Here is a 72089-nt window from a genome sequence, read left to right as displayed (position 1 = left end):
CCAGGAATACATTTTGTATTTACGCCAGACTCACGTTTCGTCTTCAAAAGACTCATCAGTGAAGCTCGAATCCAAAAAGGTTGAAGAGACCGAATAAAGTACGAAGTTGATTTAGTTGATTTAGTTCCTTCATTTCTTATGTTTTTCTATGAAAAGCATACAAACAAGAGACAAATGAAAGTGCAATTATAGAAAAAGAATTATGTTAAACTAAGGACGCTTAGTGAGCGCATTCACACTTTCACTGGAGAAATAAACAAATCACCCCATAAAAATAATATTCTGTCGATAACAAAATGTTGCATCATTGTATTGAGGTAAATAAGTTCAAAGGGGCGTAGCTTCTAGAAAAAAAACTAAATTCTAATTTCTACATAGAATGCCATAATTATCTACAAAGTGTCATGAAATTGTGTTTTGTGGTTACAGAGGATTTGCGATCACATGAACAGGAGTGACGGACGGGCAGACGGTCAAAAACATTATAACCTTCGCAACTTTATTGCGTGGGCTGTAATAAAACCTCATAAAGTCGCAGCTAAGCCCTCACATAGAACAAAGATCTTGAAACAATTATTGTTATTCTTCTTTAACATTTTTGATAAATGTTGTGACGGCATAATGAATTCGACATCGATTTGATGGTAACATTTAAATTAGTATTTATCTTTAAATATCTCAACGGTATTCATAGCACTTAACCAAAAGTACATCATGATCAATTAATTCATTACGCAGTTAATTTAAAGTAGTCAACAAATATTCACATTTCAGTTGATTAGCTGTATAAACACAAAAAGGCTTGTTAATACTTTGATTCCAAAACTGATATTTACAGCTAATCACGTCATTATTTATATTGGCTTTTTAAAAGCAACAAATATTGACTCATCCAAATATATCATGTTGTATATATCATGGTGTCATTTCAATAGTTATTACTTCGAATGATACGAATGACACACAGGGAGAAATGCATACTTTTCGGACGTTCTTTATAATTTAATTTGTTTATTGCAATTGCCAAAGGTGTTTTCGACATGATTTTCAACGACAACTTCATCACATGTTACTTTATTGTTTTATCAATAGGTGTAGTTGTACAACGATTAGAAGCCATAGATTTTAAGGAGGACACTTACACAATTTTCACAGATTACAAAATTACAACCAAGGATTTCATACTAATGAATGATGTAAAATCTGCACTAGCATGTGGCTCAGTTTGTTTGACACAATCTAACTGTTGTTCTGTATCTTATGTCGGTAATACTAGGGAATGTTATTTGGATACTTCCGGTTCCTGCAGTTCAACTAAGGTCCCGTATGTAGGATCAATTGTCATGATAAGACAAATGTATGGTAGGTATATTTTTAACCTATTTACAGATAAACTTATCAGGGTTACTTCCGGTACATTTAGTTCACCTACGGTTCCGTTTGTAGGATCAAGGTGCATGATAAAACTAATGTATGGTAGGTATATTTTTAAACCTTTAAACAGATAAATTTATCATAGATACTAGAATTAAATTTATTTCACGAAAATGGCGTATTTCTTCTACAAGCAATGCCAGTAATGCTCGAATTAAAACTGCTTACAGACCAAATAAAGTACGAAGTTGTAGAGCATTGAGAGCTCAAAACTCCTTAAAAGATTACCAAAATGTTGAACTTGTTTTGCATATAATTACATGTACACAGACTGTACCATTTCCACATACATGTAGATAATCAATGTTCGATTAATAATAAACCATTTGAAAACCACCATATTGATCCGTTCAACATCTAAAGATCTGATAAAAAAGAACATAAATAGCAGACAAATCAGTAACAGGAATTAAAAGCCTTGTCTGAGGGAGTGATTGACCCAGTTGTAGTGATTACATAATTGAAACAAATCATAATAGATCCGATAAGCATTTCGAAATGCATTGTCTCCTCATGGATGCACCGAATTAAAATATTTGAGAATTGAAGAATATTATATCATTTAAAAGTTTATCACACCTTAAGGTTGTGCTTTCATATACGATAAATAAGGTTATCGCTATTTTTGTGCATTTTTCCTTTGATCTTTTTTGTGATAATTTTCATATCATGCTTCTCGCTTGAGATGGAAAAATTATCACTAGAAACTAAGGAGACTACGTGCCGTTGCTAACGAAATTGACATTGAAATTGACAACGTCGTCATAGGTAAAATAGCGATAAACAGATTATCATTGGTCATCTCAACTCGATTGATTTTCTCACTTTCGCTGTTCCAGCTCAAGCGAGAAAATCAATCTCGTTGAGATGATCAACGATAATCTATAATTATCGCTATGGTCATAAATTTGTCCCAATCAGAGGCGAAAAATACCAAAGTATTTAAACTGATTAGTTAATTGATTGAATGACTATTAGCGGCTTTACAAAATATCAACACGAATCCACCCCAAAACAATATAACTTGCAGTTCAAGTGCTGTATATATTAGTTTGCAGATATTTTCTTGCTTGCTACATCTATCACGTGAGTAAGATTTAGGTGATATATAGTATTAAGTGATATTAGAATCGTATCAACAATTTTAATGTTTTTTTAGTATTTTTACCAGATATTACTATTGTTCCCAATCATCCCTTTTATTGTTGAACTCAAATAATATATATCTTATTGAATGAATTATTAAATTACATTTATTTCATTTTAATCCAGCCAAATCTGGCGTCACAGATCCTGTTTTAACAACAGTTGCTCCCGTTCTAACGACAGACTGTGAAGATGTCGCTAATAAGGATGGTAAATTCAGAATAAGTCCAGGTACCGGAAGCCGTCCCTATGTATATTGCGAACTTGGAGCAGATAATCGATATTGGACAGTAAGTGAGATAATAAAAATTATTGACCTTAATATGCATTTAATTCCCTTATCTACTTTTATAATCAAAATCATTGCCCTTTATATGCATGTTATTCCATGAACTACTTTGATTATCAAAAATATTGCCCTTATATGCATTTCATTTCCTGATCTTCTTAGATAATCAAAATTATTACCCCTTAATATGCATTTAATTCCCTGCTCTACTTTAATACTCAATAGTTTTACCCTTGATATACATTTTATTTCCTGATATACTTTGATAATCAAAATAGTTTCCACTAATATGTGTTTAATTCCCTGATCTACTTTAATAATAAAAATTATTGCCCTTTATATGCATTTAATTTCCTGATCTTCATTAGAAATTATTCCCCTTTATATATGTTTTATTCGTTGATCTACTTTGATCAAGTGTATAACTTTATTTGAGAAAAAATCAGAATGAATAAAGAAACAAAATAAACATCAGCAAATTCCCCAATACTAATACACATAAACATTTGATCATAATCATTGACCACCTTTCCTCAGTTCTTATGACTCCTTAATAAAAGAAACAACTGCTTTTATGTACCCATATTTTGACTATTTTATCAATTGTGACTGTTTATTTAACGCATCATGTAAATGTAGTGGAATTTGATGAGACTGTTATTAAAGTGAGAGGGTTAGCGCTATAGAACCAGGTTTAATCCACCATTTTCTACATTTGAAATTGCCTGTACCAAGTCAGGAATATGACAGTTCTTGTCCATTCGTTTTTGATACGTTTTGCTATTTGATTTTGCCATGTGATCATGGACTTTCCAAATTGATTTTCCTCTGAGTTCAGTATCTTTATGATTTTCCTTTTCATGTGATTTGGTGTTTGCGGAATAACTATGAAATATCGATTGTATCAGTACAAATAAGTGCAATAATATTGACTTATTTTGGATATAAATAGTTATCAAAGATACCAGGATTATACTTTAGTACGCCAGACGCGCGTTTGGTCTATATCAGACTCATCAGTGACGCTCATATCAAATTTGTTATAAAGTCAAACAAGTACAAAGTTGAAGAGCATTGAAAATGGACTTCATCATCTAAGATATTATATGTTTTACATTTTCTTTCTTTCATTTCTTTGTATTTTGTTTTTAAAAAGACAATGATTGCTTATTTTAAATTTGGTTTACATCTTTCCTGTTCCTTTTTTTGGTCATTTAAAATAGATTTACTAAAGGAGTATGTCCAGTAGGACCCCTTATTGGCCTCAAAATATAGCAGTTTTACAAAATTGTCAAAATGTAAACTTTTAGTTATCTATCGGACAAAAGAATGCTTCTTCTACATTAATATAGGCTGTTTTTGACAATGCAATATAAAATTGAGAATGGAAATGGGTAATGTGTCAAAGAGACAACCCGACCAAATAAAAAACAACAGCAGAAGGTCACCAACAGGTCTTCAATTTAGTGAGAAATTCCCGCACCCGGAGGCGTCCTTCAGCTGGCCCCTAAACAAACATATACTAGTCCAGTGATAATGAACGCCATACTAATTTCGTAATTGTACACACAAAACTAAAATTAAAATAATACAAGATAAATAAAGGCCAGAGGCTCCTGACTTGGGACAGGCGCAAAAATGCGGCGGGGTTAAACATGTTTGTGAGATCTCAACCCTCCCCCTATACCTCTAACCAATGTACAAAAGTAAACGCATAACAATACGCACATTTAAATTCAGATCAAGAGAAGTCCGAGTCTGATGTCAGAAGATGTAACCAAAGAAAATAAACAACATGACAATAATGCATAAATAACAACAGATCACTAGCAGTTAACTGACATGCCAGCTTCAGACTTCAATCAAACTGACTGAAAGATTATGATTTCATCATATGAACAGCAGGCACAATCCTTCTGGTTAGGGCTTTAGTATCATACCATCATAACATGTATGAGAAGAACATAACCCGTGTCATGCAAACAACTGTTTTTAGAATAAATGAGTTTAGTTCCGATGCAAAGACCTTATCAGTGAATCAATATTAACGCCAAAATATGCAATCTTTAATGACTTGACAACAGTATCGTAATTATATCCCTTCTTAATAAGTATATTCTAAGATTTTGTAAGTTTCTGAGGTGAATACTGACACCTTTGTGCTTTATAAAGAATATTTCCATAAAAAATTGGATGTGAAATACCTGAACGTATTAGAAGTCTGCATGTTGAGCTATATTTACTTACGAATGATGTCTTTATACCGATAATAAAATTTAGTAAATGTTTTGACTAGATTGTGATATCGAAAACCCTGGTGTAATAATTTTTCAGTAATACATAAATTTCTTTCGTTAGAATCTAAAACATTGTTACATACACGAGCGAATCGTACAAGTTGAGATACACAAACACCTTAAGATGGTGACTAGGGAACGTCACCATCTGAATACGGATAATTAACGATAGGAAATGAAAAATCATCCCTTTTATCATAAATTTTATTATTCAGCTTTCCGTTATTGATATATATACCAAGATCGAGAAAAGGGCAGTGGTCATTATTAATATAAGCTTTATTAAAAGTAAGTTCAACAGGATAAATTTCATTAAAATACATACTGAAGTCGTCATTATTGAGAGCCAAAATATCATCCAAATATCTAAAAGTATTATTAAATTTGTTTATCAGATGTTGTTTCGATGGGTCTTTGCTTATTTTTGTCATAAATTGTAAATAAAGGCAACAGTAGTTGACCGCTGTTCAAAACTCATAAATCCATGGACAAAAAACAAAATCGGGGTAACTTTCAGATCCAGTATATAGTATCAAAGCATGTCCAATTTGTAACTCATAACAATACAAAAACAGGTCCGCAATAAGTGGTGCACAGTTAGTCCCCATTGGAATTCCGATAATATGACGATATACGGAATCTTCAAAGCGAACAAAAATGTTAACTAGTAAAAATTAAAGGGCATATATAGTAATAAAGCATGTCCAATTAACATAGTTTTTTTTGTTTATTGCTACTAAAATATGACCTGAAAGAGTTTGAACATATATATTCACATTCTGATTTTTTGAATGCCCATTTAATTAGGTGTGTGAATTTTTTCTTAATGAGAATGTGAGGCAATGTGGTATACAGGGTAGAAAAAATTAAAACTTAAAACTGATTCAAAATTACCAATATAAGCATGCAATTTATCAAGTACTTCCAACGAGTTCTTGACACTCCAAAAGTAATTTATTCCACTATTTTCGAAGGCCTTATTTGAACAATTTATTATTAGGTTTTTAATTGTACCAAGTGTGTTGGTAAGAAGAATAGACAATTAAGTAGTTGAACAATGTCTTGGAAACGAAATAAATCTATATTTGTAAGGGGTTTTGTGTAGCTTCGGAAGCCAATACATAGTTGGGAATTTCATTGTATTTGGCTCTGCTTGTAACGCGGTGGCTAAAAGTTCATGTTTGTTACAGATTTCGTTTTCTGAAAATGGAGTCAGTTGGAATTTTGGTTAATTGGTGATTTCCTTTTCCAGAACCTCAATGTAAAATTTACGTCAAACAATAATAATATTATTAGCAGCTTTATCGACCGGGACAAAACAAATTCTTTGGCTAGTTCTTTTAGTTTATGTTTGATACGAGAAATATGTTTATTGTGGTTATTGTTAATAGTAAAATGTTCCTTAAAATGTTGAATACGTATATCAACTATCTTCATTACTGAATTAAAAAAAAGAGTCCAAAGATTTTTTGTCAGCTTTTTCCCGTTTTATCCATTCCATACAGTAAGTATGGAGTGAGTCGTGGATGATATAACGACACTCATTCCAATTAATAATTGACGGTGGACGATATTTAGGTCCTTTACTGAGGAATGATTTTAACTCTCGGTCTTGAACGATGTTAAGATCTCCTGTTATAACATGGGAAATGGGTCCATAAATATATTCGGAATAACTGCAACTACATGAAGTAGGTGTATTTTCATATATCGGGTAGTAGCATCATTAAGGTATCACAATACAAAGATTTTTTAAATTCCAATCACTAACCTGTAAAAAGCTGACACTTTCTAATGAATGCATAAAACAAAATAAAAGGGGTATATATAGATAAATAACAGATTAATCTTTTATATGAATCAACTATTATGCAATTAGTGGCAAAATATCGGTCAGTTCACTTAAATGAATTTAGCTCTATCACTCCTTTTACTAATCAGACAGTTTTAACGAAATCTTAATCAACACATCATGGGCTTCAAAAGGGTGACTCAAATTGTCCCTATGGGATTCCATTCTCTCATTAATCTGTAAGTGGTGTGAACATTCTAACCACATAAAAGGAGATAATGTTTAGTTAGGTGTAAAATTTGTTGTATACATTCTATCTGAAATCTGAGACATCGTTTTGTAGAAATTGACCATAGGAACAACATATATTAAAATCAACCCTCTAGGAATACCTATGCAGAAGCTAATTTCATTTGAAAGTGGAAACTTGGTGAAACATATTTTAGACACAGTTAACATTATAATTGGTTACATAATTGTCTTCTGTTTACAAATATTTCTGGCAAAGGAAAGACAGTAACTGATATATGGATAAAGTTTCTGGAACTCTGCTTATTATTCATGGACTTATTACTCATTTGACTTTTTTAATGTCAAGGAATGCAATATTTAAATAATGTTTATGTTTCAATTATCTTATTTTATAGGTTATCCAAAGGCGTGTGAATGGACAAGCAACCTTTTACCGCACATGGCAAGCGTTTAAAATGGGTTTTGGCAACGTAGAAACTGAGTTTTGGCTAGGTATAATGAAATTGTAATGCAAAATTGAACTTTTTATGTACCTTTAAAAAAAACTATAATAGGAAATGATTGATATGTTCTGTCATGTAGAAATATATTCATCAGTGCAAGAAAAGAGGGGATGTATGGTGTTGCAAACGAGGATTTTAGGAATGAATAACTTGGTGTTGTAAGTAGTGTAAAGTAAAAATATGCAAAATAAAACTGTAGGAAAGTTAAAAAAAACCCAAATGTGTCAGAAGTAAGAATAAATTTAAAGAATATCACAGATACAACATATTATGGACGAATGTGGGTATTTATACTGCATTCGTTCTATTTGAGCAGCCAAAATGCGTTGACTGTATATTTCTATGTCATATACAGTCACTGACCCGATATCACTTTTCCTCATGAATATTCAAATAGAAGTTTCCGAAAATATATTAAATTATTCATACGATCTTTTCAACCTTTTCTTGTTTCTAATGTACTAGAACACACCCGCGAAATCGCGGGCATATACAGCTTGTGAACTGTTTTAGGATGATTTTTTGTAGAATATATTATGTGTGAAGAATTACATAAAAGTTATCAAAAGCCCTCCCCCTTTTCCAAAGTCCGATATTTGGTTCCTTTATGTTAAAATCAATCATATTCGTGTTTCTGGCCTACGACCATAATTATTCTTCTACTTTGCTACAATGCTTCTTTTGGTAAAAGTCAAATCAAATTAAAAATTTGCACCGTTTCAATCATAAAGTAAATGTAACTGCTTATATATAGACCAGAGTCTGATAGTCTAAAAAATATGCTTCTATGACAATCGATCAGTCCTTTTTTTAGAGAGCCTTATTAACATGCCAATGGTAGGATTTGAATCATGTAGAATGACTAATACCGACTAAGTCTAATTTGAGGGGATGTTGGAGGGGTCCTGATCCCAAAATCTCTGGCTAAAAATCATGAAATCCCGAGATACAGAATTTAAAGAAATTCATATCCCGAAATAGAAAAATATGTTCCCGGATCCCGTAAGGATCAATCTCCAAATCCCAAGCTTTAAAACACCCGATCCCACCGCCCCGAAAAAGGTCCTGCTTCCCTCTAATCTCTACCTTACTTTCATTTTGGCCAAATTACTATTTTCCCTTTTAACAATAAATTTGTATGCCCAAATTATGGCAAAATATAATTATGGTGTCTAGTCTGTGCGTCGGTTTGTTCGTTTGTTCAGTCGTCCGTCTCGTCCGTCTGTCCCACTTCAGGTAAAAGTTTTTGGTCGAGGTAGTTTAAGATGAAGTTGAGCATGTTTTACTTATTTTAATATATATGCAAGTGGTATGACTCCTTTATAAATAGTAAACATTTCAAAGAAAACAGTAAACAGAATCAGGAATTTTCTATACCAACATAGAAATTCCCTGACAAAATACAGAGTCTCTATATATATTAAAGTAGAATAATTGTTGATTATTACATGTAGATAAATGCGAAAAATATTTGTCTTCTCTAAGACTAAGGAGGCATAATAGTTTTGATTCTTGCGATCTAAACACCATGATATGGAGAACGTTCTACGATTGGTTGTACTTGTGTCACATGTTTTACTTATTCTAATTTAAATAGTAAACATTTAAAAAAAAAAAACCAAAAAAAAACAGTAGACAGAATACAGAGAGTCTCTATATATTAAAGTAGTATATTCGTAGTTTACATGTAGATAAACGAAAAAAATAATTGAGGTATAATAGTTGTGGTTCTTGCGATCTAAACACCATGATATGGAGAACGCTCTGATTGACTTATCTATTTTTCATTTTTGTTATCTATCATACGATTGGTTGTACTTGTATATGTTTCAAACCGGAAGTCTTATCTATGACTAAAAGACAGTGTGGTGACGGAATCATATCCGGACCCCTTTTTTGTCGTTTTTCTCCCAAAATAACTCAATCTGAATAATCATACGAAAGGATGACAAATGCGACTATGCATGTTACCTATAGGACACAGAGGCATGATGACTTATTTATTGTGAAAGGAAGAGAAGCGACACCCAAAATGAGGTCTTCTCGTTTAATAGTATAGATACAACGACGTGTAGAACGACTCAAACTTGTTTCTTTTATAATTTTTGGAAAACATATTTAACTTGTTAATATTTTTTGTTTGCAACTCATAAATCAATCTGTTTTATGCTTATTGCTGAATGTTTATAACATATATTCAAACGAATTTGTTCACCATCAAATGCGAGTTTGAACAGGTAATTAATGTAAATTTTATCGTGTTGTATATTTCTCCGCTTGCATCATATAAGGCCTTATAAAGGGGGATTTTCCCACTATTTAAATCAAATAAACAACATTAACATATTAAACAACAGTTAAGAAATTTTATTTTTATATTGCAGTATAAAGACAATAAAAGTGCATTGACTTGAAAAATCAACAATATACTGATTCGGCCCGAAACAGGGAAATAGCTAGGCATAGCATCGCATTTCCCCGTTTCTAAGCCTCGCCCTTTTATCGTTAATATGTCAAGTCAAGGCACTATTATTGTCTATGTACAATCGTATTTTCTGGATTTTTTTGAAACTATATTCACATAATTATGTAAATAAGGTGAAACGGTACATGAACTAAAATGCCCTTGAAAGATGATTTTTATTTTATCTGCATTTTGCAAGAATCTGTTAATTCAGAGCAATATTAATCAAACTATAAGATGTACCAAAAATAATCAATTTCGAAGATGGTAAACGCATTACCAGGGAAAAAAATAAGAGCTACAAGTAACACTGTAGATTCTTGGCTGTCAACTTCTTATTAACAATTGTTTTATGGTAACATTCAAGAACATTAAGTGTCTGTATTGTAGAAGAAAGTTATGACATAAAAAAAAAACTATCAATATAAACAAGAATTGATCGTTACCATGTAGATCACTGTTCACATTTATGAAGAAATAATTTTATTAATTACCTTTTTATAATTTTCATTGGATAATATGCTACCACGTTACGAGACACCTTAAATCATTTTCGTGTTTCGAAATTCGTTGCACATTTTAAAATGTTTAAAGAGTCAGATCGAAACAGAAACTTCGGTCAAGTTTTCCTGAAAGAATTTGACTCCGGAAGGTTAGCAGACACTTAGTACTGGTGAATCTGAGGAATATGAAACGGACAAGATAACAACGAAAATAAGGAAAACATTCTTTCGGCAAGGAAAAAATAATGAAATTATACAATTATCGGAATTGAAGAAGCTTGAGACTAATTGTGTAACTAAGCGGATTTGGAGACAGCAAACATCACAGAGAGAAAGATTATGAAGAGAAAAAAAAACGAGGGAAATTAATTATAGAAAGCAAGTATAAAGTAGTGAAAAAGGCAAAAATACCAGTAAAGACAAAGACAAAAAAATCAGTTACAGACAGTTATAAGGTAATGATTTTTTTTCTTTTTGATGTATTTAACATTTTGGAGAAAATCTTATAAGTTCTGATGCTTCTACAATTAATATTTTAAGCTCTGACAGTAGCGAGTACTTTGATTTTTTGAAATGTCTGATGTTCTTTTTCTACCTTTAAATTGAAAAAAAATGGAAATTAACATTGCCTTGTTAAATGTATATTAGATTCATAAAGTAAATGATTTTTCTTAATATATATATTTTCTTGAATGTGTAGGGTCAAAAGGCGGATATTGGCATAAGAAGATGGATAACATCAGTTGGAGTTGAAGTAAAAAGTTGAATTTCAAGTTTTTTCCCCATTTTTCCCGCTTAGTTTTTTGTTCAGTGTCATCATGCTGTTTGTATGTATTATTATTTTTTTTTATTTACAATTGATATATTTTGAATCAAAATGTTATGTACTAATGATTTGATTTTATTTTGCAGGAAAAGTTATCTTCGGTGAGTATTGTTGACGATGTGTACTGCTGTACAAGAGAAATTGTTTTTTGTATGGAGTATATGATTTTAAGTTCATTGTAGAAATTGCGCCTCTCTGCCGCCTTGCCAGATTATTTTGCGCTTGATATAACTTCTTGCTTTTTGCATTTAAAAGTCATATTGGTTTATTTTCCTAACTGTTGAGTAATATAAATAAAAAGTCACCGTTCAGGACAGTTTTTCAGTATTTGGTGGCCTAGCGGCTACCTCAAATATGTTTTAATCTGTTTGCCTTATTTTTTAAATTTTGTTTTGCTTACTGCGTATTTGCTAACTTACAAACATTGTATACATGTTTGAGTATCTATTGTTTAAATTGTTTATCCTGTTCTGTGAAACAAATTTTCTATGTATGTTTTGCTACTATATCATTGTATATTGTGTTGCAATAAAAATAAAACTTTTAATTCGTGTTGTAAGAATCCTGATACTGTTTAATGTTTGATTAATTAAACAAAATCGTGAATCACTGTTTACATTGATCTAAGATGTAAAAAGTAAAAACATACTGAACTCCGAGGAAAATTCAAAAAGGAAAGTTTAAAATCAAAAGGCAAAATCAAAAGTCCAAACACATCAAACGAATTGATAACAACTGTCATATTCCTGTCTTGGTACAGGCATTTTCTAATGTAGAAAATGGTGGATTGAATCTGGTTTTATAGCTAGCTAAACATCTGTAATAGACTTTATTCATATAACCGACTTTTAACTATGAAGTTTATATCTTTTCGACAGGTTACCTAGGACATTCTGCTACAAAATGAAGTTAGAGAAACGTAAAGAAGAAACACCAAGCTTTAAATCTGTACAATTCTTTGGGAAAATTTACTGCTTCACATTTACTTTACACGGCATATATATTCGTCGGAAAATAGAAAATAGAATCCCTCAAATAACAACGATTAAATGTTTGCTTTTACTTTCAATGGCTGCTTTTACTTTTAATGGCTGCTTTTACTTTTAATGTCTGCTTTTACTTGTAATGGCTGCTTTTACTTTTAATGGCTGCTTTTAATTTATGTCTGCTTTTACTTTTAATGTCTGCTTTTACTTGTAATGGCTGCTTTTACTTTTAATGGCTGCTTTTACTTTTAATGGCTGCTTTTACCTTTAATGGCTGCTTTTACTTTTAATGGCTGCTTTTACCTTTAATGGCTGCTTTTACTTTTAATGGCTGCTTTTACTTTTAATGTCTGCTTTTACTTGTAATGGCTGCTTTTACTTTTTATGGCTGCTTTTACTTTTTATGGCTGCTTTTACTTTAAATGTCTGCTTTTACTTTTAATGTCTGCTTTTACTTGTAATGGCTGCTTTTACCTTTAATGGCTGCTTTTACTTTTAATGGCTGCTTTTACCTTTAATGGCTACTTTTACTTTTAATGGCTGCTTTTATTGACCAAGTACTAGGATGTTGTAGGTAACCTGCCAAACATAAACTGGAGTCAAAAGTCGTCGGTAATATGAAAATATCCATTGAACGTCCGTTTTGTACGGTACTCGTCCGTTTCGTTTCCGTTTTGTATCCGTTACGTGTCCGTTATACATCCGTTGAAGGTCTGGAAGATAAATTCACCAACGGACTTTTACCGAACGTTTAACGGATAAAACGGATGTTGAACGGACTCATACCGGAAGAAAAACGGATAAAATGGATGATGAACGGATCTGAAACGGATAAATGCCAATTAAAAAGTATGCGTCAGAAATGCCAATTATTGGTATGTCAGATTTCTTAAGGTCTGTGAATTCTGACATATCTATAATCGATCTCAGAGTATAGGCACGTCTTCACAATCAAGCAGTTCTTATTCCGGCCAAACACTGCCCTTTGGCGGAATTTTGAAGACCAAATTAAAGCCAGTTACGCAGAAACATTTTGAATATTTATACGATTTACATGTATTATAATGGTCGCCTTTGATTTTTCTGTATATCTTGTTCATCCGTTTTATCCGGTACGCTTCCGTTAGGTGTTCGTTTTATGCGGTACTCATCCGTTGGATGTACGTTCGACATCCGTTCTGTCCGGTACGTTTCCGTTTCTCGTACGTTGCATATCAGTTTTGTGTCCGTTATGTATCCGTTTTATTTGGTCAGTACATCAACGGACTCCCAACGAATAACAATTTTGTCAACGGACAACTTTTATTTTCATCCGTTAGGCGTCCGTTCGTGCTATGCGATAAGGTGTGACTGAGGCTTTATTAAATAATTTACATATTAGGGCATGACTTCTGTGTACATTGTTTAAGCGAAATATATGTGTTTTCCCCCGTCAATATATAATGCAGCAATTAAAAAGAGTATTTTAATTTGTTCGTGAGAACACTAGAAATTAAAATGAAGTGAGAGATAACGGAAAGTTCATATTTTAAACAAATAATATGTATATTCCGCTCTTGAATTATATATGATATGAATCCTATACAATATAGTTAAAAGAAATGAGTACAGAGTAAAGCCGTTGTTGCAAAAGAGGTTGTTGCATTAATAATTTACATCCCAAATAATAATATCATAAGATTACTCAAGACATTCAAACGTTTTATTACTAAAATGCCGTTTAAGGGTGATTGCTCCATTGTTAATTGTTTGACCTAGTGTTAAAGAGATCAACAAGTTGGGGACGAGCACTTATTAACAATAACTAAGATTGGTAAGTCCTGTTATAGTTGGAAATTGAGCTGTCTCTCGAAAATGAGGTCATATTAGACACTATGATAAAAAAAAAACATTTTGGCTCAGATACACAGTTTTTGGTGGGGTTTGTGTTGCTTAGTTTGTAGATTTCTATTTTATGATATGTATAATATGGTAGCGCGAATAAAGTGTCCATTATTGCCCCACTTTTTCAGGGTTGGACCCATGCGGTCGTTTCCAGCTGCGCTCGCCGAAACTTTTTAATTAGATAGATTAGACCGTAGTTATTCCCGTTTGAATGGTTTAACGTAATCATTTTGGCGCCCTATATAGATTACTGTTCGTTGTAGAATAAGGCTTCGTATTGATAACTGTACCTTGACTTATAATGGTTTACTTTTATAAATTGTGACTTTGATGGAGAGTTGTCTCATTGCCACTCATACCACATCTTCCTTTATATATCTGTTTGTCTTTTTTTCTTTTTTGACATGGCGTTGTCCGTTTATTTTTATGATTAATGTTCCAAGCAAAGCTTCACCTGCACATTGTAACAATTTGCTTGACCCGACACAGTCATGCACTAGCTAGGTATATGCAACTCAATTATGCAGGTTCACTTTGATGATTAACATATTTCTTTTCAAACAATGTCAATTAAATAGACCACCTGTACAGTTAATGAATTAGCCGTTTCAGAATCTAAAGGACTATGGGTAATTTCATTGTCCGTACCCAAAAATGAAAATAACGTCACGACATTGGTTGAATTTCCATTGTTTTAGACGTTTTCAACCAATCACGACGTTTTGGTGTTCATTTTTTGAAAATATTACCCAGAATGCAGTAGAATGTGTTGCAGTCTCTCCAACACTGCGTAATGTTATAATTTATTTATTTTAGGAAATGTTAACGTTCACATGCTGACTACAAATAATGATTATAGCTTGCGAATCGAATTGGAAAACTTTGCGAAAGAAGAGAGATACGCAGAATACAATTCGTTCAAGATATCGGATGAACTGTCTTATTTCCAATTGTCTATCGAAGGCTACAGCGGCAATGCAGGTTCGTATTTTTAGTTTTTATTAGGATTTATATTTAAGAATATTCGCTTTCATATGATGTTCGGAATCCTATGGTTGTATCCATTTGAATGCCTTAAAATATGCAGCCTAATAATCCCCATTTATCTTTTAAAATTTATAATTCTAGGCCATCTGTATACATCTTACAACATCTTTGTGATTTTCTGATAGATTTTGACAATATAAATTTGTTATTGAGAACGCTAAGAAAAGGTAATAGAGAACAATCCCACGAATTTTATCTAAAAAACAAACCCCCGAACCTTTTGGTGCCTTATGAATACACATGATGATACGATTTTTATGAAATACTCATTACATTGAAGACCTGTTGGTGACCTTCTGCTGTTGATTTTTCTATGGTCGGATTGTTGTCTCTTTGACACATTCCCCATTTCCATTCTCAATTTTATCGAATTTAATGTTTGGATTTTTTTTTAATTATTTGTACAAACGATGACCGTGTTTAAAGTTCATTAGATATAATGTAACTGATACGACTACATTTTGTTTGATTAAAATTAATGAATTTTGATAAACGATTAGTTTAATGTGTAGATTAAAAAACTCTTGATTCTTTGAACAGAAATATTCATGTGATAGATATCTATATAAGCAAAAATCAATATCTCAATTATAAACTTTTTGGTTTCGACCGTTTTGGTAATACCCTAATGTCGTGGCTCTGCTATGGTTGTTGTTTTTTATATTATGTTTTTGTATACTTATGAGCTTTGTCCATAGAGTGTGTTTAGTTTATTTTCATTTTCGTTGTAAGCATAGTTAGTTGTTTGATGATGATAATGAATACAAAATGTCGACTGCTGAACCAAATTGTTTGACATTTGTAACTAGTATGACTGTTTGTCTTGTATGATTGAATTTATGCGACTGTCATGACAATGAGAGGTTAAAATCAGGTGTATTTCCTGATCTGACAATTGAGCAAAGCAATATCATATTTTAAGTGTGTCAGTACCGAAGCCCTGACTCCAGAACTAATGAAAGATACGATTGTGGATTAGTTTATCATGAAACATCTTTTCCCAAAATGCCTAAGGATGACTAGTTAGTAGAAATGTGTCAATCATTAGTGTCCCTCTTGTCATCAGTTATACCAAAGTTTGACATCTATTTGACTATGCGAGATGTACATGTCAACAGCCATCTCCGATTGGAATGAAGCCGATCAATCGGATGCCTCACATAAAGAGTGCCATGCTCATTGCACGTTAAGAATCATTGCAAAATTTATGGTTTGGGAATACTTAGGTGTCCTGTTGCAAGACTAAATTTCTGTCCAAAATATTTTTTTTTCTTGGCTATCCAACTCTTTCGACCATTATCCTTGACAATCTTTACCATGCAAGATACTTAAGTTTATTTTTGATACTTGTAAGCAAAATGATAAGCGTTGACCTGCACAGTCGTTTACTATGAAAATGAATACACTGTATACTGGATCATGTGAAGACAATTGTAATTTGAATTGTTCCCTCAACCAAAAATAGTCTATTTTTTTGGTTGATTGAACTATTTAACTAGATTTCGTTCATACTTTAACTATTCTTGATTGAACAACCAGTTGATTAAAAAACAAAAATGAGAATTTGATGGCATGTCATTCAGGAAGAGGGACGAAAGATACCAGAGGGAGAGTCAAACTAAAAGACAGAAAATAAACTGACAACACCATGGCTATAAATGAAAAAGACAAACACTAGTACACATATCACAACATAGAAAACTAAAGAATAAGCAACACGAACCCCATCAAAAACTAAGGGTGATCTCAGATGTGACGGAAGGGTTGGCGAATCTTGCTTCACATGTGGAACCGTCTTGTTGCTTATGTCATAACACATTCGGTAAATATTGTAATTCGGTATGTCATATTCATGAAAGGGAAGGGGATTGTAGTGGGACGAAGTAAGGAACATATCTGATATCATTTGTGAAACTGTTATTTCATTAAATGTAGCTGATAACATGTGATTTAATTCCTTTCACAATGAAACCAGATTGGAACCACGAGTTAAATATTAATTGTTGAACAACCTATTCTAACAACAAAAATTGTGCATCTATTTGCAGGTGATAGTTTAGCCTATCACAACGGCATGAATTTCAGTACCAAAGACAGAGACAACGATCCTTCTTCCGATAGGTGTGCAGTTGATTTCCTTGGGGCCTGGTGGTATAACGACTGTCAACGATCTAATTTGAATGGCGAATATTTATCATCTGGATCTCACACCTCCTCTGATCATGGAATTGAATGGTTTACATTTACAGGTCCAGCCTATTCATTAAAAAGGTCCAAAATGATGATAAGGAAGGCGGTATCAAATGGTAGGTGTATCGATTATACTTTATTATATTATTCGTTTCGTTTGTATAAATCTGTAACTTGAATTCATCATTTCCGTATTGGCCTATAGGGTATAAAGATGGCACTCTCCATGTTGAAGCACATTTAACATATATTGAAAGGTTTAATTTATTTGAATCGAGTAAAATTGCATCGAGTCACTTCATACGTCATTTTCCGAAAATGAATTGAATTACTTGAAAATAATATGCCTTTGAAAATTTTCTTTTATCTATTTGCAATTGATATCTATAGTATATCTTTAGTTTTTACTGAATGTTAATCAAATGTAGAAATTCAAGTATAAGTTTTGTAAGTTTTTTCTTGATAATATATTGATGGCTTGTTCTAATAATTTTGATTTTATTTTGCAGGTAAAGGGCGGTGACTGTTCGAGTGCAAATTTGGTGTTGTTTTTTTATTCCTTGCTTGCAATGATTATTTCGTGTTTGCTTGGTACTACATCTTGCATGTTTATTTGAAGTTATATTTCTAAATACTTTCCTTCTGTATAGTTAAGTCACTGTGTAGTACATTTGTTCTCCTTATTTGGCAGATATTTTAAATCGGTATATGCCTTGTTTAGCTTTAATTTTACTATTTACTTATTTTAAATAGCTTGTGCTTATTTGCTGAATTTGCTGACTACATGTACATAATGTTAGCATGACTGCTATTTTTTTATTTTGCTATAATGTTTCATGAAATATTGTTGCTTGCATGATTTTTGTATAATATTATGAATACGCTGTGAGGTTATATAATTGAATTAGGTAAAATTCGTATGTGAGAATTTTGACTTTTGTGAAGTGTTTACAAAAGAGAGTTGAAAGATAACAGAAGGACAGTCAAACTCCTAGATCGAAAATAAACTGACAACCACATGGCTAAAAGGAGCATATCCGATGTCATCTGCGAAACGGTTATTCCACAACGGGCAACCAACTCGCGAAGGCGTCAGTAAAATTTTCGAAGGGATGATTTCAACTTCACCATTTATAACAAAGTCAAAAACTGTTTAGATTGTGTGCAGAGTTTCTTATTCCGATTATTCTTTATGGCATGTAAATCAAACTCATCATATATTTGGACTAAATTTAGTATATACGCCAGACGCGCATCTCGTCTAAAAAAGACTCATCAGTGACGCTCGAATCCAAAAAAAAGTTTAAAAGGCCAAATAAAGTACGAAGTCGAAGAGCATTGAGGACCAAAATTCCTAAATTGTTTGCCTAATACCTTGATACAGGACACATAAACATTCATTTTTTTTATATTAGATCGCGGCACATTTGAATTAATTGTTGAAAACATAACTTATTTCACCAATCTTAGTGCAAAAACTAACTATATTAATCCATTGCATCTATTAATAAAGTAATGTTACTGAAGTGTTTTTTTAATCTGTTTGGGTTAATTATAGACCTTTGTTGGATGTCTTGTCGCTTTTTTGCATATTAACATAATTATAGACATAAATGCTTGTCTGAATATTCATTATGTCGCTGCTGTATATTAAGTACTAGTATATAGTGTGGTGTTATACCGTTCATATACTTTGAATCTTTTGTGAGAAGCCTTAGAATTATAGTTAAAATGATAGACAATGGCAAGTATTCACTTGATTGAAAATCATTCTTTGCTCTAAGTGGTGTTTTTTGGTTGAACAAGACAACGATTTTTCAGTGTATATTCTTCTCTCAAATCTGTAATAAGACAATACACTTAGTTACATGGGGTTTGTGTTGTTTATTCTTTAGTTTTCTGTCTTGGGTCATGTGTACTATTGTCTGTCTGTTTAGCTTTTACATTTTTAGCCATGGCGTTGTCAGTTTGTTTAAGATTTATGAGTTTGACTGTCCCTTTGGTATCTTTCGTCCCTCTTTTAGTTAGATAGTAATGACTTTACTTTATCATAGATAGTAATGACTTTACTTTATCAGAAGTAATTGTATGGTTGCGAAAATATCAAGAGGCATAATATCATATGCATACTCAGAAAATGAAAACGGCATGTGTATACCTTTTATTAAAATGTGTTGTAATATGAACAACTTGATTTATCACTGATTGTTCAATGAATAGGATCAACTAAAAACAATGTATGTTCAGGGGGAGATAGTAGGTAAATATTGTCAAGAGTTTGGGATGTAGTCGGAATAGTATGGAATGTCGCTAGAAAATAAGGTTAAAGTTGAAATATACCAGCAATTTTGCTGTACGTTAAGTTTATCGGACAATATTAGCAATTTTGCTTTATATAAGAAAACAGAACCTTAACATGAAAAAAAAACGAAGTGTGCATGGAGAACTCAAAACGTAAAGACCCTTACAAAATAGGCAGATCAAAAGCTAAAAACACATCAAACGAGTGGATAACCACTTTTATAGTCCTGACTGGGTACAGGCATTTCTTCTGTTTTAAACAAAAGACCAGTCAACCATTCAGATCATGGAAAAAATTCTTGTAGGTTTTGCATTATGACTTTTATCTCTCTTATCTTTATTTGATAAATATGACATGTATAATTATTGAGGCTACTTACATCTGATTACACATAAAATGTCTTTGATCATTGTTATACAGGAACAACATTTACTCGAACAATCTTTTTAGTAAAAAAAATATTGAAAAAACTTTGCAGCCTCGAGTTTAATCATCGTTAAGTTTCTGCCAATCCTCTTTGTATATTTAAGGCTCATGGTCAACATTTGCATAGCTTATGCGTTCTAAATTAACCGAAAATTTACTGCTTTGGATAATAAAGGACAATGTATCATAAGCCTCGTTTAGGTCTCCCATAATTTTTTTAAGCTACTTATCATATTGTTGGCCTGTATTTCGTAAAAAGTAAAAGCGTGTGCCTACGTGACCCGGAAAATATTACGATTTAGACATTAATAACAGTGATAATGAAATATGAATAAGAAACACCCGGGTAACGTTGGCACAGGCACTTATAAACTAAAAAGACGTACGGAACACCTATAAATTGAATATTAATTATATTATCTAAATAATAACAAAAACTTACCCTCTCATTTCACCCAGTTGCTGAAATTAATGGTTTTTAAGTTCAAACCTCAAAGAATATCTTAATATGATAAGTAGCTTTTAAAAACAACATTTGAAAAATGAGAAAAACGTGAGGCAAAAACGATGGTTTATCGTACCTTGTCCTTTATCTGAGTGAATCCAGTGTACATGTTGAAATGAACAATTTTTTAAACAATTATTAATACTCTTAAATTGCCGATTGCTTGAACAAACTATCATGAGTTTAACGAGCCAATCATATGCTGCAACTGTTATTCCCCAAAATTGCTACCTTGTCTACCACTCTCTTCAAGAGACTGTCAGAAACAATGAACGGTTCTTTTAGTTAAAGTATTCAAAAAGTCTTGATATGCAGCAATTTTTCAATTTCATAAATAAAGGCAACAGTGGTATACCGAAATTCAAAAATCGATAAAAAAATAAATCCGGGTTACAATCTTCAACTGAGGGAAACATATCAAAAATAGGTGGAGAACTTCGACACAAAATCAAAATGTAACGCACACAGAAACGAACTATAACAAGTATAAAACAACAATGGCCATTTTTCTGACTTGTTACAGGATATTTAAAAAAACAATTGGTGGGTTGAACCTGGTCATCATGTTCATCGTCGTCGAACGTTTGACTAATTTTGCTTACATACAATTAGTATTCTGTAAATTACTTATCTACTTATTTCCATTTTTTTTGTAATTTTTTAACCTTGTTTTAGAGACGGATACATCTGGTTTCACCTTGAAAAATCTTAAAAAGTAGAAATATAATATACGATTTTGAGTATGATGTTTAGATGGGTATATGATTTTTATTAAATATCACGTGACTAATGACATTTTCTGTGAGCTATTAAATTTTACATACAGTGCACACATTATTATTAACTATTTGCTTTGTGATACGTCTTACTATTTTGAGCTTATTAAACAGTCTTTCTAATATATTATATAAATAAACTTAATCCCTTACCTAATGGAAAAAGGAAGTATAAACATATGGGGTCACCGTTCATTTAGGTTCACAATCTGACAATAAACATTTAAAAATTATGTTTGTCAACATAGGGGCACAGATGCCATCTCCGTGTCACATCTCAATTAGAACAAAAAACAAACACATATTTAACAAAAAAGCTAAAAATAAATATCTCGCAAATGTAACAGTTGCATGCATAAGTTATGTTTATAAGTATTTTAAATCGACTAATAAATGATTGAAATTTTGAAGGCATGTGACTGAATGGCAAGGTTCACATAAACTATGGTGTTAAAGCGTATTTGACCTCAGAATGTAAACGTCACACAGGAAGAGATACAAAATAATTTTGTCTTTCAAAGTATTTTTAAATTTATAATAGAACAATAACAATGGTAGGATATTTAAAGGTAAAGAGTCAAGTCATATGTATCAAACAAACACAACAAGTCAAACGTACTAAACACACCTGCAAAAATTGAAAGGTATACGATCAACATATTGACGAGATTTATAAGTACCGAGCCACGTCAAATGAATATAACCAAAAGCATTCCAAACAGTTAAAGTAATATTACTGATAGAACAAAGACAAATAAAAGAACAATACAACACGTTATTAAAATAACAAAACACGTCAGTACACAGAATCTTTACACTAAGGCCATCATACTATTTGTCAAGTTGATAAGGAATATTTATGTGTGGTTAAAACAACTTCTGGTTACAATGTAACACAGAATCTATACACCAAGACCGTCATGATGTGACTACCTCCCTTAACTGAGATGGTTGATGTTTTTGAAGCTCATAAAAAACATAGTTTAAACAAGGATTTATACAATTTGAGCAGTTTTTGGAATAGATGGTTTTCTTCCGATATAGTTCTACTTTGCAGTGAGTTGATTTTTGTTGTATATCACAATATTATAAGACCTGTATTATAACAAGTTTATTAAATTTGCATTGACATAACTGAAAACCACTCCCTAACCAACCGTCCAGTAAAGTCAAAACTAAAATACCCAAAGGCTATTTGTTATTCAGTTGAATAAATCTACTCAGGACAAAAGTAAAAGCAATGATGCCATTGATGGTAATACTAGTACCTTAGATGATTCGATGAGTGTAATTGGTGCCATCAGAGAAGCCCATAACGTAATTTACAATGATGAAGAAACTATATTCTGTTATAGAGGGATCGCCCTTGTAGCAGTGTCTTACAAATTGTACTGTAATATACTGAGCGATATATTAGTTCAATGGGTAGGTGATAACAATGTACTGGCTGACGAGTAGAATGGTATTCGCAACAACGTAGTACAATTGACCAATTATCTAGTCTAACTAATTTAATTGATGTAAGAACAAACTTCGTTCATCAACCTTTTGCGCCTTTAATGATTTTAAAAAGGCTTACGACACTAAACAAAGGGATATGTTGTGTTATAAATTAAATTAAATGGGTGTTGCACAGACTTGTTATTCAGCTATTGAGTCAATGTATACAAATGTTTTATGTTCTGTAAGAATAAAAAGTCATTTCAAGGACTGGTTCGATGTTAACTGTGGCTTGAAACAAGGATGTCCCTTGACGCCCATTTTGTTCAACTTGTATATTAATGATTTAGTTACATTTCTTAAGTCCTTTGACTGCGGAATAGAAATAGGTGATGAAAAACTGTGTATTTTATTATATGCTGATGACGTTGTTATTAAAGAAAACAATGAAAAAGAGCTACAACTTTTGTTAAATGCTTTATCTACATGGTGTAAAGACAATTGTATGACAATTTATGCAAACAAGTGTAACGTTGTACATTTTAGACCGCCATCTATACCTAATTCTGGTGTAATTTTTAATTGTGATACTAAGTTTTCTAGTAATTATAGTTATCTTGGTCTCGTTTTAAACGAGCAGTTATACTACATGTTACTGCAAAAGCCGTTACATCTTCCGCAAATAGAGTTTTAGGGTTGGTGAAAAAAAAGTGTAAACTATAATAGAATATGGAGCAGGTATATGGGGGTGTAAAACATATTCTTGTACTTACTCGATTCATAATAGGGCTTGAAGACTTTCTCGGAGTAGGAAAATATGCACCAAATGCTGCAGATACTAGAGACTTAGGTATACCACATATTTTTGATAAGCAGAGGAAAGGTATTATTCGTTTGTGGTGTAGATTAAATAACATGAGCTTAAATCGGTTAAATGTTTAATGGTTAAGTTCACAAGTGGGCTGATAGTATGAGTATTAAGCATAAGTGTGTTAAAAAAGGTGGGATAGGACATTTATCGGGACTCCGGGATCGGGTGTTTTTAGCTCGGGATCCGGGAATTTTTTTTTCTCGGATTTTGGGACCTCGGGTTTCGTATTTTTAAGCCCGGGATTTATGGATTTCGTGTATTTAATCCCGGGATTTTGGGATCAGGACTCTTTCTATCCCCCCTTAAAAAACGTTAAGTCATTTATCGTGTCCTGAAAATATGGACACTAACTATGTTATAAACATATTTTATGTCAATATTACACGGAAAACAATAATTGATAATTGGCATGCTGTTTTACATTCTGATAAATCTATATCTGGCAGAGGTGGCAATAAGCTTCGAACTAACAAACTGTTAAAGGAACCGCCGGAATACTGCAGAATAGCTATACCCTTCCGTCACAGAAGTACTTCCGCCAAATTTAGATGTGGTGTTGCTCCCCTAAGAATTTAAACAGGGAGATATGAAAATATTGTTTTATAAAATAGAGTGTGCCACATATGTGAAGTTTTTATTGAAGATGAAGCGCATGTTTTATTTAAATGTCCTCTTTAAGGAAACCATTTATTTTATGTTGCTGAAACTTTTAATGATAATTTCAATACTGTGGATTCATTAATATTCATTGGATACCTATTCTCGTGGATTTCGTGGGAAAAGGTGAACCAAGAATTCAAATGTTCAACGAATAATTTATTTCCAATAGGCTTTGTATACCGAGATTGGTAAAACCACGAAATCAAATATCCATGAACATGCAAGTTTTCAGCATTCCACGAAAATTGATACCCACGAAAATAAATGAATCCACAGTACTTTAAATGATAATCAACACTTAGTGTTTTTATTCTCAGATGTAAATATGAAACGTGTGTGTGCCAAAACCTGCCATTTGATTTTAAAAAGACATATAAAATTTATTCATTGTAAATAATATTTTATTTCATATGGTGTATTTTATAGTCTCTTAGAATTCTGTATAGAATAGTTCTCATTTTATCTAATGTTATTTTATAATGTATAAAGATTGATTGTGCTTGTTGAGAGATGAGACTTTAATAAAACATTGAAGTTGAATTAAATTGTACTATTTGTCAAGTTGATAAGGAATATTTATGTAGGGAAAAAACAAATTATGGTAATAATGGACAAGTCTAAAGTTGTCAAACTACAAGTAAACTGTTATATTTGGTCTTTAATAGTAAATTTAATTTTTGAAAGGCATAAAGATGGAGTCAAACAATATGTTTTAAGTGTCCAATTATTTATTCCTCTTCAATATCCAATACCATTTATATGGTTTGATAGTCTTTAACATTTTATTTCATTTTTTCAATTAAGCAATGAAAAAATTAGTTTGATAATATTTGAGACAATATCTACAGTGATAGTTGATTCCACTATGGCAAAGATTGCAAATGATTTCAATGCCTACCATTAATTGCCATTTTGTCTTCTGATCATCATTTTTGACGATTTCAATGAATATTGAAATCCTGTCCATGCAATCCATTCAATTCCATCGGCAAAGGAGGTATGGGCACCAGATAAATAATTGCCATTTAAATTAGATTGATGGCATAGGTTATACCACCATGCGCCATGGAATTTAACTGCACACGCGTTTGGAGAAGGATCGTTGTCTCGGTCTTTAGTACTAAATGGCATGCCATTGTGGTGGTCTAAACTATCACCTGCAAATAGATGGACAATTTTTTTATGAGTTCACTCCCGGTTTGCGTTTTTCTGTATTCTTTGATCATACATATACTAAGAATTAAGCGATTTGCTATCTGCTATCATTTTCAAGTTTACTATCCACGGCGGTCATATAATTTATGAAATAGAGAGGATCTGTATAATGTATAAATGACCGCCGTGGATCAATTACTGAGAATTGATAGTAAACGTCAAATTTATACACTTTTACTTCAGTATAGTAATGCATGTTCATTATATTTAAATAAGCGCTAAAAATGATCATGTAGTATCAAAATTAATAGAACAAATGGAAATTTTGGATCGAAAAGTAGACACAGGATTAGAAAAACAATTGTCCTGTCCTAAAGTACCTCTAACTTTGGATACTTTTCTGAAATTCTGCAGCCACAAAATCCATTGATTTGTAAATTGATTGGAAATTGATAGTAAAAAGCAAACACACTTTCTTTACAGTAACGCATGAACTTATTATAATAAATGTAAGTTCATATTGAAATTAATAGAAAACAAAAAACTGGGAATTTTTGAAAGAAAAATCCATAGCAGCTGCCCTCCGATTTAGTGCGAATTATGGCTAGTTTCTAATAATAAGTAATTATATGTTATTATGAATTTCTAAATTAAAATCAAACCCAAAACCTGAATTTATAAATACTTTTGAAATATGGAAGATGCGCTTAAAGCGAGTGATGTTTTGGCCAATTCAACTGTTTGTTGAAATAAGTAACTAATAATAAAATTTTAATTAATGAAAATCGGATCATCCAATAAACTAGTATTGCTAGTAAACTTTCTCTAAACACGAACCTGCGTCGCCGCTGTAACCATTAATCAATAATTGGTAATTAGACTGAGCATCCGATATCTTGAACGATTGATATTCCGCATATCTCTTTTCATTTGCAAAATCTTCCAGTTCGATTCGTAAGGTATAATTATTATTTGAAATCAGCATGTGGACTTTGTCATTACCTAAAATACAAAGTTTTAAAAATTTTACGCGGATTATGAATAAAAATAAGAAGTTCAAAATACTTTCCTTTGTCATTGCTTGTAGATGAACTCGATATTATTTGAATATTCGCCCTTTCAGAATCTGATGCATTCTGGGGAATATTTTCGAAAGCGTACACCAAAAAATTGTGATTTGTTTAAAACGTTCTAAACAATTAAAGTTCAACCAATGCCGTAACGATTGTTTTTCATTTTGGTGTACGAAAAAATAAATTAACCATAGTCCTTTAGATTCCAAAAAAGCGAATTAGCAAACCAGAAAAAAAGAATTAAATAATTAAAGTTATCATATTAAAGATACCTAATAAACGCTTTCTCCGTCTGTGAAAAAAATGGTCGCGTTAAAAAGAAAAAAACAAAACAAACGGATTTTAATTTTGTGTTCGGCACGTAAACTACGTTTAACATATTATACAAAAATCACCAGGTCGAAATATTTTAGATATGAGCGTCACTGATGAGTCTTGTGTAGACAAAACGCGCGTCTGGCCTACTAAATGATAATCCTGATAACTTTGATAACTATTGACTTAGATATTTTCTAACCACTGTCAAATACTTGCCGAAGGGGGACGGCTGCACTCATAAACAGTCACGCCCGATAAGAATGGGCACAACTTTCGATAAATTATGAATTCTAAGCATTTTGTCTAGTGCTGATATGCAATTGACATTAATCAACAAATGATCAGAACATTGTTTATATTTTATAGTGTAGACTGAAGTGACAAATGGTGCATAACAAATGTGTTGTACCTAACCAAAACTCATTTGTTAAGTCACCAAATCCTTTCTCGTACTGAAGCCATGTCCGGTAAAAATCTGTTAGTCCATCCACCCGTCTTTGGAAAACCTGTAAAATTGACGTTTTAAATTATAATTATTTCCAATTCTGCATATTTTGCAATTGAAGAAGGCAACTTATTGACGAGTCAAAATTATCCTTTGATTGCAAGCTGTCTTCAGTTGTCATGAATAATTTATTATTCAAAAGGTGGCTTTGGAGTATGAATACGGCCACTATTGGTCTTCTTGTAACCGGTAGCTGAACACATGTTTGACGGTGCGTTATGTACAGATAAGCAGCCACGTTCGGTCCGAAAGGAAACGTCAAAGCAGATGCCTCGTGTAGTAAAGGGAGAATTCCAGTATCCACAGTATTTTTAACTGATGGCAACTCTAGTATACCGATGTTTTAAATTAATTAATTGATTGAAAAAAACCAAATCCGGGTTACAAACTAAAACCGATGGAAACGAATCAAATGTAAGAGTACTACGACACAAAATTAAAATGTAACAAACACAGAAACGAACTATTATAATATAACAATGGCCTTTTAAAACTTAACGACCTACATTCCAGACTTTTAGAGGACATTCCTATTGTTTTTATTGCTAATTAATTTGCCACTGGAAGGTAAGCAACCAATAAACAATCAAAAAAGTATATACAAAGAGACGAAATATGTAAATGTCCAATTCGACACTTTCTCAATTAGAAAGCAGAATACGTCCATAGTACACTGATGCCCATCCGCGTTATCATTTTCTGAGTTCAGTGGACCATGAAAATTTGTTAAAATCTCTTTTTGGCATTTAAATTAAAAAGATCACGCCATAGGGAACATGTGTACTAAGTTTAAAGTTCATTGGACTTCAACTTCATCATAAACGACATCGAAAAAAAACTTCTACCTGAGGCGGGACAGACGGACGAATGAAGAACGCACATACCAGAAAACATAAAGCCCATAAATGGGGCATAAAGAGAGAGAATCAATTTGTTTTACAATTTCAGAGTAATAAAAAAGATAAGTTTTTATTTTTAAGGATATTTATTGACATTCAAATTTAATGTTAAATCTAATCAGGTCGAAGTTGGCTTAAATGTAAAATGAATTTTTAATGGAATCATTATTTATTTGTTTATTTTTTATTAAATTGATTTATAACGTTTTAAAAGTTCTATAAGTTTTTTTTTTTCATTTTCACAAACATATACAGTGTATTAAACGGATTTCCGATCGTACTGTAATAATTTTGTGTCAAAATCGAAATACAATGTTTATACTATAATTCAGTTTCCTTAACTTAATTGGAGAAAAGACAATACATATTTACTTATAGAAGTGTTGCCTTATAAATAGAATCACAAGGCGTAAACACGACTTGCGAAGTTGTTGCAAGAACAGACGTACTTGACCATTTATCGACACCAATCCACACCGTTGGAGTAGTCGTGATTAATACTTTGATATTTCAAATCATTGTCGCGCTTGTATGAAATCCTTTAAAATGTAAAAATCACAAAAATACTGATCTCCGAGGAAAATCAAAACGGAAAGACCCTAATCAAATGGCAAAATCAAAGGATAAAACACATTAAACGAATGAACAACTGTCATCTATCGGACTTAGAACAGGATTTATAAAATGTAGAAAATGGTGGATTGAATCTGGTTAACTTTGAATGCCTATTATAATCAGTACCGTGTTTCCTTTGAATGTTGTTTTCTTATATTTAGTACTTAAAAATGCTCTTTTTTGTACATAAATAAGGCCGTTAGTTTTCTCGTTTGATTTGTTTTACATTGTCTTATCGGGCCTTTTACAGCTGACTATGCGGTATGGGCTTTGCGCATTGTTGAAGGCCGTACGGTGACCTATAGTTGTTAATGTTTGTGTCATTTTGGTCTTTTGTGGATAGTTGTCTCATTGGCAATCATACCACATCTTCTTTTTTTATATCATCTGTTATCATCCATACTTTGTTCTAACTTTCTATTTAAAATTACTCTTCTAACAATGGACTAGGAAATGGCTTATGGGTATCACCAGCCCAGTAGTCACCACTTTGGTGTTGACATGAATATCATTAATGTGGTCATTTTATAAATTTCCTGTTTACAAAACTATGAATTTACCGAAACACTACGGATTTCCTTATCCCAGGCATAGATTACCTTAGCTATATTTGGCACAACTTGTTGAACCTTTGGATCCTCAAGCTCTTCAACTTTTTACTTGTTTGGCTTTATAAATATTTTGATATGAGCGTCACTGATGAGTCTTATGTAGACGAAACGCGCGTCTGGCGTACTAAATTATAATCCTGGTACCTTTGATAACTAATAGAACTCACAACCATTATTATATTATATTTAGTTTCTGTGTTTGTTACATTTAAATTATGTGCTTCTGTTGCGTCGAAGTCCTCCTCTTATATTTTATGTGTTACCCTCTGTTTTAGTTAAACCCGGATGTGCGTTTTTGTTTCCATCAAAGGATAAAACACATCAAACGAATAAACAAGTGTCATATTTCGAACTTGGTACGGGATTTTGCGAAACGTGCATGCTTCGTGGTTTTTCGACTCGTATCGTCTTATTTGTACTCGTACTTTAATAATTCTGGATAGGATTAGCTTCCTTACTTTATATAATTATCGTTAAAAAGTGTTGTTAAAATGTTATGAGTTTAAAAATGAAGCGAAACTTTTTTTCTCAAGAAACTTTTTGTAGGTCCACGGAAAATCCTTCATTCCTTAAATATGTTTGATAACGAGTTGAGAGGTATAAAATATGAAGTAAAACCATTTGTTTGTTCTTATTCTTCTCTATCAGATCACAAAAACCCCGTATACGCAATTGTGTCCGCGTTTTCGTTGCAAAGCGGAAATCAAAGGCGGATAACTCGGTACGCGAACTTTTAGAGCAGACAACAGCAGAAGGTCACCATTAGGTCTTCAATGTAACGAGAAATTCCCGTACCCACAGGCGTCATTCAACTGGTCCTTAAACAAATATATACTAGTTCAGTGACAATGAACGTGTAAATTTCAATAACGTGTTCCGATAATTAAGAGAGTTTGAATAAAATTGAAGATTAGATTTTTAAGAAATTGAAGATTAGATTTGTATGAAATTGAACATTAGATTTGTATGACTCATCTAACTTATATTAATAACAGTGAAAATGATAATACTAAATTGAAGTAGTAATTAGATAATTCACAATACCTTTGGAAGTATAATACCTTTAGTCATGCTGGTGATCAGATGAGGGAAGATCAGAATTTATTTGAATAAAAATTATTACTTTAAAGAATTATGAACAAATAAGATTTTCGAAAACAATTTTCACGTAACATTTATTTATGATTTCAACTTTGACTTTATAACTTATTCCAATATTAACAGTTTAAAAACAACAGACCACGGTAATTAAAAAAAAAGAATATGTTCCGTATTAAGTTAGTTAGTCGGATAAAAAAACCGTACGATTGACAAGATATCGACACACAATTACGACTACATCGGTTACTGTAGTTTTGTTTCTTTGTGGTTTATAGACATATCAATGTTAAAAATCAGGAAAGAAGACAAAATGGCTGAACGAAGAGAATTGATACTCTAAATTTAAAATCGATTGTGATCGCTTATCTAGCGAAATAAAACTTTAATATCTATGAATTTGAGCATTTTTATACAGAATAAACATAATATCAATTTTTGATTTTTTTGCGAAGTTTCCCTTTAAATAATTCAACAGAAAAAAATACAAAGAACAACTACAACCGTTAAAACATAAGAAAAAATCCGATGACAATAACGTGTTATTTCCAAAATTAATTTATTCAAATATACAACTTACAGTCCAATATTGATTGTCTGACCCTACTTCACAATATACATTGAAATCATTAGATGGTCCAGAACAGGAACTGGGATTTATCATATATGTCCCATTGCCATCAGTGACATCTTCACAGTCTTTTGGTAAAACTGGATTTAAACAGCAGAAAATAAGAAATTAATCAATAATATTTACTCTAACGTTTAATCTCTCTAAAATGTTCAAGCTGGTAAACACAAAAACTGTGTTCAAAAAGTTGCACCAGTTCTCCACATTTTATCTGATACCTTTAGTACTGGAATATAAGCTTCGTACTTAAAGATTAACTCTTACGCATAGAGCATAGTTATCTCAAAATTGCATTACTTTCCACTTCATGAAAGTCCTTTTTTGACTGGGCCCGATTAGGTGGTGTAACATTCATAAGCAACACGACTGATGCCACATGTGGAGCAGGATCTGCTACTCTTCCGGAGCACCTGAGATCATCCTCTAGCTTTTGGTGGAGTTCGTGCTGTTTTTTCTCTAGTTTTCTATGTTGTGTCGTGTGAACTTTTATATGATATTTGTCTTTTACATTTCCTTAACATTTTTAGCCATGGCATTGTCATTTTATTTTCGATTTATGAGTTTTACTGTCCTTCTGATATTTTTCGTCCCTCTTTTACACAATCTATTCAAATATTGTTGCCAATAATTTCAATCTGACCTGTACTTAGAGCCATCTTGAACATGCTGTTGGGTAAGGTTTTTTTTGCTCAGTGTTGTAGGTCAGATTTGAACCTTAAAACAGCAGTTCCTATGTTTTTTGTGTCTTTTTCGTTGCATATATTTATTTTGAAGGATGGAAAACCCCATATTCCTTGTCTTTATATTAAGAAAATCATCAACAAACCACCTCCATCCCTCCCCACTCACACGAACTACTGAGTGAAAATAATACTTTTTAAAATCATTTATACAGTCTGTCAGAAAAAAGTAATTTATCAAAATGAGCATATGCTTCACTAAAATTGGTACACTATATGTTGTCGTTAGATACCTACTGTTTTTAATGCTTTTACTTCACGAGGTTTACCACTAGATATATAGCCAGTAGTTGAAAACTGGCTTTAGAATACATGTACGGAATTCTTTTTTAGTGAAATTTTCCCCATCTAAATTTATAAAAAAAAATTTAATCGGAAAACATATTTTCGGGAAAGTAAATTTCTAATTTCTTACACAGATATTGTTGCAACTTTTCGGTTTCATCGGCTCTTTAAAGATTTGTTAGATTTTCAAATATTCGGTTAAAAGCATCACAAAATATACTTAATAGTCGAAATGCGCATCACTTCTAATTTGCTAGAAAACTATACGACTATAGTTGATTGCAGGTCATGAACAAATTGAAAATTGAAACGGGGGATGCGTAACAGTCCAAAGCCACTTATGTTCATTTACCACAAGGGAAGAAACCCCACAGGCTTCAGTTGGTCTCTTTACAAAAACGTGAACTCGTTCAGCGAAAATGGATGTTACTATTTGGTTTGAAGCAAATATATAATTGAACAAATATAATTGAATAAAATAGTAAAATGACATACAAAACTAACAAAGGTCAAAACTAGCATAGGCCAGAGGTTCCTGACTTGGGACGGACGCAAAAATGCGGCGGTGTTAAACATGTGCTGCGAGACCTCAATTCTCCCCTATACCTATAGCAAATGTAGAATAACTATGCACACAGCAATACGCTGTAGTTTAACTCATTATAATAGTCCAAATTCGATGTTACAATATTTAACAGAAGAAACCGAGGAAAATGACAATGATGCATACATATTAATAGAGGTCTTACTGCAGTTACCGGCACGCAAGCTCAAGACCTGATATCAATAAAATTGAGAATGGAAATGGGGAATGTGTCAAAGAGACAACAACCCAACCATAGAAAAATTAATGTAAAGATTATGTCTCATCATATGAAACCAAACACAGACCCTCCCGATAGATGTTGAATCTTATACCATCATAAAATATACCAGATGAATAAAACCCGCATCATCTTAATCGCTGGTTTTATAACAAATGTTATTTCTGAAATAAAAGACCATCGTGTAACTGAATCAATATTAATATGAAAAAGTGCCATATTTACTGACCTACAAAATATAATTAGAACCTCTTATGTAAAGCAATTCAACCACTTGCTTAAATATTCTAGCAATAAATTTACAAATATACTAACCAGGTTGTCTTATCATTACCATTGATCCTACAAACGGAACCGTAGTTGAACTGCATGTACCGGAAGTATCCAGATAACATTCCCTTGTATTACTGATATACGATACAGCACAACAGTCAGATGTGGTCAAACAAAATGAGCCACATGCCTGAGCAGATCTCATATCGTTTATCAGTATGGAATCATTGGTTGTAAGTTTGTAATCAGTAAAATATGAAAAAGTCTCCTCGCAGAAGTTTAAGGTTTGTATCTTTTGAACAAATACAACAAAAGAAAAAATTGAAAAGTATCGTTCCATTAAATCTTTGTTGGTGATCATATCAAAAACACTTGTAAAGGAAAAGTGAAACAATTTCACTTGTTAAATCCCGATGTTTTTTTTTATTTCATTTTTACAACTGTTTCATATAAAAACCGTGAATATGTTTGGCTTTGAAAGTCAATCGAAGAAAAGGCAGTCTGTACCAGGCATCTATGCTATAAAAGTATTTGCCAGACTATCGACTGAAGTGTATGCTTATTTGTTGACTATTTAAACTTCAGTAGAAAATCTGTGTTAATGGATAATAATGCCCTTTCTGTTAAAAGCCATAAAAACCATTGAAAAAAATCAAAGATAAATACTGATTTAAATGTTGAAGACAAATCGATATAATTGTTGCAAGAGAGACATTTTTTCTTTGATTTGCAGGAAGGTTAACCATTTGGTTTATTACAGAGATGTGCTATGGCAGGAATCATGTTTTTTTAAGTGCACTATCAAGTACCCCTTGTAAAAATGCATGGCATAGACAAATAACAGAATAAGAGGAATTTGACCATGTGCAGTATAGCAGATCTTACATCTGTTTACTATTGCATTATGTAGATCATCCCTCTTGGACTAGATATAAACTAAAAAAAAAATGTTACATTGCAAATACAGCACATTGACAAAACATTTTAAGAAGTGATAGGTACACACAAAACAAAATACATACAAACAAACCAACAGAAATATTTTCAGCATCTATGTATACCGTGCGATTGCAAATACATGTTTACCGTTTAATATGTTTTGATTGATTATACTGATCTTACTCAACTTGAGAGTGTAATAACGAGAACGTGTTCAAAAAGCGTTTTGTTGATTTCCTTGTTTTTGGGTTTTAAGCGTAAAAGGTGGACTTTCACCGTGTATTTTTAATTATATTTCTCCAGTAATTTTATAAAAATAGTTTTCATCGATTTTTGGTTACTGGTATACATCTTTTTCTAGAAAGGCATTACTACAAATATATCTCCATTGCAAAGTTTAACATTCCAGCTGCGCCTGCATACAGAGTATATATCTCCATGTTGATACAATGTTCTTATCATGCTATTCTACAGGTTTGATATTAGCAAGGAAGCTTTTAAATCTAGTGGTGAGCTAGTTGACCGATATTGAATATAATTTTCATCTACTGGCATGAAAATACGGATTTTTGTGTTATTTAAATTTGCTGTTACAAAATTTTAGATATTATTGTAAATTAAGGAATGTATCTCCTTCGTGCAAAGCTCTGATTTCCTTTCTTTTTGCTCTACCTTTTGGACCGTTTGGATTATAGCTTTTCATCTTTTATATGAGTCCCCGAGGGTATCACAAGCCAAGTAGCCAGTACGTCGGTACTGGCATGAAAATACGGATAGTTTGTGTTATTAAAAGTTGCTGTAACAAAATGCTAGTAATAATTATAAATTAAGGAATGTATATACCTCGTGCAAAGCTATGATTCCTGTCGCGGATTTGGCTTTAGTTTTTTTGACATTTGGATTATAGCTCTTCATCTTTTATATAAGCTTTTAATTTCAAATATTTTTGCCACGAGCATCACTTAAAATAAACTCATCATAGATGTAAATGGTAGTTTACTAGTGTACATATACGATCAATAACCTGACGACCTATTCACATTACAGATTACAAAAAAATCATTTGAAATATTTTAAGTTTTAAAATAAACTCATCATAGATACCAGGACTAAATTTTATATATACGCAAGACGTGCGTTTCGTCTACAAAAGTCTCACCAGTGAGTCCAACAAGGATTTTAAAAAGCCAAATAAAGAACATAGTTGAAGAGCATTGAGATCCAAAATTCATAAAAGTGTTGCCAAATACAGCTATGGTTATTAATGCCTGAGGTGGAAAAGCCTTAGTATTTCAAAATATTAAAAGTTTGTTAACAGTTAATTTATAAATATATCAATATCAATGATAATTCATGTCAGCACAAAAAAAGTGCTGAATACTGGGCTTGTGAACAAATGATATCATACAAAACAGTTTCAACGCATGTCATTCAAACTAGGTTTTTCAAACGTTTTGTTGTAAGATTTCAAGACCTTCTAAGAAACCTGTCTTAACTCGTCTCTGCCACTCATTTTATTGTCTTTGTGGAAAAAAAACACAATCTTTGTCACGTGACTCTGCGAAATTCTACAAAAACCGGCCCAACATCTGAAGGTTGAATACCCTTTACAAATGCTACTTAGTATTTTCTGAAGTATTGATTCCAGTTAATTTGCACAGTTTAAAATGATCCATTAAATCTTGAAGAAAGTCGTCTGTATTGAAAGTGTATTTTTTAAAGTTTCGTCCACTAGATCTTCGTTCATTTCAAGTCATATAACTTGCATGCTGTTTCCTTTGTACATTGGATTAGTGTCGGGTTTGTGTTCTAAGAATGGTTCAAGAGTATAAACGATCTTTGTTGCTTTTGTTGCATTTTTTGCTTTTAATTTATAAAAAAAATGCGGTCCTCACACTTACCGCTTACTTCTATTGTTGAAGGTTTAGCATTTTGGATTCTCAATGCTCTTCAACTTTAAACTTGTTTGGATTTAGAAATATTTTGATATGAGCGTAACTGATGGTTCTTTTTATTTAGACGAAACGCGCATCTGGCGTACTAATTTTTTTTCATAGTCGTCAAGGGAGGCATTACTTTTTACGGGCAACCACAGAACTACAGACTCCTGAATTCGGACAGACACATACATCCATAATGTGGTGGGGATAAACATGTTGACGAAATCCTAACATTTCCCTTACCTGAGATAGTGATATAACAGATCAACAGAAGAACGAACTCAAAATATCAGTTGAAAAAGGATAATCTCATCAAATAAATACATCTAACAAACACATAGATCTAACTTGGCCGGGTACTTGTAAATCCCATTAAAATGAAGCCAAGTACATATCTGAGAGTACTCACAGTTGCCGACAGTTAGTCCAATCCCACTCTCAACTAATGAAAGATTTCATGAAATTTGTCTGTTGTTGATGTTTTTATATTGCAGACTCGTTTAAGGATGTGACGGAGAAAGAAATATAAAAGCAGTTGAGCCAATATGTATCAATATAAAATTGGGATGTGTAATGATTGCCAAATAAACAACTTCGCAAATATCCACCATAGACTAAAATGACGCAGATGTAAGTAACTATGATTCAATTTATTGCTATGAGCAAAACATCTACTGCAGTAAGCTATAAAAGCCTCCAACATAACATGATGACCGATAAATGTGTTATACGACTGTGCGGGGCCTCTAGGCATCTGCCCACTTTACAACCGCAAGTATGAATACTGTAATTTCAGAAATTATTGCGCGGATTTATTATTGGTGTAACAGAGAGCCAATGCATACGCATAACCATCTCGGTATAATATTATGTAGTGATTGTGGTAGCCGGAACAGTATCTATAAGAATGAAAGAAATTAAGCGTCACCCAGTAGGTTAACGAATTAGTTATGTTAATAACCTAACACCAGAATATTTACACCATTTGGTTTCGGATTTTTTCTTGATAATAGTGATTATAATTTGTGTAATTGTACACACATTGCTATTGTTGGTACGGAGGAGATATCACCACAAGAACACAGTGTTTTAGGAGATAACTCTTACAAGGGATTCGACCGAACAGGTTTAGTCTCAAACGCGCAATAACTGTTTGATATCATATGCAACAAATCTTGGGAAACCGCAAAACAGGGCACGTAACAAATTTGGTAGAAGGAAAAAAAGAATCACAACAAATACAATAAGTGTTTTGTACAGATGAGCGAAAAGACCTATAACTACTTCATTAATGGAGGGTAAAATCAGTTGGTATAATACTTATCTCCCCTGATACCATGCATCCGAGTAGCTCAAAAAATAATAAAAAAATCATACACACAGTTTGTGATGATAAACAAATAGTGGAAAAAAACCAGCGATACAGATTATTTTCATCAACATTATTTGTAAATGATGTACAAAACAAGTTTATGGACTTTAAGTTTTAGAATATAGATATATATATTTATTATTAACACATTTTGGTTGGTTGGACATGTTATACATGAATCTGAAAATGTGATTTTTCTGTTTAGAAACAAGAAAGTAGAATACCTTTGTATGAACTGTCCTATCTTTTTTTTTTATTTCGACAGGAATACTGTCCCAAAGAACTATACGGAAATATTAAAATTTCTTCGTAAAATTATTTTTGGACGTGGTAGGAAAAAAAAATTATTGTGCGATGAACGCAAAATGTTCTTGCGCTGACATTTTGTTTATAGTTAAATAATTGACAAAGATCAGGGCAATACTATTTACAAACCTAAAAAAAATTGTGATGTACGATTCTTTTTGTAACCATCCTTATTGTTTGAATTACGTTTTTGACGTTGTGTCGTATGCTTTGTTCTAAATGAATCTGACTGTCCTGGTTCATGACATATTTGTACAGCACTCATCAAAGCGAAAAGTTCATATCCATTTTACAAAAAAAACGTGAAATATGATGCTTCAATTGAATTAGTAAACCTAGTCTGATTTGTAAGTACAATAATACCATGAATACGTTGTTTGTTTGTTGATCTAAAAAAGGACAATCACCGATTATAGTACCTAGTTAATGTCCATTGCTTACATTTTGTATGAATGAGAAATAATTTTTTATGTTTTGTAGAATATCATCTCCTTCAAAATACCTTAAACTATTCTTATAAAATGATATAACATTGTGTGATTGTATATATTGTCATGTCTGTCTTGTAACAATCCAATATAAGGAGTTTGCACCAATATAATTTGATTTGATTTAATATTTAAAAAAATAATGACGGGCCTAGACTGCTTCCCTGTGGTACACCAAATGTTACATTTTGTTTTTGCTGAAGACATGTTGGTAGCTTTTTTTTTTTTAGATCCGTTAGATATATATGATTTAAACCATTTAAAATGAAGAGAATGAATTGTGTACATTTAATAAATTTTGATATTGGATTTAACTGATTTACAATATCCAGAAGCTCTTTTTTTTTTTTTTTAAATCTAAGAAGTTCAATACAGCTCTTGAGAAGTGTTCTTAGGCCATATTGATTAACAATTCTACAACAATTTTGGTGGCCATATTGATTAACCATTTTACAACAATTTTCGTGGCCATTATGGCATATTGATTAACAATTTTACAACAATTTTCGTGGCTATATTGATTTACATTTCTACAACAATTTTCGTAAGAGCTGAATCATAGGACTGGCTTTGCCAAAACCAGACTGGTACAAATATTTGTAAATCTAAGAAAAAATAATCTTGTCACTAATCGTTGATTAAATTGGAAATACAGATATATTGGTATTTAGTTGTTCATAACTTCTTCGTCGACATATTTATGGATAGGTGATACTATTTCACACTTAAAGGTCGATTGCAATATACCTGTACAAAGGCTTGAAATACAAATATATATATGCAACAGATTACAAAGTTATCGGAGCACTTATTTTTTATTATTTTAGGACCAACATCATCCAAAACTGCAAATTTGTCAATTTTAACTTTGAATAGTTAATTAAAAACTTCTATTGGAGAAAAAACATAAAATAGTTGTCAAAAAAAAAAAAAAAAGCCTTTTGAAGTATTCAGATCATTATCTTGATTCTTTGACAACAGGACCTTAAAAAGTAGAACATGTTTTGGGGCATTTCAATTCTGCATATACATTTTTGAGTTGTGTCGAGATTTAAATAGTAGAATCAATTAAAAAAGGTTAAATAGTCAAGTCTTACAATTGTGGGGAGAGTAACTTGTAGTTTTCAAAATATGTCTTGTTATAAAAGCAATCCTTTCAGGTTTAAGACCCCTTCTGTGGCCTGTGAATAACGAAATTTTAAAACTGCAATAGTATAAAAACAGCAAAGATAATAAATAATAGAGATGGGTCATATTGGACATATACCCAGGGGAAACATCATACAATGCATTGTTATTTATAGGGTAATTGCATTTAGTCGAAAAAGGGAATTTGGTGAAAATAAAACCAAAATTTTTGTAGAAAATCCACAGACCTCGGGATCTACAAGTACCCGGCCACGTCCACTTGTATTTTCGTCTTTTATTTAAGCCTTTTTCAACTGATTTTTATAGTTCTTTCTTATGTTGTACTGTTATATCACTGTCCCAGGTTATGGAAGGGTTGGGATTCAGCTTACATGTTTAACCCTGCAACATTATTGATGTAAGTGCCTGTCCAAAGTCAGGAGCCTGTAATTCGGTGGTTGTCCTTTGTGTGCGTGTTACATATTTGTTCTTCGTTAATTTTTATAACAGATAATGCCGTTAGTTTTCTCGTTTGAATTGTTTTACATTGTGATATCGGGACCTTTTACAGCTGACTGCGGTATAGGCTTAACTCATTGTTGAAGGCCGTACGGTGACCTATATTTGTAAATGTCTGTGTAAGTTTGGTCTCTTGTGGACAGTTGTCTCATTGGCAATCACACCACATCTTTTTATATCTGATACAGAGATTTTAGTTATACATTGATTACTCTATGATGTGCTAGCGTTTATTGTCTACAAAAAGTCCTAAATATCCTTAAAATCCCACAACACCTCGTTCTGAGTCACTACAGTCGAGCGCACCCTAGAAGGTGTACTTGAATTGGTCCATATTTGCATTTGTTTCAACCATCTAAATTTATAAATTAGATTAAAGGAAATCATTGCTAGCAACGGTCATCTATCTATCAAGCATTAAATTGTCAAATATGAGAGTACAAGGAGAAAGGCTGTGGATTTTCAATAAAATTTCCATGTTTAGCATTGAATCAACAGATCTAAAGAGTACATCATCCTTAAGCACGTACTTGTTTTGTATCCTGATTTAAATTCTTCGTTAGAGTCTTTTTGTTACTCTTTTCGTTTCTATTGGAGCATGTTAGTGGCTCAATGATAAAAATTTTGAATGATTGTTGTTCAGACTTCTGGTAGAATATGGTTAATGAACCGGTGCATTTTCATATTTGTTCACTAAATATTATTATACATAATTAAGGACTATCACCCCTTCTGTAGCATTTTTTTTGTACAAATGTATCAAACTTAAATTGTATCAAAACTACAGATATAATGAATAATAGATAGAGGCCTTTTTGTACCGAGGGGAAACTTGATGCAAAGCAATATTATTTACTGTTTCGATGCATTTAAAAGAAAAAAGTACTTTGTGGCAAATAAATCAAGATTTTTATAGCAAAATCAAAAGCATTTAATACAGAGGTCTTTGTTAAAAAAAATTGTAACACAGATTACTCACTTGCTTTTCTATGATGTGCTAGTGTTTATTTTTTATCGGAAGCGGAAGTTCTAATTAACCTGTTAATTTCAAAATACCTCGTGCTGAGTTACCAAAGTCGAACGCACCCTAAAAGGTGTACTTGATTTGGTTATAAACTTGTTTTAAGTAAATCAATACTGACACTACATGCAGTAATCCTAATAAGTATATCTATCATTCATCAAATTACCAAATTTGAGGGTACAAGGGTAAAGTCTGTGGATTTTCTATAAAATGTTCATGTGTGTATCATTGAACCAACACAAGGGTACATAATTCTTGAGGAGAACATCAGGGCATACTTTGGTTAATGAATTGGTGCATTTTCATGATTATTCAGTTATTTTTTCAATCATACTACCACTGAGATTATAAAAAACGACAATGTGGTATGATTGCAAATGAGACAACTATCCACAAAAAAAGAACATGACACAGTAATTAACAACTATAGGTCACCGTACGTCCTTCAACAATGAGCAAAGCCCATAACGCATAGTCCGCTTTACAAGGCCCCGATAAGACAATGTAAAACAATTCAAACGAGAAAACTAACGGGCTTATTTTTGTAACAAAATGAACGAATAACAAATATGTAACACATAAACAAAGGACAACCACTGAATTTACACTGACAGACACATACATAAACAATGTGGCGGAATTAAACATGTTAGCGGGATCCCAACCCTCCCCTAACCTGGGACAGTGTTATAACAATACAACATAAGAACAAACTATAAAAATCAGTTGAAAAAGGCTCAACTCATCAGATGGACAAATATACAAGTAGACGTGGAATGCTAACCAAATGACACTTATGACAAACCCAACCAGAAGTATGATGTTAACATGACACACCCACACACAAGTATGATGTTAACATGACACACCCACACACAAGTATGATGTTAACATGACACACCCACCCACACGTGTGATGTTAACATGACAGACCCACCAACAAGTAGCATGTTAATAAGTATTTTCATATACTTGATAGTTTCGGTGGCATTTGAATATACTACTGAAATTGTAATGGATTCTTTGTTTTTCTTATTTTTGTTCTTTATACTATATAGTGGAGCGGCGAATATCGTAAATATCAAATTTGTAACAAATGCCGTTAAAATTTGAGTACCTCACGTTACTTAAATTACAACATAAACCTCTTGAAACCCATACTATATAAGGTCATTTTATATAGTCCTCTTCGTGAAGCACAATGCATTTGAAAACGGTAAAAACGCGACTAGGAAAATATATGGCCAAGTTCGGATTGAACTCGAGTTCTAACTAGAGATCCATATGAACGGTAGATAATTTTGAAGAGTAAGGTCTCTAGATTACCAGAAAAACAAGGCCCCTTATATGAATATGTTTACATTCAAATTTGATTGGATTGACGTCATAACATCCGGAATATCGAGTCGATATCTAGGAACCCTGCAACATCCCAGTGCTCCTCGAGTGTTAATGGCGGGAAAGCTATATCCAATCATAACAGGTGTCAATATGACCATGTCAATCCCAACTTCTCTAGATATCCATCCAAACTTGGCCATATGCTGTTTAAAGATATGTTTAATCGGTATCAAATTCAATTAGGTTACATATTTTTTAATTACAAAAATCCTTATAATTCTGTAATTTGGAACCGAAATACTTACTTATGTCATGTTGACATTCAACTGTTTTCTACTTTGGGGTCGAATTATTTTATACATGTTATAATAATGTTAGTTTTGAAGATAAGGTCTATATTTTACTACCATGTGACACAGGTGATCCGTTGCGGATGAATCTACGAAGAAAATAACAAGAAGTTGCCTCTTCGGCATATTATAAATTTCCATTCCTAGCTTGATAAAACGTTGCTTGATGGTCTGTCTTTAGATTTTCTTTGTTTCTCTCTTTCAACTAAAACTCTCTCTTTCAACTAAAACAAAAATTCAAACACCAATACCGGCATTTCTCACTTCGGGACTGACCAGACTTATCTTCGCTCCTAATTAAATGTTGATTTTCACTACTCGTTGTCCTTGGTTGTTTAATTTTTTTACACTGAGCTTGGTTATCTTTACCCATACTAAAACAAGGCTCATATTTATCGCTTTGTTCGTTAGAATTGGAGTGATAATCGTTTTTGCTTATCTCTTCACCAGTAATGGAATTGCTAGAGCACGCTGAAAGCACAAAGAGGATAACATTAATTTATTTAAATACATCAAATAGCAAAACATTTCATATGTGTTCACAAAGGAATTTCCTACCTCAGTTAAGCTCATCTATGACACTTACTTCATGCGAATTCCACGTGCATCTCGTGAATTTTTTTTAATGAAGTTTAATACTGATATAAAATTCAAAAGTTATGAAAAGTATATTTTTTTATAGACACGACATCAACAGTTTAATGTAGGATAAAAAAACTAAATTCATATAGTTTTTTTTACTGACCCCCTACCCCCCTCTTAACTTAATTTGGGAAAAAATAATTGACCAATAAGGATATATATAAAATTGATGTCACTTAAACAAATACCTGTTTAACCGGTGGAAAAAGAAACAATCATCTAATAGGGATCAAGCTGAATGTAGAGGTATGAACATTATACGAAAATTGTAACTGTTATGAATATAACAGAATTGTTATATCTATGTAACTCATATAAAAGATCACAATTACAATTTCTAGCTTTTTTCTTTGTTCAGCGGACTTAAAAAAAAATAGTATTGGAAGTACAGAAAATCTTACTTTAAAGGGTTTAATTTACGCCCACAAACATGGATCAATGTTTTCGAGTATAATTAAACGTGTAATACAAAGTGTATCAAATAAAAAAAAAAAACACTTTGACCTATACTTAACACATACAAACAAGTTGAAAACTAAAAGTAATTCTAACATATTCTAACAACAGTATTGTCAAAACACATTTCATCCGGAAATTTAGCTATATAGGAAACCACAACCAATCACAATTCATTGACTTTGAGAACTTAAGCAAGACATTAAATCTGAACACTTTTTTAGTTCCTAATACGTAAACATTATCTGTTTCTTTCAGCACTCTCTTTTTCATTTTCACAAGACACCATCATTGCTTTAGATGGATCTTCTTGTGAAGATGTCATTATCTACAAAACTGAAGCAGTTGAAATGACAGAGAGTTATACAGTGGATATTGGAGGTAATAACAACACAACGATAATAAAGGGGACAGAAAGGCCAAAACCATCCAAAGGAATGGAGAAGACTAAAACATGGCAAAAATGCAAAATTGAAATTAATGAGCGCAGCATGAAAAGGCGCATGATGATCTATAACAAAGATCACCTTTAATGTCCTTCATGTCCTTCAAAATTTGAAGATACATGGAATCTTAATGATCACAAAAACCTGGAAAACATATGTTTTTTTTAAAAAAAAGGATTAAACTCCCATGTTTTAAACCATCAAAAACAGAAAAAGATAAAATGCGATAAATATCCTAAATCGTTATTAACGCGACAACATTTGAGGGGCATCGCAACAGTGTCCATCTACAATATAAGCCATATAAATGTTCAAGGTGTGAAAAGGCATTTTTCACCAGCATTAGTTATCCAGACATATTAAGGAATGTGGTAATAAGCAAGAATCAGCAGGATTGAAATGCAATCAATGTGAATCAAGCAAACGAGGATTGTCAGATCATGTTTCTGGTATGCATTACAATATTACATTCGATTGCAGCTGTGGAAAGTCCTTTAAATGGAAAAGGTCTTTCAATAGGCACATTGGCAGTTGGAAGAAGTATAAAAAGTTGCATGTTAATATTATACCATTAAAATCATTTGAAAATATATATTATTCTTCATTTTTTGTTACGTTACCTATAACAGTATTCGAGAATGCTTTTTCTATAGGATTTAAGAAAAAATCACAACCTATGACAAATAATATAAGTCGTTACTCTTTAAGTGTACATGGAACCATATTTTGTAGTTGATAATTATTGAAGTTTGAGTAAACACACAACTTATTCACATTTCAGAACTCATCCGTACAAGCTACACATCGATACAAGCTCTTTTATGTGGGAGATTTTTTTTTCTTTTTTCTTCGTCTTTTCTATGGTATTGTCGTATTCCTTGTGCAGGTTATATGCAACAAAAGTACTATAAATATAGAGAGATTAGGTATGAGTGTCAATGAAGTCTTTAAAAAGGGGAAATATTTATGGACAACTTTTTTTATAAATCACGAATTAATTTTTTCAGATATGTATTGACCATGGTTAATGATACGTCTTATTGGCCTGAAGCATTCCAATTATATTGTAAAAAGAAAGAAAAATTATCGAGGAAAATAGAGGACACATTTCATATGTTTGGAGTTTGTGGTGAAATAGTATCTGATTGTGGGGGAAAATTCAACAACAAAAGTTTGGACGCATTGTTGCCAAAAATGGTACAAAATACATCAACACATCATCAACATGGTAAAGGATTAATCGAGAAATTCAATTCAACATTAAAAAGTATAATAAATAAAACTTTGAAGGAAGATGGACATAATTGACATGTATACATCAAAAAAACTTTATTTGCATACAAAAGCGTATCAAAATAATACCATTTGAGGCCATGCATGTCAAAAAACCAACAATATCAAATGAAATGATGCACGGTGTTACAAGTGATTCTGAAAATGTTGAAATATCGTCGGATTATGTAGCAGAAGTAGTAAACTAGTTATCAAAGAACCTAAAATACGAACAGAAGAATTGTTGATGATAAACACCAAAAAAGCACAGGAGAAGGAAAAAATCATTATGATAGACGCAGAAATTTTATGACTAAATCATATCAATAGGAGAAAAAGTTAAGTTAAAAAAAGGTTTGACGTAAACACGAAATGGGCACTGTAGAGCGGATACGATATAAAGGGTCTTACGAAAATGTATCCTACGATGGAAAGAGTAATTACAAACTTAAAGACATGAATTCAAATAAAGTGTTAGGACCATATAATCAAACTGCATTAAAACAGTTGTATGATGATTATCAGATAGAGCTTGTTGACAGTGATAAAAGCTATCATACAACTGAGTGTTCTAATGAATCAGTCGAATCCGAGAATATTGCCGGCATCAACGTCAATCCTATCTAAATGTCGTAGTTTATTGTTAACATATATCATTTACATAAAGACTAACTAGATGATACAAAAAGGTAAAAAAAATCCAGTTATTTGGAAAACAACTAAAATTTCTTATAAGTTTTCGTCTTATTTCTAAATAGTATATACATTTAAAAAGAAAGTAATAAAAACCTTCAAAACTCACATCGCAGCGGCCAAATGGATCAGATAAAATAGTAGCTCAATTCAAATCATATTTGAGGAAGGACGAGAACATTATTTTTGGCATGCATTTTTTAATATTGGAATTTAGGTTTAAGAGGTTTTTTTAATGTTCCCAATACATCTTTCGCCGGTTGTAATAGACGTGTTAGAAAAGTCGATACTACTGCTGGCACTCGTGTTGGATGAAGATTAATACAATATGATATACAGGGGTCATCTCTAAAAGTTTAAATACTATCTCATATTTTGTTACCTGTATGGGTGTGTTTGATACCGTTGATGTTTACCTGCAGCAGTTTTTTTTTAATAAATAACACAGAAGACGATCAAATATCATGTATAAAAGTAAAAGTAAAATAGTTTAAATTTTTTTTTTTTTTTTTATCAATTATCATATTAATATTGTTTTACGTTTTGTAAACAAATGGTAAAAAGGGCATAGTCGTATAACGCATGACTTCACATATTTACGTTTGTATATTAAATTGTTTATTTATATATTCTTTTTTAGCACACTGATAGTAGAACAGCTGAAAGTAAATTAAAAAGATAGAAAAAATAGTTCAAAACAAATAGCAGAAACAAATAACGAACATTTTGTTTATTTTCTTTGGTTACATCTTCTGACATCAGACTCGGACTTCTCTTGAACTGAATTTTAATGTGCGTATTGTTATGCTTTTACTTTTCTACACTGGTTAGAGGTATAGGGGGAGGGTTGAGATCTCACAAACATGTTTAACCCCGCCGCATTTTTGCGCCTGTCCCAAGTCAGGAGCCTCTGGCCTTTGTTAGTCTTGTATTATTTAAATTTTAGTTTCTTGTGTACAATTTGGAAATTAGTATGGCGTTCATTATCACTGAACTAGTATATAATTGTTTAGGGGCCAGCTGAAGGACGCCTCCGGGTGCGGGAATTTCTCGCTACATTGAAGACCTGTTGGTGACCTTCTGCTGTTGTGTTTTTTTATTTTGGTCGGGTTGTTGTCTCTTTGACACATTCCCCATTTCCATTCTCAATTTTAAACATTAAAATACATCCCTAACCCCCTCCATCCTCAACATAACAGGGATTATGATTTCTGTTTCGCTTAACGTTTATATTAATCAAGCGTCTTTGATAAGATTGAAGCTTTTTACTTTCAAATTTTGTTTTTGTTTTTTCAAAACCAAGTTTGCAAGCTATTGAAAGAAAATGATAAAATACAATTCGTGTCAATTAATTGAATAAGAAGAATGAAAACAGGGATTATGTCAGAAAAACAACAACCAGACCAAAATATTTAAAACAACTCCAGGGTCGTCAACAAGCGAAAAATCCTTCACCCAGCGGAAGTTTTGAGCAGGCCCCGAAAACCTAATGTATACTAGATCAAGAAAATGGACGCCACTTTACACTTCGAAACACAGAGATGATGTTTTCCGTAGCTACAATTTCACACCCTTTAACGGCTTTCATTACTGTATATATTCTCAATCGACCCTTCGTATCCCAAATGCATTCGTGTAAATTAACATTCATTTGCATTAACGATTTCAATTGTTTTTGCATTTTGTAATTGTCAACACAAAACTTTATATGCCCTGTAAATTAACAATTTTGCATCTTATCTTATCTTATATATAGTTTTAGATTTTTCAGAATAATTTTAGATTTTTCAGATTTCAAATCAATCCAATAATTCAAACGAAAATATGACTAGGCGGCCGATAATGAGCAAATCACACCCTATATATATATTATTCAAACATAATTTCGTTTGAATTATTGCATTGATTTTAAATCTGAAGAATCTAAAACTATTCTGAAGAATCTTAAATTATTCTGAAGAATCGAAAATTATTCTGAAGAATCGAAAATTATTCTGAAGAATCGAAAATTGTTTAGATTTTATCTTTTGAAAATGTATCGATTTGCCGTGATGTTATTGTGATGTACGTAGAATCCAAGTTGAAAACTAGTGTTTGAACCCTCTTCATGTACTATCATCAGAACTAAAAAAAAAATAGAACACAGAGGTAGTTTACCCATGATAAGAACAGGACCCATAGACCACAATATTTATTTTCGGTCAACGTAGATTTGTTTCTCATGATTTAAGATTTCCTTCACCTTATCATAAACAAATTCGTACCCAGTCATGTTGGAGTTTATATATTACATACACTTTTGTCTGTGAATAGCAGTGTGCCATAAGAATTTTCTTGGAATTAAACAGTTAATAGTTTCAGGGAGATTTGTTTTGCTGTTTATTTACTGTGCACTGTATTGATTGTTGAAAGAGAAGATATACACATGGTTTATAGAAAACGTAAAACTGAATAATTCTGATAATGAAACATACCAAGGAGAAATAGTTAGCACCGCCTGAAAAAAATGGACCTTAGACAAAAAATCGAGATATCCCGTTGTACACTGTAAAAACAGTGTTTAGGATCTAAACATAATCCTAAATGCCAAATTTGTTCCCAGTTTGAAACATGTTTAGGAAGTGTTTATTTCCTAAACATCATTTTACAGTGTAGTCTTACAATAGTAACTGTAGACCTCAAATATTTTTTTAGATTAGTTTTCAACCTTTGAAATAGTTTTCTTTTCTAAAATGTTCCCATTGATTTCTATAGTAGACACATATGTACTAATTTAGTAATGGCGACCATGTTGTTTTGTGGACAGGTTGTCACCAGGAAACCCTCAATGCTTATTTAAAAAAGATCCCTTAAGAACGATTTAGGCCAAGTTTGGTTAAGTTAATTTAGATATGAAGATATGTTTAAAAGCTAATGGACGACGGACTTCAAGTAATGAGAACAATCCACTTGACCCTTTGGGTCAGATGACGTAATAAGTAAACAATCTTTGTCTGGTGATTTGTAATGTTGAGTGTAATTGTATGTTAAAAGTCGCACGGTAAACTATAGATTTGGTCTCTAGTGGATTTATATTTCTTTGGCAATCAAACCACACCATTTTACTTTATTTTTTAGGAATTTAGTTTTTCAGTAATGGATAGATTATGTTTTTATCTCCATCTAAGTTATTGCTATATTTAAAACTTCGCTTTGGTATAATACAAAAAAATGGAAACAAATTAGGTAGAAGTTAATTATTTAATTCAAGAATCAAGCAGAGTCATCGTCACTGCTGCCTGACTCAATTCCGATAGCCTTTAAAATATTGGGTATTTTCTTTTCCATGAATCTTTTGTATGCTAACTGGATTTGTTTGGCCAATTCCATTGTTGAAACTCCTTTTTTCTTTTTCTTCTTTGGTGGTTCTACAATGGGTTTGTCCTCGTCAGAAGGTGACATATTTTCCACCAGCTGACCCCTTAAACTTTTTCCGCCTTTCTTTGGAGCCGACGTGCATGGTTGTTGGTCGACAATACTTGCTGTGCCCTCGTCAGTCATTGCTGCAGCTTCTTCTTCCATATCCTTAATATCAATAGGGTGACCTCTGGGACAGTTTGAGGTTCTGTTTTAAAGACATTGGCGATAGCCATAAGAACGTCATCTTCCGGTATTTTGACAATTTTGGACGATGTCTGCGGTGTCCCTTTACTAGTAATGTTGATAATCTCAACTCCATTTCTTTTTTTTTTTGTACTTCATTCCTAAAAATCAAATACAGCTTGTTGTAAAAATATATACTTTTGAACACATGTAAAAAAAAATAATATATTGTTGAAATGTATTGACAATTGGGATATAATTAGCTTGCTTTAATATTTAATGTAATGTAAATATTAAAAGATTGTGTTCAGATTCTTTACATAAACCAGGCTATACATGTTCTGTTTTATACATGTTAACGATATAAACATGTTAATCTTGATAAAATCATCAATGTTTGTCGTTTTATAGTAAAGCAGTTTGATACTTTCTAAACACAATAATTATTATAGAACAAGCGAGAACATATGAAACATGCACGGTTTCTGTCGCTAAGGTAGAACACGGCAGATACGATAGTTATTAAGCAAGGATTTTCCTTCATATAGTGACCATCTAAATATGCTTAAGCCATTGTTCTACTACTAAATTGTCTATTCTTCTTACCAGCACACTTGGTACAATTAAAAACCTTATAATAAATTGTTCAAATAAGGCCTTCGAAAATAGTGGAATAAATGACTTTTGGAGTGTCAAGAACTCGTTGGAAGTACTTGATAAATTGCATGCTTATATTGGTGATTTTGAATCTGTTCAAAGTTTAGATTTTTCTACCCTGTATACAACATTTCCTCACATTCTCATTAAGAAAAAAATCACACACCTGATTAAATGGGCATTCATAAAATCAGAATGTGAATATATATGTTCAAACTCTTTTAGGTCATTTTTTAGTAGCAAAAAAACTATGTTAATTGGACATGCTTTGATACTATATATGCCCTTGAATTTTTACTAGATAACATTTTTGTTCGCTTTGGGGATTCCGTATATCGTCAGATTATCGGAATTCCAATGGGGACTAACTGTGCACCACTTATTGCGGATATCTTTTTGTATTGTTATGAGTTACAATTTATGACAAAAATAAGCAAAGACCAATCAAAACAACATCTGATAAAAAAAATTAATAATACTTTTGGATATTTGGATGATATTTTGGCTCTCAATAATGACGACTTCAGTATTTATATTAATGAAATTTATCCTGCTGAACTTACTTTAAATAAAGCTAATACTAACAATGACCACTGCCCTTTCCTCGATTTTGATATTTATATCACTAACGGAAAGCTGAATACTAAAATTTATGATAAAAGGGATGATTTTTCCTTTCCTATCGTTAATTATCCGTTTTTTTAAATGGTGACGTTCCCTTGTCACCATCTTACGGTGTGTTTATATATCTCAACTTGTACGATTCGCTCGTGTATGTAACAAAGTTTTAGATTTTAGCGAGAGAAATTTATGTATTACTGAAAAATTATTACATCAGGGTTTTCGATATCACAAACTGGTCAAAACATTTACTAAATTTTATCATCAGTATAAAGACACCATTCGTAAATATAGCTCAACATGCAGACTTCTTATACGTTCAAGTATTTCACATCCAATTTTTTATGGAAATATTCTTTATAAAGCACAAATATGTCAGTATTCACCTCAGAAACTTACAAAACCTTTGAAAATATTTTTTAAGAAGGGATATAATTACGATACTGTTGTCAAGTCATTAAAGGTTGCATATTTTGGCGTTAATATTGAGTCACTGATAAAGTCTTTGCGTCGGAACTAAACACATTTATTCTAAAAACAGTTGTTGGCATGACACGGGTTATGTTCTTCTCATATATGTTATGATGTTATGATGCCGTATTTGGCGAAACCTTTTCATCTTTTGATCTTCAGTGCTGTACAATTTTGTACTTTTTTCACTTTCGATCTTTTATATCTGGGCGTCACTGGTGAGTGCGCGTTTTTGGCGTATTGAATTTTAAACCTGATGGTTTTTTTATCTATTAATCATGTTTTTCTTTGTCTAATATGTTCTCCTATTTATTTGTATTGTAGTCCTGTAATATTATGTTGTCATTTCAATGTTATATTTAACTTTGCCATTAAAGTGCGAGGTTTGGCATGCCATAAAACCAGGTTCAACCCACCACTTTTATTCCCCTTTAAAAGTGTCCTGTACCAAGTCAGGAAGATGGCATTGTTATATTATTGTTCGTTTCTGTGTGTGTTGCATTTTAACGTTGAGTCGTTTGTGTTTTCTCTTATTTTTGAGATATTGAGATAAGACGTGGCACGGTACTTGTCTATCCCAAATTCATGTATTTAGTTTTCATGTGATATTTGTTAATATCGTGGTGTTTTGTCTGATGCTTGGTCCGTTTCTGTGTGTGTTGCGTTTCGGTGTTGTGTCGTTGTTCTCCTCTTATACTTAATGCGTTTACCTCGGTTTTGGTTTGTTACCCCGATTTAGTTTTTTGTCCATGGATTTATGAGTTTTGAACAGCGGTATACTACTGTTGCCTTTATTTATGATACTAAACCCCTAACGGGAAGGATTGTGCCTGATGTTCATATGATGAAATCATAATCTTTCAGTCAGTTTAATTGAAGTTTGGAGCTGGCATGTTAGTTAACTGCTAGTAGTATGTTGTTATTTATGTATTATTGTCATTTTGTTTATTTTCTTTGGTTAAATCTTCTGACATCAGACTCAGACTTATCTTGAACTGAATTTTAATGTGCGTATTGTTATGCGTTTACTTTTCTACATAGGTTAGATGTATAGGGGGGGGGGGGTTTGAGATCTCACAAACATGTTTAACACCGCCGCATTTTTGCGCCTGTTCCAAGTCAGGAGCCTCTGGCCTTTGTTAGTCTTGTATTATTTTAATTTTAGTTTCTTGTGTACAATTTGGAAATTAGTATGGCGTTCATTATCACTGAATTAGTATATATTTGTTTAGGGGCCAGCTGCAGGACGCCTCCGGGTGAGGGAATTTCTCGCTACATTGAAGACCTGTTGGTGACATTCTGCTGTTGTGTTTTATTATTTGGTCGGGTTGTTGTCTCTTTGACACAATCCCCATTTTCTAACAGATCTAACATTGTTATATAAACGAATTATATATAATACATGTCTTTAATTTAGACTTGTTTAAAATCTATATATTATGTACAAAAATATAGTATAAGAAACCGTCACTACAAGTACCATCAATAATTGTCAAACTAATTATATATATATATATATTATTTGAGAAATATGAGTATACATATTATACACAATAAGTTTGACAACTATTAATGGTACATGTAGTCCTTGACATTCAATGATGTTTTCTAATATTATATTTTTGTACAGATACGTTACTTTACTACACTTAAAAAAGATATTTTATAGATAAATAGAAAATTGTTCTTGTACCTTATATCAGTATCCTGAATTGATTCAAGGGGGGTCGCTACAAGCCGGCCAAATTGTGTTGCCAGTCGGACCTTTAGCTGCTTATCCGTAGCTTCTTTATATAAATCCTGTGTGTCTGTTGAAAGTGCATGCATCTGTTCCCTCATGTCTGCAATGATTTTGGGACATGAGCATGGATTTTGCATATATTGCTTGGAATAGAATTAAGAGCTCTGGTTTTGTTATTGGAACAGCCTTCCTCCTTTTTGTGGCCCAGATAGTCACCAATTCTCCTGAAAAAAAAAATGTCAGAGCTAACTATGAATGTTTATTTTACTGATACGTTGAACATTTGGTTTACATGTATATGCATTTAATCTTACTTTATATCATTTTCCTATATGTTTTTGATATGATTGGCTTTATATATGACTGTCGTTTTTATTGACTATTAATATGTGCAATATGTTTTTTCTTTTCTTCTGGATTGAAAATAGTGATCCACTTTTTATCGGCGAACGATAGTAGGTGCACAATATATTATGTTCAGTATCTGCGCTTGTTCGACCGTCTGTCATTGAGTCCTTTGTCCTTCACTTAATCGCGATGTATATGTATCATTTACCATATCTAAATGTAATGGTTTAAAGAAAATTAAAGGGTTTGATTTGATCTATCTTCCCTCTAGATAATAATTCTAGCGCTTGACAAATTGCGTCAAGCGGTCACGATAAAACGGTTGAGCGTTCGAGTAAATAAGTCGTTAAGTTAAGAGATGATAGTTGAGCGATCGAGATAAGTCGAGCGCTCGAGATAATATGTTAAGAGCTCGGATTTATAAATCTAGCTCTAAGGTTATGATAAGTCGAGCGCACGAGATAATTTGTCTAGCAATTGATATGATATGTCGAGTGCACGAGATAAGTTGTCTACCAATTGATATGATGTGTCGAGTGCACGAGATAAGGTGTCTACCAATTGATATGATATATCGAGCGCTAGAGATAATAAGTCAAGTGCACGTGATAAGTTGTCAATCAATGGAAATGATAGTTGAGCGCAATAGATAATAAGTCGAGCGCACGAGATAATTTGTCTACCAATTGAAATGATGTGTCGAGTGCTACAGATAATAAGTCGAGTGCACGAGATAATTTGTCTATCAATTGATATGATATATCGAGCGCTAGAGAGAATAAGTCGAGTGTACGAGATAAGTTGTCTACCAATTGATATGATATATCTAGCGCTAGAGATAATACGTCGAGTGCACGAAATAAGTTGTCTACCAATTGCTAACATATATCGAGCGCTAGAGATAATAAGTCGAGTGCACGAGATAATTTGTCAAGCAATGGAAATGATAGTTGAGCGCTAGAGATAATAAGTCGAGTGCTCGAGATAATTTGTCAAGCAATTAAAATGATAAGTTGAGCGCTAAAGATAATAAGTCGAGTGCATGAGATAGTTTGTCTAGCAATTGGAATGATAAGTTGAGGGCTAGAGATTATAAGTCGAGTGCTCGAGATAATTTGTCTTATGTAGCAATTGATATGATAAGTTGAGCGCTAGAGATAATAAGTCGAGTGCTCGAGATAATTTGTCAAGCAATTAAAATGATAAGTTGAGCGCTAGAGATAATAAGTCGAGTGCACGAGATAATTTATCTAGCAATTGATATGATAAGTTGAGCGCAAGAGATAATAAGTCGAGTGCTCGAGATAATTTGTCTTGTAATTGAAATGATAAGTTGAGCGCTAGAGATAATAAGTCTAGTGCTCGATACAATTTGTCTAATGTAGCAATTGATATGATTAGTTGAGCGCTAGAGATAATAAGTCGAGTGCACGAGATAATTTATCTAGTAATTGATATGATAAGTTAAGCGCTAGAGATTACAAGTCGAGTACTCGAGATAATTTGTCAAGAAATTGGTATGATAAGTTGAGCGCTAGAGATAATAAGTCGAGTGCACGAGATAATTGGTCTAGCAATTGATATGATAAGTTGAGCGCTAGAAATAATTAGGCGAGTGCTCGTGATAATAAATCAAGTGCGCGAGATGATAAGTTAAACAATTCAGTTGATAAATCTAGCGCTCGAGTGGTGAAGTCTAGCGATATAGTTAATAAGTCTAGTGCCCGAGATATTCATTACTGAAAACGAAGCATTTTCAAAATTCTTATACGAAAACTATACGACATACAATAATATAAATTGGAGCACATTCTTTATTTTTTCATCAAAAAACTGTTTTTTATACAAGTCGAACATTCCGAACAAGCACAACTTTTGAAAGTAAGTAATGTCTCTTAACTTAGACTGTTAAGTGTCAATCATACATGTACATCATCTCCTAATTTTGTTGGTAGCATATGCTTTGTACAGAAAATTCATTGATATCAATTTTAGTATAATCTGAAAAAGACGGATTAATATATCGGTTATTTTTAATTCATTTTGATATCATACCTTATTTTTTCTCTGTTTCCATCTTCCGAACGTTAACCTATCATTTTGTGTATCCTGTTATGTTGCTCGTGAAAAATTTATTTCGGTAAACTCGATTTGTTTTAGTTTTCAAAACAAAACTTCCTTCTTTCATTGTTTGGTAATTCGCCCTATTTTAAAAAGTGGTTGTAATATGAAACAAATAGTTTTAATCAGTGGATAAAGTTGATTCTTGGTAGGATTCCATTTTCTGAAGAATTTACAGATTTTTTTCGGATGGGTTTGGGGACGGGGGGAGGGGGGCTTTCATCCTTTACTATCTCAGGCTTATCTTTAAATATTCTTTTATTGAAAGCATTGATATATTGCATATGTGCTACATAAAAAACAAGGTGTGTTTTTTTTTTAAATTTCATAGATTAACCGCTAATATTATATAATATTTTAAAACTTGCCACTGGACATCATTTTATCAATTCATCTCATCAAGATAGTTCAGGTGGCGCATGTTAAGGGATGACCATTTGATATTTGTTTTGGGGGATGGAGGCAGGAGGATTTTGAAAATAAATAACTTCTCATGGCAAAAGCTTAAAATAAATGGTTGAGGGGCGAAGCTGCGAAAAATGAATAAACTGGTCAAGCATAAAGTGAAAATAAATAACATGATTTTGAAGATAAATAACTTGTCCTTGCAAAAGCTGAAAATAAACAGTAACGCGGCGAAGCCGCAAAAAATAAATAAAATAACTTGTCATGAAGTGAAAATAGATAACTCATCCAAAACAAAAACGTGTTTCCAAGCGACAATTTGTGTTCACAGTACAATGTTGCCTATTCGCATTTTCATTTTCCATGTTTATTATATAAACCAAATGCTATTTGTGTGAAAACCCTAAATTGTCTTATACATTTAGAAGATCACGCTATAAGGAACATATGTACTCAGATTCAATTAGATGCAGGTTACTTCAACAACTGACGGAGTGAGGGGCGGACACACAAACCGGCAAACAGAGTGCCCCTTTACTGTCGTAGGTTTAGATAAAGAAAAAAACATTGTAAAAGATGTCTTTAAGTACTGAATAAATGTAGCTGTGTTCTTTTTTGTTATTGATTTTTTATATTGTTTCAGGTCATAATGGATATTGCAACTTTATCAGGTTCACTTCCTTCTTTGGTAAATCCACCAGCAGACCCATCAGTATTTTTTCAGAATATGTTCAACTCAGCTATGGTAGTTATACGCCCCCCCCCCCCCCAGAACCCACTTTAGATATTTACCATCGGGTGTCTCGAGGAAGAAATGAAATGTGGCATGGTAGAGATGTATTTTTAATATTTTCAAATCATCGTTACGCATTTTACCGTTCATGAGGGGAAACACCAGAAACTATATTGCAAATGATGGGAACAGTTGGGCCAAGGATACACGAGAGTCGTACTGGAAGACCACACAGACTTTCACCTATAAATCGTCTACTGTTAGTTCTGTTATGGCTCCGTAGTAACCCGTGTTACAATCTTCTTAGTTTACTTTTTGACGTTTCGTCTCATACCGTTTCTATGCACATAAGCGCCCTTATACCAATTTTATGGGAAATATATTCAACAAATATAGCCTGGCCTAGCCGTCAACAATGGCTTCAGTTACATGGGAACTGGTCAAACATTCCTACTGCTTTAGCAGCAATTGATGGAACCTCCCATGCCATATACAGGCCTCAAGTAGAACCGCAGGAGGAATATTACTCTGGACATCGCCATGTTCATTGTATCCATACACAAATTGTAGTGGACAATGAAAATCATATACGCCTTGTTAAAAGTGGCTTTCTTGGCCATCAAAACGATGCTCAACAATTCAATCTGTTACCAAGTATTAATTCAGGATTAGATTTTCCGCCAAATTATGTCATTATAGCCGATAAAATTTATGCAGATCGTGCACCTATTGTACTCCATATAGGAGACATCAATTGAGACGGAAAACGCCGAGGGAAAAAAGAAAATGTAAGAAATTTAATAGATGAATGTCTACGTGTCGGGTGTACGTTGAACATGCAATAAGGCGTCTTAAGACATTTAGAGTTGTTGGAACTTCATGGAGACATCGCAGAAATGAACTTATCTGATGTACAGTAGTTGTCGTTTGTTTATGTAATATATACGTGTTTCTCGTTTCCCGTTTTGTTTATATAGATTAGACCTTTGGTTTTCCCGTTTGAATGGTTTTACAGTAGTAATTTTGGGGCCCTTTATAGCTTGTTGTTCGGTGTGAGCCAAGGCTCCGTGTTGAAGGCCGACTTTAACCTATAATGGTTTACTTTTTAAATTGTTATTTGGATGGAGAGTTGTCTCATTGGCACTCACACCTCATCTTCCTATATCTAATTAATCAAATTGTTGAATTATGTGCTGGACTTGTTGAAAGACAACATGATTTATTTTCGTATTAAACAAATTCCACCCAATTAAACAATGCTTATGTTATAAGACGAGAGCCCACAAAATCTTGTATTTACGTTGGCATATATGCATCATGCTTTTATCTTATGAACAAGGAATATTTAAAAAAAAATGTTTCATTATAATATATTGAGGAAAAAAATCGTCACTAAATGAGATTAAAACAATAGTTTGAGTCTCCTAGGAGTTAAGGCGAAGACATACTATATCTTCTTGTAGTGGATTTGCAAGTCATTTAACATTTGTTGATTCTGAAAAGAAAATAGAAACAAGCATTGCCCCCCTTTTCAACGAAAAATAATTAAGATTTTTTTTAATAATTTTATATATATTCCTTTAATCAAATAATACCAATTGCATGTGTGAATATACTTTTTTTCAATATTCCACGTGATTAGTTTTAAAAGTCACATACAATGCGTATGTCTTGCTAAAAATAATTACGCCTTACAGTGGTATCAAACATACCCATACAGGTAACAAAATATGAGAGAGTATTTAAACTTTTGGAGATGACCCCTATCCATTATATCGTATTAATCTTCATCCAACACGAGCGCCAGCACTAGTGTCGACTTTTCTAACACGTCTATTAAGAAGATTATTGTTGATTGTATAAATGATTCATTAGTTAATGTAATTCTGGAATCAGCCTTTTTCAAATGTTGAAATTCCGGACCAAGAATAAGTGGGCCGGAGGTCCAACCACATATCCACAAAAATGGTTCCGCAATATAATTTATGTAAATTATAAAAATCAATGGTATAGGGCCAATATTGTTGATGTTGTGATGATCAGATAAATAATAGCATAACAATATAAAGGAACCAAAACAATTTCAACAGCTGGATAGTATCTACCTGTGACATATTTTCTGTTTTAAATTTAATATTTATATGAAAAAAAAAGTAAAATCACAAAAATACTTAACTCGGAGGAAAATCAATTAGGAAAGTCCATAATACATGGCAAAATCAAATAACAAAACGCATTAAAAACGAATGGACAAGAACTGTCATATTCCTGACTTGGTACAGGCATTTTCAAATGTAGAAAATGGTGGATTAAACCTGGTTCTATAGCGCTAACCCTCTCACTTTAATACCAGTCTCATCAAATTCCGTTATATTTACATGATGCGTTAAATAAACAACCACAATAAATAAAATATTCAAAATATGGGTACACCAGTCATCATCGTATAACAATTTTAAAAAGGGTCAATTTAACCGAACACAAAAAACATCTTCTATCTACGAAGACATTAATTGATTTGAGTGTCTGACGTCAGAAAATTTTATACGTCACATAAATTTGTCGTTGATCATAATAACCTCCCTTTGATGAATAATGCAAACTTGTTCTACCTTTACGAAACATTAATCATTATAGTCAGGTGTATATTAAACAAGAGTAAATTACATAGTAGTCAACGGGATTCTATTTCACAAGGTTCTGTGAAATATGGAACGGAAAGCATTAACCGGTACATACTATCCGCATAAGGCAGATATATTTGCACTCCTCTGGAAAAAATCTACCTGTGAAATACCGTATCTGGAAACATATTAGTGTGACAAATTATCCACAGAATAATGTATTACGGAAGAAGAAATAAACCGTTAAATATTCACAGCGATAAAGACATTATTTTGGAGTCAATGATTTGATTAGTTCTCATTTTATCGATAGTAAAATAACCCAACAAAATTTTAATTTATTCCCGTGTAAAGGTCCGCATGCAGTAATTCTATACACCAAACAATATGTTCACTAGTCTGTTTATATGTCCTCAATAATTGACGCTCAACAAATTGAAAGAAGATTTCTATCCTTTAATAAATAAATAATTTAAAAATGATGTCGCCGACGTTACTACGAGGATAAAATTAGCTTCTCGTGTTACTCGGGTAGGATATGACTGAATTTGGTTTTCCTCAATTATACATAAAAGGGAGGGTGCAAGACAACTACCATTAAGGAAATGCCTATAAGAAACCGGCAGTAAAATCAATGTTCCCTTTGGTTGCGATTAATTTATAAGAATGTAGCCTTTTTTGGTCAGAATTGGGACTTAAAATCCCATGGCTCTTGAAAAGAGAATACCACGCTTTCTGTACGTGAATAACTCTTGCAAGATCTTTTTGATGTTAAGACCCCCAACGAGCAGTTTGAACTGCATTGAAAAATCCCGGTTCCCATCCCATATCTTCATAAATTAGTGACAGTCCAAATTTCATTGAACTTCACGTCGAACGTTCTCTGTTTCTCTGGACGTTCAGCATTCATTAATCAATCAATCAGACCTCTATAACCTGAGATACACATTGTATTTTTTTAATTTGTCTTCGTTCTCAAAATGTCCGGCATATTTTCTACGGTTAACAATCATCAATATGTAACCTTTGCGTTTATTATTTTTTTTTAACATATTGATTCCGGAAGTAATATTACGTTACAAATTCTGAATAAGTAATGAAGTTGACGCTTGGTATTGCCGTAAATTGTCATTTATTTCGGAATAAGAAAATTCATCAGTTAAGATAGTTATGCCTATGTTATAGCCAGCTAGTTAGCTGTTGTTGAACTATAAATATGTTTTTTTGTATGAATTAAAAGAAAGGGCGAAATATACCAGAGGGACAGTCAAACTCGTCAATCGATATTAACTTACCACGACATGGCAAGAACAGAAAAAGACAAATAATAGTAAACAAGACGCATCATTGAAAACTAATGACTTAACAACTCAGACCACACCATAATCTGGGGTTGATCGCAGGTGCTATGGCAGTGAATTCAGATCTTGCTCCACATGCTGGTCTCTGGTGAGTGACTGGCTTTTCAGGCTGTATGTTGTCATGCATCTTCAAAGCGTCCCGTAACCACAATACATAGGAAGGAATCACAAGAACACCATACATTACAACATAGATTACAAATAATATGGTCAAATGTAATCCTGAGAATGCAAATAATTTCAAACTCCTATGAATTTGTCATTTATATATAAATAAATAGTCAAATTACCAAAAATCAGTATCAGGGTGTCAGGAATATGACAATTTGTATCCATTCGTTTGATGTGTTGAGCTTTTGATTTTGCCATTTGATTATAAAATTTCCGTTTTAAAAATATTTACCTCCAGTTTTTATAGAACTTGGACTTGGGTCAATAAACTGATTGGATGCATTAAGCATGTCGAATGTTGGAATATATTTATCTTGCTGGTCAACGTCATGGGTTTCCTTTGGTATATGATTGTTATCGTCATGGGTTTCCTCTGGTATATGATTGTTGTCGTCATATATAATATACTCGCTTATCTCAGTTTGAATGCTGAATGTGCCCATTTAATACTTTGAGAGTGAGAGGTAAATGTCTGAAAAAACAACAACAGAATGTAAATGAGATTGTATTAAAAAGTAAAATCACAAAAATACTGAAATCCGAGGAAAATTCAATCTGAAAGTCCCTACTCACATTAAATAAAAAGGTATTCCATCACTGAAGTATACCTCCCCCGTAGTATAGATAAGATAGTATTGTGCAAAAGGAAATTTCAAACATACAAAAAACCCTTCTCTAAGTCAAAAACTATGACTGCACGGATGGAAACAAATAATATTCATGGCAAATGCAGGTGTGAATGCACTAACAACCGAAGGTCCCTTATCTATGAATTACTATACTGTTAATGCTAGTTCTAATGCATACCACATATAATTACCATACCAAGGTAAATTGACGACGACGCCGTCACAGATAAAAGAAACGTTATTCTTTCTTCTGAGAAATTGTATGCAATGTTTGAAATGTTATGAAATGAATAATTTCTCAGGTGTTTACGGGAATAATAGAAAGTATATACATTTTTTGTTACAGTACCGTATAAAACAACACAAATTCGTAAATTAAATAATTTACTATTCTCTTATTATCTGTGAGGTTGATTAAGTTCTTTCCATAACAGGTTTTGTTTTAAAATGTTTATCAAAATCATCAAATTTCAAATTTCTATAACTTAAGATACTTTTTTTCAGATAATAAAGATATCAATACATTAATTTTATTGATGTGTAATTAAGTTTAAAGAAACAAAAATAACTTGTTTATTGATAGTGTTTTGATTACAAAAATAATTTAATTATTAAAAGACGATGGAATATATTGTAAATATAATATGTTGCGGACATTATTATTTGACTAAGTTGTCTTTGTGCTGTTAAAGTTTAAATATAAAAGAAACATCAATCATTATAATCGAACTTTAAGTTTTACTTACATGCTAATATTAAACAAGGGTAAAGAATAAGATTTTATGTTCATATGTTATTAAACTAATAATGTCCACGAATGTTTCCACTTTTTTTTACTTTATTCAAAACTACTACATGTACTATACACGAATTTTTTTATCAAAATACTTGAGATAATACCAAAAGATATTGAATGACATCATTTACTGATTTGTAACAATATAATCAGGATGTCGAGTGTGTATAAAAAATGTTGCACTACAGATGTTAACATAATATAATACATATTCTACTTCGTAACCTCAATCGAAAATAAAGTATTTATAAAATAAAAACTAACACTTGTTTCATAGGCATAGCTCGCCAGCATTTGCAGTTGACTGTTTGTTAGATGTGTTTGTATTTGTATCCTTCTGTATTAAGCATTATTCAACTGATTTTTATAGTTCGTTTTTATGTTGTACTATTACACTACTGTCTTAGGTTCGGGGAGATTCCCGATTACATGTTTATACCAGACATTTTCTCTATGTATGCCGGTTAAAAGTCCGGAACCGTTATTCAGTATTAGTAGTTTGTTGATGTATTTCATATTTGTTTTTGTTAACATTATTTAATTATAAATTCGGCTGTTAGTTTTCTGATTTGAATTGTTTTTACATTTATCACATCTGGGCCTGTTATAGTTCATAGTGCGGTATTGGCCTTGAAGGCCGTACGGTGACCTTAAATCGTTAATGTCTGTGTTGTTTGGACTCTTGTGGAGGGTCGTCTCATTGGCAATCATATCACGTCATCCTTATATATTTTGTAAACATTAATAATATATTTAACGTCTGCACATATAACCTTTAATTTATTAGTGTTACCTTGATACACATGTAAATGTCTCAATTTCTATAATGTTGCATATCATTTATTATTGCATGATTAGCTTTGAATGATATGTTGTCATTTTAGAGATAAATCAGTTGAAAACATTGCAAGGGAAGGCATTTATGTTTCAATCAACAACATAATTTTTACAGGAAAGACCTTTCAGTTGTAATACAAACACTTGAGATACTTGTATTTATATTGCGATTGGTTTCTGCATTTCGCATTTGACATCTAGTTTGCAGAAACTGGCATTTATATTAGAGTTAGGAAAACATGGTGTACACTCCCTAATAATCAATAAATTAGCAGAGCCTTAAAAGGTCAATTCAATTGGTACCTGTATATATAGTCTTTATTATTCACAACATACCAATTAATTGACATATGTGCAAGAATAAACACACAATGAAATATTTCTTTTTTTATTGAAGTCACCATTTCCTCATTTTATTTAGAGTAAATTATTTCAAAAGATGCACAAACAATAAAACTGTTTTCATAACCAGTTTTCAGATTTGGGTCCATGTATTGCTTCTCTTTTTATTAATGAAAGCAAATTGTTTCATACATACTTAAATTTGGACTTCGACTATCGTTATATTTATACTGATAATGATACTCTAAGTATACTATAATACAAACACGTATGCCTTATTCAATATATTGACCGATGCGTATTGTTTGAATTTATCCTTGAAAGACAGTACATATCATTGGCATGTCTTAGGATGGTGTTTGTCCCTTGAAAATATTGTTGTATGCACGTTAGTGACTCATCTCCATAAATCCAGAAAGGGAGGGTACATGGATTCATCTAAACCCTCGAGGGTGCACCATAAATGAAGGGATCTTTCTCCATTCATTTGGCAGGTTGAGAATACCGTACATTTAAATAAATTCCTAATTGTTGAACATTTTCTGTAATTAGGTCTTTCCACCTTTCCGTGGAAAGACCTATTGAATTTGTTCTGATTATTATTATTATTAGGTCTTTCCACTTTTCCGTGGAAAGACCTATTGAATTTGTTCTGATTATTATTTTTTTTTTTTTTTTTCTTCCGCCTAAATTTTGTTCTTGCGTAGTATTGATGTTTCAAAAGATGTCGCTTAGATATTTGGAATATGATGTCGTATAGTTTATACGCTTTAAAAATTTACAACTGCGTAACAAAATACTTTACGTTTTAAGAGTTATCTCCCCAAACACTGTTTTTCTTGTGGCCACTACTCCTTCGCAACTATAAAAGATTACGACAAATTTATTTTACCAATTTGCTCGTTACTTCTTCAGGATTAGGATATTCCTTTGAACCGAAGCTATCCGGAGACTCCATATGAGAGTTATTTCCCCTTATGCATTTGATATAAGTGATATGCGTTTCTTACTGGTAAACCATCAGTGATATAGGCCTAGAGTCTTTGGATTTAAGTTCCTTGGTCCAAAAAAATGAAAAGAAGGTCAAGGTCAAAGGTCAAGATCATATTCTAAATTTTGATTTTGGCTTATTTTCTCTTATTTTCAACAACCGTGAAAGATATTGACAAATTATTTTTACTAAATTGTGAGTTGCGACATGTTGTAACTTATAAATTTTGGTTGCAAGAGTGCGTAAACAATAAATGAGAGTTTTCGCCCATCTTATATTTAAAATCATGCCTAAAGTGATATAACTTATTAACCATACATATTACAAACCTAGGGTCTTTTTATTTGAGGTCCTTGGTTGTTGACCTTGAAATTGAGGTCAAGGTCAAAGGTTAATAGGACGTTCTAGATTTTGACCTTTGCTTTAAATTCATATTTATACATTATAAAGTCATAGGAACTGACATTTTAGATTGATTTTTAATATTTTGATAATAAAATAGATCTTTACTAGTGGAAAGACCTTCAATTGTTCTTTGAACAATTGGTTTTTAATTATTTTTTTTTTTTTTTTTCTTCCGCCTAATTTTTTTCGTGCGTAATACTGATGTTTCCAAAGATGTCGCTTAGATATTTGGAATATGGTATCGTATAGTTTATACGCTTTGAAAATTAACAACTGCGTAACAAAATACTTTACGTTGTAAGAGTTATCTCCCCGAACACTGTTTTTCTTGTGGCCACTACTTCTTCACAACCGTAAAAGATTACGACAAATTTATTTTACCAAATTGCTCGTTACATCTTCAGGATTAGGATATTCATTTGGACCGAAGCTTTACGGAGACTCCATATGAGAGTAATTCCCCCTTTTCCATTTAATTAAGTGATATGCATTTCTAAATGGTAAACCATAAGGGATAAAGACATAGGGTCTTTAGATTCGAGGTCCTTGGTCCAAAAACATAAAAATGAGGTCAAGGTCAAAGGTCAAGGTCATATTCTAAATTTTTGATTTTGGCTTATTTTCATTTATTTTCAAATACCTTATGACATATCGACAAACAATTTTTCATAAATTGTTAGTTGCGAAATGTCCTTACTTGTATATTTTGGTTGAAAGGGTGCGCAGACAATAAATGGGAGTTTTTGCCCATCTTACATTTAGAATTATGCGTAAAGTGATATTACTAATAAACCAAACATATTAAAGACCTAGGGTCTTTTGATTTAAGGTCCTTGGTTTGTGAACTTGAAATTGAGGTCAAGGTCATAGGTCAATATGACGTTCTAGATTTTGACCTTTGCTTTAAATTCATATAAATACATCATAAAGCCATAGGAACTATCATTTTAAACTGATTTTTCATATTTCAATATCAAAATAGATCTTTACTAGTGGAAAGACCTACAATTGTTCTCTGAACAATTGGTTTTTAATTACGTACATATTGCACATATAGATGCACAGTTTTTTTTAAACGTGTAGGAGGTCTCACTCATTAACTTTCGCAACAGATGATGCAGATTTATCAATTTTCTTTATTGTATACGACTGTCATAACTAAAGTCGATATGTCAGCATGCATTCATGTATACATTTACTTCCTCATAACAATATTACATTTCAACGCTTTAACCTTTGTATTGTCACTAGAACAGGTAATGCAATCATATAATCTTTTGAACATGTGAAGTGGACATATTCTTCGAAAGCACCAATAGTTTTAATACTGTGTGTGCAAAGGTTGGATACCCTTTCAATTCAGTTTTTTGGTGTCGAAGGGTTATCAACGATACCAGGATTATTATAAAATACGCCAAACGAGCGTTTTCGTCAGATATATAGTGACGCTAAGATAAAAATAGTTATGAAACTAAAAAAAAATATAAAGTTGTAGAGCATTGAGGACCTAAAATTCCATAAATTTGTGCCAAATACAACTAAGAAGTTAATCTATGCATGGGATGAAAAAATATAATAGTTTTTCGAAAAAAAAATGCTTTGTAGTGTTGCTGACTACGGGGCTGGTGATACCCTTCTGGACGAAACGTCCACCAGCAGTGGCATCAACCCAGTGGTATAAATAGTTATCAAAGGTAACATGATTATAATTTAATACGCCAGACAGTCGAACAGTTTTAAATCGGTGTCCCGTAAATAGGAATTATATTAGCTCCTCAACATTTCTATGCATTTGATTATTTAAAAGCTATCGAGTGGAGACCGTGTATATCTTATATATGGTTAGTAGGAGGGGCTTATTGCAATGCACGACAAGTCCTTTTATAAAAACAACACGGTGTTGGAGAATGTTTTTAAAGGTTTCAACAGACGAATAAATTGATGATGGACGACTGAAATAAATTCAATAAACACATTTAAAGCTAACAAGTTGTTATTGTTCACGTTGTTAGCATTTGTTTTTTTGTATAGCCCAATGGAAGTAGGTTCATAATACTAGAGGTTTTGAAGATCTGAACATTTTCAAATGCCCCTAGTCTAAATACCACATGTTCGAATAGTTGGTAAGGCAAATTCATGCAACTTCCTGTTATAGGTGTAATAACGCCATAGATTTTCCACTATTTTGTTAAATTTGCAGACAAAGTAATAAATAAATGAGCAAAAATTTATCCTGTCTCGTACTATAAACAAACTTTTACATGATTTTTTTCTTATCAAAAGTAAAATCACAAAATAACTGAATTCAGAGGAAAATCAATACGGAAAGTCCATAATCACATGGCAAAATCAAATAATAAAACGCATCAAAACGAATAGACAAGAACTGTCATATTCCTGACTTGGTACAGGCATTTTCAAATGTAGAAAATTGTGGATTAAACCTGGTTCTATAGCGCTAACCCTCTCTCTTTAGTAACAGTCTCATCAAATTCCGTTATATTTACATGATGCGTTAAATAAACAGTCACAATTAATATAATAGTCAAAATATGGGTACATCATGCAGTCATCATTGATTACAATTTTAAAAGGGACAATTTAACAGAATACAAACACATCTATCTACGAACACATGGATTGACTTGAGTGTCTGACGTCATAAAATTTGTATACGTCACATAAATTTGTCGTTCAATGTGCAACAAACAGTTTTAAAATTTACATATGCAATGTAAGCATACAGAGTTAAAAAATCAAAAGTATGTAAGAACACATTACAGAAATAGACCGAGATTTAAACTAGTCCAAAAGTTATAGGTAGAATTTATGAGAATCGAAAAATAGTTAATTCCACTACGCGATTGAATGATTTTGACGTTTGTGGTTCAACGTATATAGTAATTCATAATAGAAATATAGCATAATGACATATAATAGACCAAAATAATACTGACGGGATCTTTTAAAGTACAGAGTCACGTAATAAGAACAAAAGAAATACAAAGAGTCGCATATACAAATCAAATCCCCAAAAAATGAAAGCTCAATACACACACATTGACGAGATGTATAAGTACCGAGCCACGTCAAACGGACATCACATAAAACCATTCAACAGTAAAAGTAATATTAATAATAGAACAAAAACAAATGAAAGAACAGTAAAACATGTTGTCAAGATGATAAACAACATCAGTACGCAGAATCTATACATCAAGACCATCGTGTATTATTTGAGAAGTTGATACAGAATATTTATCAACAAGGTCTTGGTACCTTCCGATGAACTTTTTTAGAAAAAGGACGAGACGTTCTTTGACATGCCTCTTGTTCATCAACTTTCTACTCAGACACTGATGACATTTTACAAAGTCTGAGTAGGAGCTGCCAGCTCTTGAATATCGAATAAGTTGGGAAACATATATACCATATGCAGGTGAAGTTGGTATGTTGCTACTAAGGTGGGGGAAATTTATAATTTCAAAATTAAAATCGTCTCGTTTGTCATAGATTCTGGTACTGAGATGACTGTGTAAGTCAAATTCGAAATATAAGTCTAAAAATGAGGCGGAGGAAGCGGTGTCTGTTGTATCTTTAATCTCTTGTTCTGGGGGATATATCAATGGAACCCAATCAGAAAAGTTCGGATTGTTTATGGAAAGAACGTCATCAATATATCTGAAAGTAAAATTAAATAATCTGGCTTCTTTGATCCTCTTGTTTCTGACAAGTGTCTGGAGGAACTCCGATTCATATGAAAATAAGAAGAGGTCGGCAAGAAGAGGCGCACAGTTTGTTCCCATAGGAATGCCGACAATTTGATGGAAAAATCTACCTCCAAACTCAACAAATATGTTGTCGATAAGAAACTCCAGCATACTGACCACTTGTTCTTCTGTGTAGCATATTTTACCTTTTTGTTTGTCACTATTAACGAAATATGCCTTATGAAATCCCAAAGTAATAAATTTATAGCGTATGCTACCATTTTTATGTTGAAAGGCATTGTGGATAATTTCTTTAAGGCGATTTTTCAATTTTACATGGGGAATGGTGGTATACAGGGTTGAAAAATCAAAAGTTTTGATGTAACTAATTTCAGAAAAATTGCCCTTGCGCACAAAATAGTACATTGTGCGTCCAAGTAACTAACTAATATCTTAGAGTAGAATACTGTATACACACTACAAATAAAAAAAGACTAATAACTAGTGATATCACAAATGTAAAATCACAAAATATACTGAACTCAGAGGAAAATTCAAAATGGAAATCCCAAACCAAATGGCAAATTGGTAACGTTCAAGCGAATCGATAACAACTGTCATATTCCTGACTAGGTACAGACATTTTTTAATGTAGATTATTGTAGATTGCATCTCGTTTTATAAATAACTAAATTTCTCAATTGTAAGACGTCGTATCAAATTCCATTATATTGACGATTGGTGAACAAATACAAAATAGACACGATACAGTTTTGTATGTAGAATTGTCGAAAATACGGGTACAGTAGTCAATAATAACTTATCATAAATACCAGAATTGAAATTTTGTATTCACGCCAGACGCTCGTTTCGATTGCCAGTAACGCTCGAATCGAAAAATGTCAAACGGTTAAAATAAATACGAAGTTGAAGGGCATTAAGGACCGAAAAATCCTAAAATGTTTGCGAAAAACAGCCAAGGTACTAGTAATCTATGGCAAGCCGTTTTACTATTTATTCGAATTTCAAGATGTCTCCTATAATATATAAGATATCTTGTTTAATATAAAAGATATCGTATACAATTACATCTCATATGATAAATAAGATAACTCATATACTTTATAAGATAACTCATATACTTTATAAGATAACTCATATACTTTATAAGATAACTCATATACTTTATAAGATACCTCATATACTTTATATGATAACGCATATACTTTATAAGATAACTCATATACTTTATAAGATAACTCATATACTTTATAAGATATCTTATTAATAAATGGCTATTATTTATTTTGAATTTATTGAACCATAAAACTAATTTTTGACTTTTCACATTGAATAATCCGCGAAGCGGATTATGTAAAATGTGAAGAGTCAAAAAATAGTTTTATGGTTCAATAAAATCAAAATAAATTATTGCCATTCATTATAAATAAATTTCTATCAAAAATAAGGCTCAAAGAACTTTTATATTATTTATCTTGACAATAACAACGTACAGACATGTTGGCGTATGAATACACAACGTCAGAGTGGGCGTGTCGTCATCAAAATTGACAACATTGAAAATAAATCTAATAATTTTAACCAATCAGAAGACAGACAATACACAAAATTTATTTATTAAAGTATATGATATATCTTATCAACAATTCTTATGTTAGATATCTTATAAAGTATATGATATATCTTATCAACAATTCTTATGTTAGATATCTGATATAATTTATAAGATATCTTATATAGTTTATCAGATATCTTATATAGTATATAAGATATCTCCTATAGTTTATAAGATATCTTAAATAGTTTATGAGATATCTGATAAAGGCAACTATATTCGGTATTCAGTACGTAGGTGAAACTGGGCGATATTTATCTAAACGCACGCAAGAACACCTGTATCGTTTTAAAAGACCCAATAAATTCAAAAGTATCATTTATCAACATCTTAAGAAGCACAGTCATTCTATTAAAAATTTAACAGTTCAACCTTTAGAAGTAGTAAATAAGCAGCCTGGTGAATCTCATTCTAAGTTTGTACGATCACGAAAAATAAATGAATTAAATTGGATTAAAAAATTACAGACAGTCTACCCTCTCGGTCTTAATGATAACATCATGGGGATTAGCAATATATCAAGAACCGATTCTGTTAACATTTTGGATATAGTTTCTAAAACTGTTCGTACAAATCGTTCTCATGGACGCAGAAAAAATCGCAATCAAAGAACATTTCGGACCAACCATACAAATATTTCGGACCTAATTTCTATTTCAAAAAACAACGGCAGACATTATCTGTTAACCAAGCTTTGTTCTTTACCTATGAATAAATTAAATAAAATTTGGTTTGTTACCCCGATTTAGTTTTTTGTCCATGGATTTATGAGTTTTGAACAGCGGTATACTACTGTTGCCTTTATTTAGAGGATTGCAACACAATTTCATATTACAGTGCTAAGTATGAAATTGTCCAAATTATAATGGCATATTGTTATTCTAAACTGTTCCCAAAATTGATCGCCCTGAATATCATAAAAACATTTTATTAAAATAAAGTATGTCAATAAAGGTTTTGATTTTGTAAATATTGCCGGTATTTTTAACGACCATTCTGTTAAAGACCAAATTCCTGGATATTTTGATAATACTGAACTCCCTCTCATTCGTTATATTTACACGAAATCTACCCGAAATTATGTGTTTAATAATAGCCAATTGTGTAAAGATGTAAATATCACTGAAAATACATCTATGTCGTGTAATTGCAGTAATTCAGAATACCCCTATGGCCCAATTTCCCATGTTATAACAGGAGACCTTAACATCGTTCGCGAACGAGAGTTAAAATCATTCCTCAGTAAAGGATATCGTCCCCCGTCAACTATTAACTGGAATGAGTGTCGTAATATCATCAACGACTCACTCCGTGTCTACTGTTTGAAATGGGTAAAACGGGAAAAAGCTGACAAAAAATCTTTGGACTCTTT

At 32.3% G+C, this 72089-nt stretch overlaps 2 protein-coding genes across 2 annotated transcripts; one reads left to right on the top strand and one right to left on the bottom strand.

Annotated features, from left to right (window-relative positions):
* Positions 1–7611: 7611 nt before the first annotated feature.
* On the top strand, positions 7612–18302 carry LOC134719527 (ficolin-1-like). The gene is made up of 4 exons (XM_063582521.1): positions 7612–7702; positions 15193–15357; positions 17472–17729; positions 18123–18302. The coding sequence occupies exons 1-4, from the start codon at positions 7666–7668 to the stop codon at positions 18134–18136; spliced, it is 474 nt and encodes a 157-aa protein (XP_063438591.1). The 5' UTR covers positions 7612–7665; the 3' UTR covers positions 18137–18302.
* A 7191-nt stretch (positions 18303–25493) lies between these two features.
* LOC134717769 (fibrinogen C domain-containing protein 1-A-like) lies at positions 25494–32154 on the bottom strand. The gene is made up of 5 exons (XM_063580263.1): positions 32139–32154; positions 31448–31578; positions 27549–27645; positions 26586–26750; positions 25494–25750 (listed from the first exon to the last, which is right to left on the bottom strand). Exons 1-5 carry the CDS (start codon positions 32152–32154, stop codon positions 25494–25496), a joined length of 666 nt encoding a protein of 221 aa, XP_063436333.1.
* Positions 32155–72089: the final 39935 nt, after the last annotated feature.

This window comes from Mytilus trossulus, chromosome 5, assembly GCF_036588685.1.
Source record: "Mytilus trossulus isolate FHL-02 chromosome 5, PNRI_Mtr1.1.1.hap1, whole genome shotgun sequence".
NCBI lineage: Eukaryota > Metazoa > Mollusca > Bivalvia > Mytilida > Mytilidae > Mytilus > Mytilus trossulus.
This window is presented reverse-complemented; position numbering and strand designations above follow the sequence as displayed.

Coding starts and splice junctions, on each gene's coding strand:
- LOC134719527 (XM_063582521.1), top strand. CDS start 7,666: ATGGGTTTTGGCAACGTAGAAACTGAGTTTTGGCTAG. Junction 7,703..15,192: donor AGAAACTGAGTTTTGGCTAG/GTATAATGAAAT, acceptor TATTTATTTTAG/GAAATGTTAACGTTCACATG. Junction 15,358..17,471: donor AGGCTACAGCGGCAATGCAG/GTTCGTATTTTT, acceptor ATCTATTTGCAG/GTGATAGTTTAGCCTATCAC.
- LOC134717769 (XM_063580263.1), bottom strand. Junction 26,751..27,548: donor AACAAATGAGTTTTGGTTAG/GTACAACACATT, acceptor TTTGTATTTTAG/GTAATGACAAAGTCCACATG. Junction 25,751..26,585: donor TGGTTACAGCGGCGACGCAG/GTTCGTGTTTAG, acceptor ATCTATTTGCAG/GTGATAGTTTAGACCACCAC.